At 55.2% G+C, this 68,980-nt stretch overlaps 2 protein-coding genes across 4 annotated transcripts; both read right to left on the bottom strand.

The window, feature by feature from the left end:
- Positions 1–8,798: 8,798 nt before the first annotated feature.
- LOC144942086 (carbonic anhydrase 7-like) lies at positions 8,799–42,595 on the bottom strand. Of its 3 annotated transcripts, none has more exons than XM_078868768.1 (7): positions 42,543–42,595; positions 29,570–29,773; positions 25,974–26,092; positions 22,686–22,781; positions 21,672–21,734; positions 19,054–19,194; positions 8,799–10,639 (listed from the first exon to the last, which is right to left on the bottom strand). In XM_078868768.1, exons 1-7 carry the CDS (start codon positions 42,577–42,579, stop codon positions 10,523–10,525), a joined length of 777 nt encoding a protein of 258 aa, XP_078724894.1. In that variant the 5' UTR covers positions 42,580–42,595; the 3' UTR covers positions 8,799–10,522. The 3 variants fall into 3 exon arrangements, with proteins under 3 accessions (XP_078724894.1, XP_078724892.1, XP_078724893.1); XM_078868766.1 differs by having other exon boundaries at positions 19,039–19,194; XM_078868767.1 differs by lacking the exon at positions 42,543–42,595 and adding an exon at positions 40,849–41,202 and having other exon boundaries at positions 19,039–19,194.
- Positions 41,244–42,464, bottom strand: LOC144942085 (uncharacterized). The gene has a single exon (XM_078868765.1). The coding sequence runs from the start codon at positions 42,462–42,464 to the stop codon at positions 41,244–41,246; it is 1,221 nt and encodes a 406-aa protein (XP_078724891.1).
- Positions 42,596–68,980: the final 26,385 nt, after the last annotated feature.

Raw genomic sequence — 68,980 nt, forward strand, 5'->3', positions numbered from 1 at the left:
TCCACCATCTCTCTCTCCACCATCTCTGACTCCATCTCTCACTCAACCATCTCTCACTCCACCATCTCTCACTACATCTCTCACTCCACCATCTCTCACTCCACCATCTCTCACTACATCTCTCACTCCACCATCTCTCACTCCACCATCTCTCACTCCAACATCTCTCACTCCACCATGTCTCAATCCACCATCTCTTACTCCATCTCTCACTCCACCATCTCTCACTCCACCATCTCTCACTCCACCATGTCTCAATCCACCATCTCTCACTACATCTCTCACTCCACCATCTCTCACTCCACCATGTCTCAATCCACCATCTCTCACTCCATCTCTCACTCCACCATCTCTCACTCCACCATCTCCCACTCCATCTCTCACTCCAGCATCTCTCACTCCACCATCTCTCACTCCACCATATCTAACTCCACCATCTCTGACTCCATCTCTCACTCCACCATCTCTCACTCCATCATCTCTCACTCCACCATCTCTCACTCCACCATCTCTCACTCCACCATCTCTCACTACATCTCCTCTCACTCCACCATCTCTCACTCCACCATCTCTCACTACATCTCTCACTACATCTCTCACTACATCTCTCACTACAACATCTCTCACTCCACCATCTCTCACTCCACCATCTCTCACTACATCTCCCACTCCACCATCTCTCACTCCACCATCTCTCACTCCACCATCTCTCACTCATCTCTCACTCCACCATCTCTCACTCCACCATCTCTCACTACATCTCTCACTCCACCATCTCTCACTACATCTCTCACTCCACCATCTCTGACTCCATCTCTCACTACATCTCTCACTACATCTTTCCCTCTCTACTCGATATCTGCATCCCCCCTCTGCTCCCGCTCTGACACTCTTCCGCCCCCCCCCTCTCTCCGCCTCTCCCCCATGCGCATCCTTTCGTCTTCCTTTCACGCTCCCATTTCTCGCTCTCTCTCTGCTACAATCTCTCCTCTCCGCTCGCCATCTCTATTTTTTTCTCTGCATCCCTGCTCGCACTCTCCCTCCTCTGTTCATCTGTGCCTCGCTCTAGTCTATCTCCCCCCCCCGCCCCCCATATCCTTCCACTCACTTCCCCTCTAATTTTCTCTCTCCATCCATGTCACCCCCTTCTCCACACTCCTCTCGCTCCTCCTCGCGTCCCCATAATTTATGGATGCTTCTTCACCTACTTGGCGATTTCCGTGCGACGCCCCAATCTGTAAACATCACCCGCGACAATTACTTAGCGCAGATGACATTTCCTCCCCTGCCAAGTCTCGTCGGGTTCCCCCCCCCGGTCTCCCCCCCACCTCAACTATCCCCCCCTCCCTCATTCCCCCACCTTCAACTCTCCCCCACCGCCCCCCCTAAAATATGAACGCACCATTCGACTGAGCTCATCTGCAGAGATGTAGAGAGAGAGAGAGCGTGAGACGCGGGCGATGGGTGACTTCATTCCCGACGCTACGAGCCCGACCACCCGGATTCGATCCCCCCGCTCGCGGCCAACACCACCGGTGACGATTGTCCGAATCGGTCCTGGGCCTCCCCTAGGTCGACTCAGCCTCAAATTAGTGCCTGGTGGCGATGTGTAAACTCTCGCTGACAGCACTTGCCCCGACAGGCTATATGGGGGCGGGGGGGATATTTGTCTTTGTGGTTTAGAATCGGCCCGAGTTCGACCCCACGCATCCTTCATCGCGCACTGGTCTGTGCCTCCCCTTAGGTCGACTCAGCCTAAAATAAATAACTACCTGCCGTGCGTGCGTGGTGTGCGGCGAGGGACGTCAGTAAGCGAGGAAGAGGAGTAGGAGGAGGAGGCTGAATACGCGGAGTCGCCTGCGTGTGTCCACGACAAGCCCGTGCCTTCGGTGGGAGGCGAGGGTGCGTCGTGTCGCCAGGCGACTCGCTTGTGGAACGCCGCGCCCCGGTGCGTTCGGGATGCTCCGTCAGCGGAGGTCTTAAGGGCTCTCGTCTGAAAGCCACATTTTGATTCTCCTCTTGCGTATCCGTCTGCGCTTTTAAGGGGTCAATCTCCTTTTAGTTTTAACGTGAATGGGGTTATTTCTTTTTGCACCACTGGGATTCTGTTGCGAAGCGCTGTGGGGCCGTGTGTGAATGGTGCTCTCTATGAAGCTGACGTCCACTCGTTTCCGGCCTTAATAGGCGCTCGCCAACACGCCGTTTGCTACAGCGGTCTACAGCGGTCTTGCCTGGGACGAGAGCGTTGTTCCCTTTGCTCGCAGGGGAGGAGAGGCGGGGTGGGAGGTGGGAGATGGTGGGGGATATTTTGGGCTGCGGGGAGTTGGGGGGGGGGTGCCTCGCATTGAGTCGTGCGGAGTCAAATGGCTTGAGACGACTTAATTCAGGTCACGTGCGCACCGAAGCAAAGACAAAGATCCCCACCACCACCACCCACGCCTAGGTAGCCTTTAACAGACCGTAGGGGACAGTGCTGTTAGCGAGCACCTATCACGCCCGGCAGGACGCCACGATGTGGGAGTGCGTGGACAAGCACCACGCCCGGCCGCCTTTGTCTCCCCAGTGCGGATGTTTTACACGCGGCACCGGGTACTCGTTTACGCAAACGGACACGTTCTGTACATTCAAAAGACAAAGATCCCCCGTATAGCCACAGCAGGCTGTAGGGGAAAGTGCTGGAGGCGAGTAGCACCTTAGATGGCTGCCACGAGTACAGCAAGGGGTTTGGATGGGGTGGGGGCAGCACCTTACCCGGTCGCCTTTGTCTCCCCACTGCTGCTATTTACAAACCGCCACCAGATAATCACTTTAAGGCTGAGCAGACCTAGGGGAGGCCCAAGAGCGGTGTTCAATCGGCACGTTTGACAATTGCTCAGGTGAGACGACTCGATGTGATTGGCCGTGTCGGGTGGAGGAGGGGACTTTAGGGCACGCGTTCTACTCACCGCGTTCTGATCCAAACAAAACACAACGAATCGTTAATCACGAGGTTGGTGACGCAAGCCCCTAACTAAATAACAAGAACACTGAGACCTCCTTTACCAGTAGCAAAATATAGTAATAGGTTTTTACCCTTTCATCTGGTACAAAAACTGACACCTTTATACAAGGGGTCATATTTGCAATAACCACAACACGAGCAGTCAAAATGCAAACTAAAATAAACAACTTCTTAGTTCGTTCGGTAAAGTCACGTAGAAGGGAAGTAATAAAATAATAAAAATGGTGAGAATTATGTTATTATGTTTTATTTTTATTATTGTATTACTTCCCTTCTACGTGACTTTACCGAACGAACCAAGAAGATGAATCCCTGCAGTCACGAAAGCTTTAAATCGAAAAAGAAACAACTCTGATAATGATAATGAGGACAGTGCATATCATTATAATTATCAGAGTTGTTTCTTTTTTTTAGTTTGCATTTTGACTGCTCGTATTGTGGTTATTGCAAACATGCCCCCTTGTATAAAGGTGTCAGTTTTTGTACCAGATGAAAGGGTAAAAACCTATTACTATTAATAACAGAAGTACTAATTTTTGTAGAATTCGGGATTTTTTTTTATCAATATTTCATGAGCCGCAACGCAACGCGAATACGAGACGGTGGTGGTGTGCCCTTCACGAATCAACCCCTGGGTGAAGACGGTGGCTAGGAGATGTTAACTACCTCGCCCGGTATACAGCAAGACGTGGGTTCCATCCAGACCCTGACGCCTGCTGCTGTTCTTTTTGGAGTTTGCGGTGTCTCTCTCCCCGTGCTCGCGTGGATTTTTTTGTCTCAGAGGTCCTCGGGGTTTCCCTCCCCGTTTAGGCACACGCGCGTAGAGGATTTGGCTGCCATCAATGTCCGCACGGGAAGCCGCCGCGTCGCTGAGCCATCATTTGTGGCCATATAACCTCAGTGGGCCTCACCTGGTAAGACACAAAGTTTCGTAGTTTCGTCTTTTTTGTTACAGTCACACTGTTGGTGTCGAGGAAGCAGGTCGAGGCGCGTGGCGTTCCCGTATGCTTTATTCACGATACACGCCCATGATCGAACACGGCCGGTTACATTCACGAGACTAAGAGGCGAGGGCCGCCCAAAGCGCGGGGCCCGGGGCGATCGCCCCGATCCGCCGTACACCCTGCAAAGAACATTCGGCTCCCCTCCCCGTGCTAGGAACGCGCGGAGCCCCGAGGCACAGCAAACCGAGACGTCCTCCTCCAGCGGAGCTGCAGCCTAACTCATCCACAAACTCGGCAGCCTCCACCAGAAGGGGTTCCGCACTCAACCCTAAACCCCGCGGCGAAATCGAGCCCCGCTGTCAACCCGACACCCAGCGGCCTTCATCAACGGTGCAGCCTTCATCAGGAGCTCTCACCGTCAGTGAGCTCCACCCTGAACCCTCAACAGTACAGCCTTCGTCAGGAGCTCTCACCATCAGTAAGCTCCACCCTGAACCTTGCAGCCTTCATCAGGAGCTCTCACCATCAGTGAGCTCCACCCTGAACCCTCAACAGTGCAGCCTTCGTCAGGAGCTCTCAGCATTAGTGAGCTCCACCCTGAACCCTCAACAGTGCAGCCTTCGTCAGGAGCTCTCACCATTAGTGAGCTCCACCCTGAACCCTGCAGCCTTCATCAGGAGCTCTCACCATCAGTGAGCTCCACCCTGAACCCTCAACAGTGCAGCCTTCGTCAGGAGCTCTCACCATTAGTGAGCTCCACCCTGAACCCTCAACAGTGCAGCCTTCATCAGAAGTCTTCATCAGTGAGCTCCACCCTGAACCCTGCAGCCTTCATCAGGAGCTCTCACCATCAGTGAGCTCCACCCTGAACCCTCAACAGTGCAGCCTTCATCAGGAGTCCTCATCAGTGAGCTCCGCCCTGAACCCACAACAGTGCAGCCTTCGTCAGGAGCTCTCACCATTAGTGAGCTCCACCCTGAACCCTCAACAGTGCAGCCTTCATCAGAAGTCTTCATCAGTGAGCTCCACCCTGAACCCTGCAGCCTTCATCAGGAGCACTCACCATCAGTGAGCTCCACCCTGAACCCTCAACAGTGCAGCCTTCATCAGGAGTCCTCATCAGTGAGCTCCGCCCTGAACCCACAACAGTGCAGCCTTCGTCAGAAGCTATCACCATCAGTGAGCCCTACACTACAATCCTCACCAGAACCGTGGCATAGCGTCTCCTCTAAGTTTAACACTTAGGCTCTAACGCGACAGCCACAATTCGTTTCAGGCGGAACGGTCACAATTACATTTTCCTACGTTCGTTTGCTCCCCCCCCCCGACTGCCGCCTTCGCTGCTAAGACAGCGACGGCGGCAACGACACGGACGCGGGCTCGAGCACGTGGTGCGAGCGAACAAAAGCAGGCCACGTGTTCACAATCATCGTCGTCATCATCATCGTCATCATCCGCATCATCATCATCATCCGCTGCAGCATCAGTAGCTGCAGGGAGGCTCGGGTTGATGCTCTTGGCGAGAGGAACCCGCCCACCCACCGCCCTCCTCTCTCGCACGCGCAAGGGCGCCGCCATCGAGGAGGCTGCACGAATTTAATTCGTCAAGTTATTAAAAAATTCAAACGGCAGGCAAAGACTCCTTTCTCAAAATGACACTTTACCATTGATAAGGGGTGATAAAGTTTAAGCGTTTTTAATCAACATCTAGAAATTATACGATTTTGGATTAAATGTGTTTTTTTATGTAAATTCGAGCAAACAGCAAAAAATCAATCACGTTTACAGAAGATTATTTTTCTTAAGCCTAAGGAGCTTTCTACAAAAATAAATGAATCAAGAAAAACGTTATAAGCTCGCTTGTCATCTATTCCACATTTTCTATAAAAAAAATGTTCTTAGAGACACAATGAGGGCACGGTATTGATTTTTTCTGAGTACGAAATACGAAAAAATATCGCACCCTGCGTGCTGCCACCCTTGATCGCGCGGTGGCATCTCGTTCCGGGATTGGCCGAGTGAGCCCAGTGCAGCCTCCTTCTCATCCTCCTCATCATCATCCTCCTCATCCTCATCATCATCCTATGCATCCTCATCCTATTCATCCTCCTCATGCTCCACTTCCTCCACTACCTCATCCTCCTCCTCATCTCCTCCTCATCCTCCTCTTCCTCCCCATCCTCCTCTACTCGCCTCCTCTCTATTTAGCCTTTGCTCACCTTCGGGCTGTTTGACCACAAATCATCACGCTGCACAACGCGAGAGCTGGGGGTGGGGAGTGCAGGGAGGGGTGGCGTCAGATATCACTCGCCACTGATGGTAGCCGTGACCGAGATTCAAACTCAGCCATGTCTCTAGGTTTACAGCGCACTGTGCTAACCACTGCGCCACGGTTCCTCACCACCAGCCCCCCCGGCCGCCTCAATGTATCGTAACTACAGTGTATTATCCACAAGAGTTTTTTTTGGGTTAGATCGCGTCAATATGAATGTGTCGTTAAAGCCGCCACCACCCGGCACAGCCAACTGGTAAGGCTTGTCACGTAAACAGAACGTGCCAATTCGTCGCTAGTACAGCACACCGGTGTGTTGGAGAGCAAATCCACAACATTTACAATCTGAGTGCCACGTTTCGCCAGTAAATGCAGTATATTAATTTGTTTTAAAGGTTTGCTGGCTGGCTGGCTGGAGGGAACGACGGGCGGGCGGGTTTGCGGTCACGCCCAAAGGACGTGCTCGTTGTTAGTTCAACAGAAATTGATTTCAGTTGGCGCGGCTCCAGCGTCACGAGGGCAAACGTCACAGCCCTTTTGTCACTCCACTGCTGGATGGAGGCTCCAACAAGCCGCTGTCGGTCACGGTGGGCGTTTGACCATACTTCACCACGCGGGTTAGCGCGGATTAGAGAAGTCAAAACCCATGACGGGTACACAAAGATTATAATCCACCACCGAAAATCCATCTTCTGCCTCGCCTGCTGTGCAGGAGTTTCGTGGGTTCGATCCCGACCCTGACGCCTGCATATTTGGAGTCTGCGTGTCTCTCTCCCCGTGATCGCGTGGATTTTTCTCCAGGTTCTCCGGGGTTTCCCTCCACATTTAGAAACATTCGTTCAGATTATTTGGCTGCTATACATTTCCACACGTGATAAGCCACTTCGTTGAGCTATCATTTGTGGCCAGGTCGCTTCTGAAAAAGAAGATAATAGTTCAGTGGGCTTTACCTGGTATGCTAAAAAGATATCGCTGAGTTTTATTTGTTGATCATTTTTAGTGATGTGCTTACCTGCCCTACACTTTGCACTCCCGCCGTGTTTGTTGTTTTGTTCGTTGTTGTAACGTTCTCACGTGCCCCTACTGGACATCTGTGAACAAGAGCTTTATAGCTCATCGGATTCCTCCAGTATGAATACAGATTCTGATTCTGGACGGGAGGGAGGTGGGGTGGGGGTTGTTTGATGACCAGTTCAGATGCCACTCGCCACTGACAGTAGCCGTGTGACCGTGAATCCAATCTAAGGTCGGTGAACGGGTCGCCGTGTTTCATAGCGCAAGTACGCTAACCACTGCGCCACCGCTCCTCCGTCTCTCTTGATTTCAGTTTCTCGGAGCGGGGAGACTCATTCGACCCTCGGCACGGCCGCGCGTCCCCGTGACACCGGGCAAATTCGGCCATGACCGTAGCAACACGAGACGCCTCTAGCTTTGGTAAACTATGAATCTATCGGAGAATTCCAAATGTCACCGGAAGCAGTAGCACCACCAACATCAGCATCAGCAGCAACATTAATATTAGCATCGGCAGTTATACAAGCGGAAGCGACATTGACAGCCATAATGATCATCAGCAACATCATTGGCAAAGACAAAGATACCCTGTGTAGCCACAAGAGAAAGTTGGGGGAAGTGCTGTCAGCGATCACTTATGAAGGCCTGAGCAGCACCACGCCCAGCCACCTTTGTCTCCTCGGTGGTGATGCGTACACACTGCACCAGGTACTCATTTGAGGCCGAGTCCACCTAGGGGAGGCCCAGGACCGGTTCAGATATTCGTCACTGGTGTTGGACCGTGAGCGGGAATCGAACTCGGGTCGCCGGGCTCGTAGCACAGCGAGCTAACCGCTGCGCCACCGCTCCCCACCATCACCACCACTACCACCAACACGAACAGCAGCACCGCAAGCATCAGTGTCAACAGCAGCAGCAGCAAGCACTCAGTTATCGCATTCCAGTAATACCCCCGTGCACTTGGGTACACGCACAGCCCTTGCCGCCAATCCCCTGCCGGATGAGGGGTCCTCTCCGCACAACCGTGCGGGTCGTGGGGGGTTCATTCATCGAGCTGTGGGTGCGGCTCGTGGGCACTGCCCTTAGTGCTGCCCGCACAGCCCACGGCCCTCCCGCGGCACCCCGTTCGTGACAGGCACGGGGTTGGGGCCACCCTGACAAAGTGACGCGTTGCCCTGCTGAGGGGTCTAACCCTGTTTGCGTTCCCTGACCCGACGAGATCGGCCCACGCTCCGGGATCCTTTGGTCGCGATACACCTCCTTTGTAAAAAAACAAATCACACCCAAACATCGCTCACCTCCCACATCCAACCCCCCTCCACCTCACCCCTCCTGGAATCGTCGACTCTTGCGCACAATGTCAGCAGCAGCAGCAGCAGCAAGATGTTCAGGAGCTACAAGATGGCAAATGTCAAGGTCTTGCTGCTGGCCACGACCAGAGGGCGTCAGCATGGAGTTCGTGTCGTTTGGGTGTTCCTCCTCCTCCCTCCTCCTCCCTCCTCCTCCCTCCTCCTCCCTCCTCCTCCTCCCTCCTCCTCCTCATCCTCCTCCTCCTCCTCATCCTCCTCCTCATCCTCCTCATCCTCATCCTCCTCATCCTCCTCATCCTCATCCTCCTCATCCTCCTCATCCTCATCCTCCTCCTCATCCACTGGTTTGTTGAACCCCGCGGGCTCAGACGTGAGGATTGCACGGCCACGATCACACTCCCGCGGCTTGCGCCTTTTTAGTGTCCGGTTCCAGCAGTTGCTTCGAGGAGGTGGAGGAGGAGGAATCTCAAATCCGGGAGGTGTGGTGATGTTTGTGTCTCGAATGGGGGGGAGGGTGTTCTTTCCGGACGTCGGCGTCGTTGAGACGGACGTCGTTAACTCAAACCCCTCTCTCCGTTATCTAAAAGTATGGTCCGAAGTTTTCCTATAATCTCATAGCGAGTGGGCGATTCCATTAGGACTGAATGTGGAGATTTAGGGTGGGGGGGGGGGAAACAGCAGAAGGGAACCGCGTCCTTGCGTGTTCCTTCGATTCACGATCATCCCCCCCTTGCATTTCATTGCAGTCGATACAAACGCATCACAACGAAGCATCACGGTGACGCGTCACGATGATGCGTCACGGCAACGCGTCAACAACGACACGTCACGGCGAGGCGTCATGACAACGGGTCACAACAACACGTCGCAGCAGCGCGTCACAATAATAACGAATATCGCCTATGACGTCAATTCGTTTTGCATTTGAACTTAATAATAAGGTGATAACGTGATCACGTGTAGACTTCGCCCAGTAGTGATTCATTAACTATTTTTTATCAGTCGTACGAATATTGCTCTTCAAGAGACGCTCACGTCACAGGGGCACCTTCATTGCGTTTAGTGCAAAAGCTGCGTGGTCAGCGTCGCGTCGCGTCGCCGTTGGTCCAGAACTCCGGTCCTCGCCGCCCACCACGGTCGGCCCTCTCCGTGTTTACCGAGTGTCCCCCGTCCCCCCCACTACTCGCCTACACGCTACTTACACGCGCCAGATGATTGCTCAACAAAAATAATAAAGTGGACAAATTCGCCTCCTACCCATTTCCGCATGAACAAATAAAGAGTGTCATTTTTTTTTTACGCATCACATCGGCCGCACGGCAGCCTTCTGGGAGTGCATATCATTTATATTATTATTATTATTCCATCGGCATCGGTTTCATGCAAGGAGAACTCTGGGCTGGTTTGTGACATTCAGCGTGTGGCACCAGCAGTCAGGCTCGCTTCCACCAATGCTGATGGAAATGTGTGTAGGAAAGGGACCCCCCCCCTCTCTCCATTAGATAAGGGGTTGTACGGTAGTCCATTAGTTAACAGTGACATCGGTTAACGGTTTTAGGTTAGCGTTTCGCCTCCCATAGGACCCCCACTGTTTCGACTGAACGTTAACATTTTGGCGAACGGCACGTTTACGTTATACACGCGGGGCGCCACTTTCGGCCAATCCGAGCGCTCGTAAGCAAGGCCGAGCCATGCCCTCAGCCAATCAGGGACGCCCATTCATAGGCGTTCGGACCTCGACTGGCTTCGTTTACATGATTATGTTCTCTGTTCTGGCAGTGGAGACCGGCTCTCTCTTAAATGAACGGTTATTTTGGTTAACAGTAGATTTCGTGGAATGGATTAAAAAACGTGAACCGAGGGACTGCTTCTGGAGTTTGATACTGACCTACAAGGCAGTAGCGGTGGGTCACGAGGAACGGAGTCTGGCAAGTCCAGTCAGAGGTCAAAGGTGTCGGTCAAGAGTCAAGGGTCGAGGTCATCACGGGTAGGCAGTGACGACTCGGCCACACAGTGGCTGCGGCGGTCGGAAGTTGTCCACCATGGGTCGGCTCCTTTCATTCTCCCCGGAGAAGCTGAGCTCGCGGAAGCGCGACAGCTGGTGAGCGGAGAGAGATGCAGAGACAGGTCAGCAACAACAATACACAAACAACAACAGCAGCAACAACAACAACACGCCCATCACGCTCAGCAGCTCACATAACAACAGCGCGAGGCGACCGGACGCTGTGCTAAGCCTGGACATCTTTGAGAAAGAGCTTAACAGCTCATCAGATTCATCCAGTATAAGTAGCTCTAATCCAGCCACACCAGTAACCCACACCCAACCCCAACCACGCTCGTCAACCAGAACTGAGCTCTACCCCCGTAACCACATTATTCAACAGAATCCTAAACCCCTGACACTAACGACGCTGGTCAAATTATTTGGGTCTTTCGGTAACGTCACGTAGATAGGTTCAAATAAAATAACAAAAAACTGCGACGTTTCGATCGCAACACAAGCGGTCGTCATCAGGAAAGGGGGGTTAGCTCTTAAAGGCAAACTGTTGATAAAGGTTTAAAATGGGCGGAGCCCAAATGTAACATTGGCTGCTGACATTTGGGCTACGCCCATTTCAAACCTTTATAAGCAGTTTGCCTTTAGAAGCTAACCCCCTTTTCCTGATGACGACCGCTTGTGTTGCGATCGAAACGTCGTAGTTTTTTGTTTTTTTATTTGAACCTATCTACGTGATTTTACCGAAAGACCCAAAGAATATGAATTCCTGCAGTCACGAAAGCTTTAAATCAAGATTTGACTCTGGTCAATCAAACGGCGTTGCCTCTAACCACACGCAACACACAACACCAACCACGGTGGTTGGCGTTGTGTGTTGCGTCATTGGTCTGCGTGGGCCGTGGTGCTGGTGGCGGCGGAAGTGATGGTGTTGTGGCTCGTGGCGGTGGTTGTGCCATTTGGCGCGTGAGTCGTGGGTGGCGGTGGGAGGGAGCGGTGGCGCAGCGGTGAGCGCGCCCCACTACGAAGCTGGTGACCCGAGTTCGATTCCCGCTCACGGCCACCAAAACCGGTAACGATTATTTGCGCCTATCCTGGGCCTCTCCTAGGTCGACTCAGCCTCGAATGAGTGCCCGGTGAGATGTGTAAAACATGGCCACTGGGGACACAAAGGCGGCCGTGACACAGCACTTGCCCCAACAGTAAGGCTATACGGGGGATCTTTGTCTTTGGTGGTGACTGAAACAGCCCACGGGGCGTGCTGCCCCCACTCCACCCCCCACCCCAGATGCCCCCCCCCCCCCCCACGGCGGATCAGAGGTCGCCTCCAGCGAGCGCTTTAATTAATTGCGCGCCGCTCGCGCGAGTCCGACTCTTACGAAACCCAGGGCCACCCACGCGAGCCTCTCGCAGGGTTTCACAAGAGGGGGAGAGACCGAGAGAGGGGGGGGAGGGGGGGAGGGGAAGAGACTTTTTGACTTTTAAACAACTTTTATTGCCGCCAACAGCAACAGCACTGGAGGCGATTTCGATATGAAATACACAGTCACCAGCAAACAAATGAAAATAAACGCTATAAATCCACGCGCTGTGGCGCTAATTGCACCGCGCACAACACGAAAGAGGGGGGGTAGAGAGAGGGGGTAGAGAGAGAGGGAAGGGGTAAGAAGGAGCAGAGCGTGAAATATTTCGTAAAATCTTTCATTTAAACAGCGGGGGGCACATAAAGCAAAGCATTGAAAAAAACTAAATGATGAACGAAGCAAAGTGCCGACTACACCGAGCATCTTCTCGTTTCCTCTGATCGTAAAAAAGAGAGAGAGAGAGAGAGAGACAGTGAGAGGGAGGGAGAGAGGAGGAGGGCGAAAGGAAGATGGGGGGGGCAGCAGAGAGACAGAGAAAGAGGTTGGCTACTTACGGTGCGAAAGAAGTTCAACATACATAGAGAGGGAGAGACAGAGAGAGGAGAGAAACAGAGGGAGATACACAGATCCTGCAACGAAGAAGGGATATCACCTGAAACGTCGCCAATATAGATTGACCTAGCCAGAGAGACCTAGACAGAGAAACATAGACAGAGAGAGAGACCGAGAGAGCTGATGAAAGTCAGCAGAGAGCTCCCGTGCCGCGTCTCCCACTGTCGCATAGCGCGCGGGGTCGGCACGGACCCTGGTGCAAGGAGTTAATTCGCCCCCCCCCCCCCACATCGACCCCTTCCTCTTCATGTGCCGGCGCTTGGGGCACTCCCCAGCCAGTGGGACCGTAGCAGAGCCACGCGATGCCCACGCCACGGATTGGAACACGACCCCTGGTGCCGAGCAAGCGAGCTGGGCGGCCCAAGGACGTCCACGACCGCCGAATTGATCGTTGCCGGTTCAATCCCCCCCCCCTACACCCCCAGCAGCTTGCAGGGTGAACCCACGCGGCTCCCCCACGACGACCGCGGCGTTTCCATCGCCGTGGCGGCGGTGCGGTGCTGTGGTGGTGCGGCGCTACGAACCCGGCGGTCGCCGAGCTCGGCTGCCGCTCGCGCCCAAGGCCAGCGGCGATTGTCTCAAATCTGGTCCCGGGCCTCCCCCCCTGGTGCTACATGTCAAACAAACATTGCCACTCGGGAGACAAAGGCGGCCGGGCGTGGTGCTGGCCACATCACTGACCCCCCCCCCACCCCACCACCGTGCGCCGTGCTGGCCTTCTTAGGTGCTCGCTAACAGCAGTTGCCCCAACAGTCTGTTGAGGCTATACGGGGGATCTTTGTCTTTGCCATTGGTGCTTGCATCGCTGGGGCTCCCCGCAAGAAGGCCGGGCCCCACTGGCACGCTTCCCGGCGGCGGTGGTGGGAACGCGGGCCGGAATCATCGCGAATATTATCACTAATTATTATTATACCGACCGCACTCAAGCAATAAATCGTCCATTAAACTCACCCCTCGCGGTACGAACATCATTACCGGCGATTAAATCAAACGCTGAAGAAAGTGCAGACGTCCCCATTAGCGGTGGATTGATGGTTATCGGACGCGACGTCCCCCCAAGGGCATGGGGCAAGGTGGAGGAGATCCGCTCGCTCGCCGGCAAGCCCACGCGATGGACTTTTGTGGGGGTTTTTTTTCGCAGCCGGCCTCGTCGTGACCGCCGAACGACATCGCGTGGGCAAAGCACGGACGTGAGGACAGGCGCGAGTGGCACGCACGTGACGACAAAAACAGCAGCTCGACAAATGTCGTCAACAACGTCGCCTTCTTTTCTTGCGCACGATGGTGGTAGTTACGACGGTGGTGACGGCGGTGGTGGTGGGTGGCGGTGGCGATAGTGGTGGCGGCAGTGAAGGTGGTGGCGGTGGTGGCGGTGGCGGTGGTGGCAGTGGTGGTGGCGGTGGTGGCGGTGGCGGTGGTGGCGGCGGTGGTGGTGGTTGTGACGGCGGTGGTGGTGGCGGCGGCGGCGGGGGCAGGGGCTAAGCGTCAATGTTCCGATGAGAACGGTTGGCTACGTACGGTGCGAAAGAATTTCAACATACATGCAATGTCGAGGTCTGCTATAAAATACTTTATTATTTACACTATATATTTTTATTTTATTTTAACCAAGTAAGGCCCACTGAGCCAAAGACCTCTTTTTTTCAGAAGCCACCTGGTCACAAATGATAGCTCGACGAATTAGTGGCTCATCATCACGTGGACATTTATAGCAGCCAAAAACTCTGAACACGTGACGTCGATTGCAAAAACCGGAGGACCCGGAGAAAAATCCACGTGACCACGGGGAGAGAGAGAGACACCGCAAAGTCCAAATATACAGCAGCAGGCGTCAGGGTCGGGATCGGGCCCACGAGCTGCTTCGCACCAGGCGAGGGAGGTAACATCTCCGAGCCACCGCGTTGCTGGCCATGACGAGAGGGCTTCAGCAGTTACGTCTACGGGACATTTGTTGACACTGGCAAAAAGGTCCCATAGACTATAACTGCCCAACCCGAGCTATGAATGCTTCGACACTTGCATTGCCTCTGTCCTGTTGACTTTTTTGCATTCTCTGGTCTGACACTGGTGAGACGAGGGCATAGAGACGTCTGTGTCTGGTCTAGGCCAATCAGTTTCAAAGACATTGAATGCATCATCAGAGCATGTTTGTTTTTTCTTTAAGTTTTGCCAGAAGTACAGTGTGTGGTTAATTCAGACTTGATTCCTTGCAAAAGGTGTTTGAACATCTTGACACCTGCTGTTTTATTGACATCAAGCGCAAAGCTTATTCTTATTTCAGCAGTTACTGTTCGTGTCGTTTCGTTGTTCCTCCTCCTCTGTTCAAGGAGCGCAGACCGCAGTTGAGTTACCGTGCGGCCCATAGGTTGTTTGGTTTGCATAGCCGCAGTCGCACTAATGTGGCTTGTCTTTAATGTATCTTTGTGCGTCTATAGTTGTCTATGAGTCGCTACGTATCGCTATGTGTCTCTATGAGTCTCTAAGTATCTATACAGGTCACTGTGTATCTCTACGAGTCCCTGTGTATCTCTACGAGTTTGCTCTATGGTCCCATAGTTCCGGTTGCCTGGCCACAATTGCACGACTGTGGCTTGCGTCGTTAAATCCTCCACGTTCTGAACGAGATGCGGCGCAGCATCGGCCTGCTGTTTGACGTTCCCGTGCGGCTGATGGTGACACCGGTTGCCTCCGACGAGGCGGAATCCAACCGCCGTCTCAAACGTAAAAAAGTGTACAATAGGCGACGTTTCGGGCAACAGCCCTTCAGCGCAACGCGCGGAAGAGGCCAGAGAGGTCGAGTGAATTCTACTTCTCTGGCCCCCCTCTCTATGGGACTTTAAGAAGGGGGCCACTGCCCAACACGTCACCTATTAAATACAGGGTGCTTCAAAAACATGTTAACACTTCGGAGAATTTGCAACGACGCCACAAGAAATGTGCCTCCGGGCTCTGGAGACCGCCCAGAGAAGATTCCAGCCGTATGTTGACGATGATGGCGAACAAGTGGAGACTGACTTTTTGAAGCTATTAACATGACATTTGTTATCATGTTACGGTGTATTATCCGTTCTTTTTGCATTAAAAACCATAGTTCCATATAAGCGTTAAACATTTTTTTAAGCACTCAGTATTTCTTCCTTTTAAGGCCCACCGTGCTGTTGACGAGTGCTTTGAGGAGTTGTTATTGTTAGTGGCACTCGTGCACTCACTGCCAACGCAGCAGCAGCAGTTGGACGTCTGACAACTTGGGTGAAGCTCAGTCCGGACCAAAAAAAAATCTGAACATTTTCTGGTTGACCAGGAACCCGAGGCTCACGGCAGCGTCCTTTAGCTGTCATTGGGATGGCACACCGACTCGTAAACACGACTAAAGAGTCTCGGCTTGGTGTTGGACAATTCACTGTCGTTTCTGACCCCGCTTAGAACAAGTAGTAACCGATATGCGAGTTCCACTCACGGACAATCAAAAAACACCACCGGTGTGCTGTACTAGTGACGAATTGGCTACGTTCTGTTTACGTGACAGCCCTTACTAGTTGGCTGTGTCGGGTGGTGGCGGGTTTAGCGACACATTTATATATTTACGCGATCTAACCCAAAAAAAAATATCTGTTATGGACACCATTCCTCTGCGACGGAGATTGTGCTGCCGTCCTGAATGCCCCCTTTGTAACACCGTCACGTCGCCACTCTGGCAATGCCCTGTCCTGTGGACGTGGGTCACCCACGGCGGTGTGGGCTCGGATTGGGTTTCTCCAGGGCATTCGGAACGCCTCGACGCGACTCGCTCCACCGAACGACCTCTCCTTGTCGCTAGGATCCAATCTCCCAGACGTAACTGGACCTGACAATGACCCGGCTTCCAACACCCCCTACCCCATACCCCCACCGTGCCGCACGGTTAAAAATCGCCGCGCTACATTTCACGAAGGAACTCTCCCAGCGATGGCCTCGGCACCGTCGATCGACAAATCACGGCCAGCGCTCCTCACGGCGAGCGTTGGCAGGTCACGCCGTGCATTTTCAGGCGGACCGATGGCCGACGGGCGAGAGACCGGGGAACAATTGGCTGCCAAAGGACAGAATGCGCCCCAGAGGATGACCACCGCGGAGATGCAACCCACGCCATCGTAGCGTGCTGCCGTTTCGCCGCTCTGCCGCCAATCTCCCGGGGCGAGCCACCAGGGAACGGCTCCTCCTCGACGCTCACGGGAAGGGAGTTCGGAACATTTCTGCGGTGCTCCGCCAAGCCTCGCCGATGCCTCCACAGCGCCGGGTTACAGACCACGGCCATGTGCAGCTTCGCCACCACCACAGACAAAGATCCCCCGTATAGCCTCAGTATATTGTCGGGTCAAGTGGGATTAAGGAACACCTATGAGACAAGGCCGGCATGGCACTCGAGGGGGTGGGTGGCCAGCACCACGCCTGGCCGCCTTTCTCTCCCCAGTGGCGATGCTTACTATACACCCCACCAGGTACTCATTTGAGGCTGAGTCGACCAGGGGGAGGCCCAGGACCGGTTAAAATATTCGCCGCTGTTATTGGTCGTCAGCGGGAATTGTACTCGGGTCGACTGGGTTCGTACCGCAGTGCGCTAACCACTGCGCCACTGCTCCCCGCCACCACCACAGCGGCGTGGTGGTCATGAGCCACATGAGACTCTCAAACCACCGAAAATGTTGTTTTATTATTATTATTGTTATTATTATTATTCCAAAAGAGCAGCGCGGTCTCTGTAAGAAATAAAATCAATTTAGGGGCGACTCAATTAGGCCGCACAGTGCCGCACGGGCCGTTGATTGGTCGCCCAATTAGGCGCAAAGACCGCTGGCGAGCGTCGGGCGAGCAACAGCCGCCAGCGGTGGCAGCGGCCACGCCGGGCCAAGAGCGGATTTCCTGCATGGCTAGTCCCAGGGGTCAACTCGACCCATCATCTTCAAGGGGTCGATAAAATGAGTATCGGTTTGTGGCAAGGCACACTCGTTGCGCTCGGGTTATACTTGGCCCCGCTAGTCATTATCACCACCAACACCACCACCACTATCATCGCTCACCACAATCACTCACCACCATCACCACCCACCACCACAATCAACAATCACTCACTACCATCATCACCCACCACCACCATCATCACTCAGACATCACTCACCACGTGCCAATCTGCGATTCATCACTCACCACGACTCTCTAAGCACCACACGCCTTACTCACCACCCAGCACACACCACGGATCCCTCACCACCTCGCCACTCACCACCAGCCACCATCCACACAGCTGCATCTGCACCACCACCACCACCACCCTCCATCCATCACTCACTATTCACCCCGCCCCTCCCTCCCCCCCCTTCTGCACCCCCCCCCCGCCCCCCTCCTTGCCAGCATCACATCTCGCTGTCCCTCTGGGGAGGTTTAGTCATGGTTCGGGGTTACAGGGCATCATCCACCTGCCAGAAAATCATCTGGGGGAGCGCCAGGGAGACAGGGGATCACGATGATGCTGCTGCTGCTGCTGATGATGATGATAATGATGACCATGCTCCTGATCAGTATACTGCTGATGACACTGCTGCTGATAACTGATGATAATGCTGCAGCTACTGATGACACTGCTGCTGCTAACTGATGATAATGAATTAGGGTACTGCTGCTACTGATGACACTGCTGCAGCTACTGATGATAATGAATTAGGGTACTGCTGCTACTGATGACACTGCTGCTGCTACTGATGATAATGAATTAGGGTACTTCTGCTACTGATGATAATGCTGCTGCTGCTGCTACTGATGATGATAATGAATGAGAGTACTGCTACTGATGCTACTGTTACTGATGATGCTGCTGATAATGTTGCCACTACTGATGATGATTAACGCGTAGGCTTTCGCGACCAAATTCATCCATAATACAGGTTTTTGTGGGTTAGATCGCGTAAATATAAATGTGTCGTTAAACCCACCACCACCCGACACAGCCAACTAGTAAGGTTTGTCACATAAACAGAACGTGGCAATTCGTTACTAGTACAGCACATCGGTGTTGTACCAACACACCTCCTGTTGTTTCAACAGAAGATGTGCATCGGATTAATTGCACGTGTGGCAAATGTTGTGTTGGGCAGACAGGACGAATGATCAGCACGAGACTAAAAAACACCAAATAAATATTAAATACTCACAAATACAACTGTCAGCAGTAGCAGAACACGCGTGCCAACAAGGACACTCAATTGATTTTGATAATGTTGAAGTTCTGTGCAAAACTAGCTACTACTGGCCAAGACTAATTAGAGAATCCATCGAAATTGAAAGAAGTTAAAATAATTTTAACCGTTCGGATAGCTACAAACTTAGTGCTGCTTGGAAGCGAATCATCAAGTAATACATTGTTGAAATGCATGCCTATACGTCAAACTACAGGAGGTACAATAACAATGTGCATACATATTGTTATTGGGGGATGGGGGGGTTGGGGGATGGGGGGGGTGGGGGGGGTGGGGGGGTGGGGGGGCTCACCTGCTCGCGGCTCACGTGTATGGGCTGCTGCAGCATGAGCCAGGAGACGCTCTCGTAGAGCGGCGGCGTCGTGAGGGAGCCCGCGTAGCTCCACAGCGACAGCGACGGCGGCAGCAGCAGCGACGGGTTCACGCCGCGCACGTCCACGGCGGAGCCCTGCGGTGGTGATGATGGTGGTGGTGATGATGGTGGTGGTGATGGTGGTGGTGGTGGTGGTGATGATGGTGGTGGTGATGATGGTGGTGGTGGTGGTGATGGTGGTGGTGATGATGGTCGTGGTGATGATGATGGTGGTGGTGATGATGGTGGTGGTGGTGGTGATGATGATGGTGGTGGTGATGATGGTGGTGGTGATGATGATGGTGGTGGTGGTGATGATGGTGGTGGTGATGATGGTGGTGGTGATGGTGGTGGTGGTGATGATGGTGGTGGTGATGATGGTGGTGGTGGTGGTGATGGTGGTGGTGATGATGGTCGTGGTGATGATGATGGTGGTGGTGATGATGGTGGTGGTGGTGATGATGATGGTGGTGGTGATGATGGTCGTGGTGATGATGATGGTGGTGGTGATGATGGTGGTGGTGATGATGGTGGTGGTGGTGGTGATGATGATGGTGGTGATGATGATGATGGTGGTGGTGATGATGGTGGTGATGGTGGTGGTGGTGGTGGGGAGGTTGATGGTCGTGATGGTGGTGGTGGTGGTGATGATGAGATTGATGGTGGTGATGGTGATGGTGGTGATGGTGGTGGTGGTGATAATGGTGGTGGTGATGATGGTGGTGATGATGATGGTGGTGGTGATGATGGTGGTGGTGATGGTGGTGGTGGTGATGATGGTGGTGGTGATGATGATGGTGGTGGTGATGATGATGGTGGTGGTGATGATGGTCGTGGTGATGATGGTGGTGGTGGTGATGATGGTGGTGATGATGGTGGTGGTGGTGGTGATGGTGGTGGTGGTGGTGGTGGTGATGGTGGTGGTGATGATGGTGGTGATGATGATGATGATGGTGGTGGTGATGATGGTGGTGATGGTGGTAGTGGTGGTGGGGAGGTTGATGGTCGTGATGGTGGTGGTGGTGATGATGAGATTGATGGTGGTGATGGTGATGGTGGTGATGGTGGTGGTGGTGGTGATGGTGATGGTGGTGGTGATGGTGGTGGTGATGGTGGTAATGGTGGTGATGGTGGTGGTGATGAGATTGATGGTGGTGATGGTGGTGGTGGTGGTGATGAGGTTGATGGTGGTGATGGTGGTGATGGTGATGGTGGTGATGAGATTGATGATTATGATGATGGTGGTGGTGGTGGTGGTGAGGATGATAACATTCATTACGATGATTATGATGATGGTTAAGTCGATGATGATTATGACGTTGATGTTGACAATGATCATAGCGATGATGTCGAGGTTGATGATGGTAATGTTGATGATATTGGTGATTACAGTGATGATGGTGAAAAAGAAGATGATGATGATGACAATTGTCAACTACATTCAGCTAAGGGTGCATGTGTGTAGCACTGGCTAGAGGTGAGTCAGGTGGATGTGCGTTGAACTTCTTTCGCACCGCACGTAGCCAGCCGTGATAATCGGACGTGCAGGGGAAGGACAACAACCTAAACACAATATGCACTAATACAGAGATGAGTTCTATATCTAGATGATGATGATGATTGAAAAGCGCACGTCCCCAGAGGCTGTCTAATATTCGAAGGCAGAGGCGTTCCAGACGGCCGCAGAAGCGCATCTGAAAGCTCCGCGCGATGATGCGTGTGTGTGCGCGTGTGTGTGCGTGTGTGTGTGCGCGTGTGTGTGCGTGTGTGCGCGTGTGTGTGCGTGTGTGCGTGTGTGTGTGCGTGTGTGTGTTTGCGTGTGTGTGCGCGTGTGTGTGCGTATGTGTGTGCGCGTGTGTGTGCGCGTACGTGTGTGCGTGTGTGCGCGTGTGTGTGTTTGTGTGTGCGTGTGTGTGTTTGTGTGCGCGTGTGCGTGTGTGTTTGCGCGTGTGTGTGCGCGTGTGTGTGCGCGTGTGTGTGCGCGTGTGTGTTTGTGCGCGTGTGTGTGCGCGTGTGTGTTTGTGCGCGTGTGTGTGCGTTATGTGTTTGCGTGTGTGTGCGTTATGTGTTTGCGTGTGTGTGTGCGCGTGTGTGTGCGCGTGTGTGTGTGTGCGCGTGTGTGTTTGTGCGCGTGTGTTTGCGTGTGTGCGTGTGTGCGTGTGCGCGTGTGTGTGTTTGTGTGTGTTTGTGCGCGTGTGTGTGTGTGCGTGTGCGCGTGCTATGTCCCGTGGGGAGTGGTGGCGTAGCGGTTAGCAAGGCTGTGCCACGAACCCGGCGAGTTCCATTTCCGCTCGCGACCATCGGCTGGCGAATATCAGAACCGATCCTGGGCGGCCTTCTCAAGGCCGACTCGGCCTTCAATGAGCACTCGGTGGCGGTGTGTAAAAATAAGAGCGCTGGGGAGACAAAGGCGGCCGGGCGTGGCGCTGACCACCCCACTTCTCCACCGTGTGCCGTGCCGTAGCCGGCCTTCGTACGCCGCTGTTACTCGTGAACAGCACTTGACCCCAAGACCCTGTTGAAGGCCGTGCGGGGGGATCTTTGTCCTGCAGGTGCACGTGACGAGGTCTCACCTTGGCGGTGATTCTCGGCAGGAGATCGGTGATCTTCTTCAACTCCTTGTTCTCCTCGCCCACCTGGTCACACCACAACACCGACAAGTGTGAACAACCACTCACGCGGCAACATCCTCATCGCGGACGGCCCACGCTCTCTCCACTGCTGGATTGAGGCATACGCCCAGCTGTCGCCATCCATCTCTCACAGCCTCGCAGAATCAGAAACTTGAACGAGAATCTGTAGTTATTACGGAGAAATCCGATGAGCTATGAAGCTCTTCTCCCCCCCCCCCCCCCCCCCGCGACCTGTCCAGAAGAGAGAAGCACGGCAGAAGTGAGCTGCGCAGTGGGGGGAGGGCAGCAGCCTCTCATCTCACAGTAACTTCGTCATCAGCTGGGGGACTGCTACAAGCGCTCACACGTGGGAGGACCCCCCAACATTTGATCTGGACTCGCACGGTCGCACCCAGAGGCTATTCGAGATACGCGCGACTCCTCCTGCCTGACGACATTGCCGTTGCGCTCACGGTCTCGAACATTTAGCGCTGTTGGGGAGGTGGGGGGAGGGTGCTCCATCTTCGTAAAAATGTTGAGAAAAAAAATCTCATGGTGATTGTCACGGGGGGGGGGGGGGGGGGGGGTGAGGGGGGGGCAAGGCACCCCCTGCCCCCACGCTCGTTACGCTCCTGGAGCCGCGTGCGGTGGCTGTTGGAGGGCTGCCGCCTCGTGGCCGTCCCTGATTAAGGAGCCAACGCCGTGTAGCAGTCGCCACCACGGCGCGTTGAGCATCTTGAAGTGTTGAGTCTCGCTGTTGGAATTCGAAGACAACGCCTCTACTTGTTGTTTGGGTTGCCGACCCCTGTGCTACTGGATACGGAGTTGGGGGAGGGGGGCTTTTGGGGGGGGTTGGGGAGGAGGAGGGGGGGGGCGCACGCCGAGGTCACGTGATTGACGGGAAGCTCGTGTAGCCTCTGCGCGTCTCGCATCACTGGGGGGGGGGGGGGGGGGGGCACGCGGTGGGGGCCGCACCTCCAAGAAGACGCCGACCACCGCCAGGCCATCGGGGGCCACAGCAGCCTCCTCGAAGCTCGCGTAGCGGTCGGCACTCCAGTGGACCAGGTGCAGCTGCAGGTGAGTGGGGCAGGGTGGGTGGGGCAGGGTGGGTGGGGCAGGGTGAGTGGGCAGGGTGAGGGGGCGGGGTGTGTGGGGCAGGGTGGGTGGGGCAGCGTGAGTGGGGAAGGGTGTGTGTTATGGGTGTTTGCAGGTGTGTGTGTGTTTAGGTATGGTTGCGTGTGTGTGCGACACAAAGAGAGAACAATTATTGATCTCTTGGGTGTTAGAGACGACACAGGCAACAACAGAAGGGCACAGGAGGGAGCAGCTCAGCCAAGCACCACTCCCGACCACCTTTGTCTTCCCGTACAAATGTATACACCGCGAATCAGGGACTCTGTTCAGGCCGAGTTGTGTGTATCTATGTGTGTGGTCGACTCAGCCTGACATGGTGCGATGTTTACACATCAACACTGGGGAGACAAAGGCGGCCGGGCATGATGCTGGCCGCCCATCCCCTCGTGTGCTGTCCGGGCCCTTCATATGCGCTACTCGCTAACAGCACTTGCCCCTAACAGAAGGCTACACGGGGGATCTTTGCCTTTGTTTGTTTGTGGGGGCCAGCAAGAGTTGCGATGGAAATTTTAATCATCTCATTGATCCTCGGAAAAAAAAAAGATGAAGACGATTTAAAAAAATAAAACGATCACCATCTCTGATGAAGACAATGGTCTAAATCCCCGAGTGATTCGCGTGAACTCGTTAGGACGAGGCTGATGGAAAAGAGACTTAATGAGGCCCACGGGTTGTGTGTTGGTAAAGGGGGGGGGGGGGGGAGAGGTCCAGGGAGGGTGGGTAGCACTTTTCCAAGGTGTACCCAAATACCAAGGTGTACCCAAATACCAAGCTGTACCCAAATACCAAGGTGTACACAAATACCAAGGTATACCCAAATACAAGGTGTACCCAAATACCAAGGTGTACCCAAATACCAAGGTGTACCCAAATACCAAGGTGTACCCAAATACAAGGTGTACCCAAATACAAGGTGTACCCAAATACAAGGTGTATCAAGGTGTATCCAGGGTGCTACGGTGTTTGTGTTACCCACAAACCGTCACGACCACGTGCATTCATCGTAATGAAAAATGTGGGTAGGGGGGGAAATATATCCGGCTTCTATTCGCGATTGTGCTGCTGTCAGTGTCCGGAAATCTCGGCGCATCAATGCGACTTCTGTTCGGGGAACGGTCCGCGGAAGCGGATTCCACAGAGCCGCCCCTTGAGTGCCCTTCAATGTGACCTCTGGTGGCTCCCACACAGGGACAGAATGACAGCGCATTCCAGCTCGCTCTGCCACCGGGAGCCACGGTGATCATTGCACGGCGAGTCAAAGCGATGTCTGTCTTTGTTGTCAGAGCTGGAACGGTGTTTTTTGTTTGGCCAGATCAAGCAGAGAACTAAGATTAGACCGCGGCAGCGGCGGCTGCGGCGGTGGTGGTGGTAGTAGTGGTGGTGGTGTTGTTGTTGGTGCGCTTGAAGCCACTCGAGCACTGACACTTAATACAAACCCACGGTTGCTGAGCGCCAGGGCCCAGAGAGATTAAAAACAAAACGCTAAGCGGCCAGCAACGCACCGCACAGGCAGTGGCTGTAACGCGGATTCGAACCGCAGGGGCTCAGGTGGTGCTGACGTCTGAGCCACACTCCGCTGGCCACGTCAGTGCGGGCGTGCCGTGTGAACTAAACTAAAACAAAACTCATTTTCTATTTTACCAGCTAAGAAGGCCCCACTGAGCTAGACAGCACAGCTCTTATCAGAAGCGACCTGGTTATCACAAATAATAGGTCAACGAAAAGGCGGCTTATCGCGTGACAATTTATAGCAGCCAAATACTCCAAACGCGTGAGGTCGATTTTAAATGCGTAGGGGATCCACAGAGACACAAACACAAAAAATAAAAATATACAGCAGGCGTCAGCGTTGGGATCGAACCCACGACCTGCTGTATACCAGGAAAGGTTGTTAACATCTCCCAGCCACCGTGGCGCCGAGCCTGAGACCGGCACGAGCGCGGCGAGTGTCTGAGTGCACTGGGGGCGCGAATGCGCTCGGGTGAATGAAACATTTAGGAGGCAAATGAGCTGCAATTATTAAGTGTCATCGGTAGGTAATGATGATCGTGGTGATATTAACAATGTCAGCTTGTAAGGCTGCGCCCTCACCGCCACCGCCGCTGCACAGCGTTTGCTCGCTCTCGTACGGAGGGGGAGAGAGAGAGGGGAGGGGACGACGATTCGGAGGTACCAGGAGGAGGAACCACATTTCGCCACGGTGGCGAGATGTTAACTACCTCGCCTGGTATACAGGAGGTCGCGGGTTCGATCGAGACTCTGACGCCTGCTGCTGTATATTTGAAGTCCGCGTGTCTCTCTCTCTCTCCCCCCGTGGTCGCGTGGACTTTTTTCCGGGTCCTCCGGTTTTTCCCTCTGCATTTAGGATCAACGTCATGCATTTCGAGAATGTGGCTTCTATACAATTCCACGTGATGATAAGCCGCTTCGTTGAGCAAACATTTGTGCCCGGGTCACTCCTGAAAAAGAGCTATGTAGCTCCGTGGGCATTACCTGGTCAAATAAAACGTACATTTTTGTTTCATAGTTTATAGTGGGAAGGCAGCAGCGAGGCGGTAAGCCAACACCAATGATTGCCCAAGTTCTGCGGTCCTCTATATATGAAGGTGTTATCGGCCAATTAATGAGCGTTTTTTTATGTGGGAGGAAAACCAGAGCACCTGGAGCAAGGTGGGCAACACTCCTGCCATGCAGATGGACCAGGTGGAGTCCACCTTTTGCTTTGCTGCCATCTCCTGGCGAGCCAGGGTACGGAACCTCCTCGACGCCCACGGGAAGGGAGTTTCTTCACCGTGTGTGTGTTGATCCAGCAACCCTCGCTGTCTCCACAGTGCTGGGTTACAGGCCACATACATAGCCACCGCCAAGGACATGTGCGTTCGAACACTTGGGTGCAGCGTGTGGATGTGCATGTCTATTTGGCGTGCTTTGACAATGGGGTGCACTGTGTAAATGTGCATCTCGAGCTTTTGCAGATAATCACTTGGGTGCACTCTAGGACAAAGTACTCTAGGACCTATTGATTTTTGGGTACACCGTGTAAATGTGCATCTAAAACTTTTGCACATCGCTACTTGGGGTGCACTTTGAGAAAGTGCCGGGGGGGGTGGGGGGGGTGGAGTCTGGTACCTCTGCGGGATACGTCTTCCCCTTCACCGTGTGCTCCGAGCCGACATGGTCGTGCGAGCCCCAGTGCATGTGCAGCTGGCGGAGTCGGTAAGGTCCATGGAGGGCCCCCCCTTCTATGACTGTTGAATAGTGAGAGGGGACACACACACACAAAGACAGCGACAAAGATCCCACGTATATCATTAACAGAGTGTTGGGGCAAGTGCTGTTAGCGAGTAGCACCTATGAAGGCCGGCACGGCACACGAGAAGGTGGGTGTGCCAACACCACGCCCGACCGCCTTTGTCTCCCCAGTGACGATGTTTTTACACACCGTACCAGGTAATAATTCGAGGCTAAGTCGACCTAGGGGTGACCGAGGACCCGTTCAGATAATCGTCACTGATGTTGGGACCATTGAGTGGGATTCGAACTCGGGTCGCCAGGTTCGTAGCACAACGCACTGATCGCTACACTACCGGCGGCGCGAGCGAGCAACTGCAGGGCTGCACCTTCTTTTCCGCTTACCGCTGCGGTGGCTCGGAGATTTAACTCCCTCGCCTGGTTAGGCAGGAGGTCGTAAGTTCGATCCCGACCCTGACGCCTGCTGTATATTTGGAGTTTGCGTGTCTCTCTCTCTCTCCCCATGGTGAGATGTTAACTCCCTCGCCTGGTATGCAGGAGGTCGTGGGTTCGATCCCGACTCTGACGTCTGCTGTATATTTGGAGTTTGCGTGTCTCTCTTTCTTCCCGTGGTCACGTGGATTTATTTCTCCGGATCCTCCGGTTTTTCCCTCCACATTTAGAACCGTGCATTGCGATTATTGAGATTATTTTGCTGCCATAAATCTACACGTGATGAGCCACCACTTAATTGGGCCATCATTTGTGGCCAGGTCGCTTCTGAAAAATCTGTTTATACCTCAGTGGGCTTTACCTGCTAAGATAAAAAAAATTCGCTCAGTTGTATTTGTATATTTCAAGTTATTTGTTTACCTTTTCTATACTTTGCACTCCTATCGTGTTTCTGTATTGTTTGTTGAATCGTTTTGACCCCGTGTCCCTGCTGGACATCTGTTAAAAAAAGAGCTTCATAGCTCATCGGATTCCTCCTCCCGCAGTATCAACCATCCTGAAAGACCCAAAAAATATTCTGATTCCGCGTCATGCGCCGCCAGTGGCCGCGACAGAGCGGAAGAGACTCCTTCATCCACGGGGGAAGCGGCAATCCTCCCTCGTCTCTTTTTTTGTTTTTTTCACCACCAATAATATTCCCCGAGATCCGACTTGGCCGAGAAGCGGGGGGGGGGGGGAGTTGGCGTGGTCCTCCCGTCCCCTACTCGGCTGCAGTGTCCCTGGGACACCGCGACAACGCAGCTCACTCGCCTGCGTCGCCCCCCCCCCGCCCCCCTCCACGCTGCCCCCACTCCCCGCCACTCAAGTGCTCCCCCCCCCCGCCGCTCCCAACCAAGTGATGAATAAAAATCGACCCTTCGGCTCTGTAGCGGCCACTCGTGGCTGGCGTATGACACGGAATGGTTATTTATTTATCCTGCCTGGAGAAATGCGATGAGCTAGGAAACTCTGTTTGTTTGTCTCTGCACAGATCTCCAGTGGGGCCACGGGGGACGGGAAGTCACAACAACAAACAAGCAAACAGACGACACGAACAACGCGGCAGGGATGCACAGACGTTGTCTGGGTGGACAAACGCCATGCGGCTACCGATCTGTGCGAGACGCATTCAGCCGCTTCGACCCGCACCCACCGGCGTGGTGAAGTATGGTAAACAACAACAACAACAAATATCCGTGAGCGGCTAAGGCCATTCTGGCTGCTGCGATGTGGCCAGGAGCGATGCACTTTGGAGCGGTGGATTTTGCGTTCGCGGTTGGAGTTTCTCCGGAAACGCGACGTGTGTTTGTAGACGTCGGTTAAGTGGAATCGTTGCGTGGCCCTCCCGTCGGAAATATCTGAACCACAGTGGATTTGCTCCGAGCCGGATGAGAGAGGTGAGAGAGGAGAGGCAGGATAGAGAGAGAGATTGCATTTCACTTCCAACATCCGAGGAGTTTACATTTCACGCCCTGCTCCGTGCTCTCCAGAGTTACTGACCATATTTGTTTTGTAAAAGCCACCACCACTAAAGACAAAGATCCCCCGTATAGCCTTAACAGACTGCTGTGGCAAGTGCTGTTGGCGAGTAGCATCTACGAAGGCCGCCACCGCACTTGAAGGGGTGGGTGGCCAGAAGCACGCCAGACCGTCTGTGTCTCCCCAGTGGCGATGTTCACACGTTGCACTAGGCACTCGTTTTAAGGCTGAGTCGACCTAAGGGAGGCACAGGACCGGTTCAAATATTCGCCACTCAAATTGGCCGTGAGTGGGAATCGAACTCGCGACCACCATACCCCACCACACCCCACCACCACCACACCCCACCACCACCACACCCCACCACCACCACACCCCACCACCACCACACCCCACCACCACCACACCCCACCACCACCACACCCCACCACCACCACACCCCACCACCACCACCACCACACCCCACCACCACCACCACACCCCACCACCACCACCACCACCACCATACCACGCCACCACACCACCACCACACCCCACCACCACCACCATACCACCCCACCACACCCCACCACCACACCCCACCACCACCACACCCCACCACCACCACCCCCAACCACCACACAAAGGCGGCCGGGCGTGGTGGCAACCACCCAGCCTCTCGCGTGCCGTGCAAGCCTTAATAGGTGCAAACCTTAATAGGTGCAAACCTTAATAGGGGGTGGGGGGGGGGGTATTAATCTTTGTATGTCTGCATGTGTTTATGTGACAACCCCCCTCTTTGGGGATGATTTCCCGCTCGTGACGTCAATGTTCCCCAAGGGGGTCGTTAGCGACCTCGTGTGCCCCCTCCTGCACCTCCGTGGAGACCCCTGGTATCCCGCCCTGGGTCACCTTGATAGCTCCCCCTTCGCTAACCCCTTGGGGGTGTGGGGGGGGCTGTCAGATGTCAGTTGGGGGCGTCTTTGCCGTAGGTCCCTGCATCACGGGTTGGTGCACAGTCGACAATTAAGGCATTAATTGGCCGTCGGTAATTAGGTCAGTAAAGTCATAGGAACGTGGAATTGCCGGCAGAGGTTCGGGAACCGCTCTTAAGCGACGCTGCTGCTGAAGATCGTGATGATCATCAGCTCCGACACTGCCGCTGACAACGACACTGCCGCTGACAACGACACTGCCGCTGATAACGACACTGCCGCTGATAACGATAGTGCTTCTGTGTATGCTGCTGCTGCTACGAAGCTTTCTTGTGACTCTGACGCTGCTGCTGATGACCACGCTTAATGCTACCACCGAAACCGCCGCAGCAGTACAGCCACGCCTCGTGACCCTTCTGCTGCTACTGCTGATGGTGATCACGCTGCTGATGATGACACTGCTGATAATGCTGATGCTGCTTATGATGATGAGACTGATGTTTATGATGACGATGATGACCGTGATGAGAGATGATGATGATGCTGATGATGATGCTGCTGTCGACGACGATGACGGTGATGAGACGGATGTTGCGGCTGCCACCGTACCGCAGGCGCCCTTGACGCTGGAGTCGTGGAAGGAGAGCATGAAGGAGGAGCCGGTGTTGGACAGCTGGCGGGACGCCCTCGAGCTGTAGCGCAGGCGCAGGGGCTCGACGGAGGGGTCGCGCTCCACCGAGTCCGGGTCGATGTCGATGGGCGACTGCCGGGGCCCCTTCGCCACGGGGTACTCGCGGGCCCAGCACGAGGGTCCTGGGGACAGCGCGGAGGGGCCAGGCAACGTGTGAGGCTCGCATTGTGCAACGTCAGGCACGGCAACACCACCCCCCCCCGATGCAGGTCTCTCCCTTTAACGTCGTTCCGCAAAAACGTCGCCGCTTCGTGGTTGACACCGTCACGGGATTTGCGTCCCCCCCCCCCACGCTCTCGCGTCGCTTACGGCAATCGGCCGCACCTTTCTCGTCATCCGTCGCCTCTCGGCACTTGGCAGAGGTCGCAAACGGGTTTTGATTCCTTAACCGTACCCGTACCCGGCCGCACCAGGGTCGCAAACGGGTACCGGTACCCGTACCCGGCCGGGTACGGGTGGCCGGGTATCGGGTAGGGTACGGGTATCGGGTACCCGGTTGCGACCTCTGGCACTTGTCCCCCCACCACCGCCCTACCCCGGACACGAAGCCCTCGGCGTGGCGCGTGAACTGAACTCTAGCCTGTCAAGGCACGCCTAGCCGCTGTGTTGCTCTTCTGCAGACAAGCGGCCCGGCTACCACAAATGACGGCTCGACGAAGTGGGTTTATCTCGCGGAAACAGCAGCAGCGGCCATGCACCGTTACACGTGTGATGTCGATGGAAAGACTGGAGGATCCGGAGGAAAAATCCACGCGACCACGGGGAGAGAGAGAGAGACCACGAACTCCAAATATACAGCAGGTGTTGGGATCGAACCCACGGCCTCCTGCGTACTCTAGAGTACAATACAGTGTTCATGTACAGTATTTTGGTGATTCTATAGTGTACTGTCTTGTACCCTGTATAATTTGTGTACAAGTTTACTGCTGTACACGAGTGTTGAGTGCAGTGCTCTTAGTAAATTAACGTAACGTTACGGGTACGTCCAGGATGAAGATGCGCGCATTAACGCAGCGCGTCGCCGTTCAGGTTTTTCTGTCGCGGGGAGAAAACTAAAAATCGCTTCGATTGACGTCGCTCCGATGTTCCTCGTCGCGCCTTTCCTTCAGGAACGCTATCCCCGACGAAAACCGGGGGGGGGGGGGGGGGTATTACCACATAACAATTAATATATTTATTTATTTGTATATATATAGACGGTTCTGTGTTTGGCGCAATTCTGCAAGTTGCGGATCGGGTTGCCGCTGCAGGATCTGTCGCGAGCGCAGAGCGTCGCACGGACGAGCGGGAAGGCAGCCGGAAGCACGCGCTAGCAGACGAGTTGTCCGAGCTCTGCGGTCCTGCCACGGCAGTGTTTGGTCAGCTCCGTACGTCGCCGCTTCCATCGGGGTCCCTGCCGCAGCGGCGTCACGGTGCAGCGCGCCCTGCGATATCCTCGCAGCGGCAGAAGGCGGCTTTTGGCTCGGCCATCGAACAAAGACGGTGGTCGACGGCGTCGCGAGAGGCGCTTCCAGATTGCGCTCCTGCGGCCGTCTGGAACGCTCTTGCTTCCCTTCCCATATTAGGAAGCCACTGGAGCTGTGCACTTTTAAATCATCTGGATTGACAACTCATTTCTGCAGGGTCATCATGTGTTAGTTTGTCGTCCTTCCCCTCGCACCTCCGATTAGCGCGGCTGGCTCCGTGTGGTGCGAAACGAGTTCAACGTTCGTACACACTGGACTTGGAATCCAGAGGGCGCCCGTTCGAGTCTATCTCCCGGCGCGGCATTTTCTTGAATCCCCCCCACTAACCCCGCCCCCCACGTCGCCTCCATCCACCCGGCAGTAGTATGAACGGGATTGCCACGGGCAGTCGATCGGCAGGTCGCAGCGTGGTGGGGAAAAACGTGGGCACTCCCGCCCGCTTCTAAGACGCCTGCCCAGCGTGGAAGAGTAGGCCAAGACACCCGAGATACCCTCTTATGAGCGCGGCAAACTTCCCTCACCAGCGCGGAGAGCGGCGACGTTAACTTTGGCGATAAATTATCATTTGACCGCAACCTGCCGGAAGGCCACGTGGGCTGCCCCGGGCAGCCCTCCTTCATGACCGCAGCGACAGCGGCGCGGAAGAAGTCGTCAACGTGACGACGACACGTGCTCTCTCTCTCTCTCTCCCTAATCCGCGTGCGCTCTGCGTCTGTCAACTTGATCCGAGCGCAAACGCCCAACGGTGATGATTATACTAATAATAAACAACAACACGACACCGCACGGACTAACATCCCCGTGTCGTCTTAACAGGTTGTCGGGGCAGGCGCGCACAGGCACAAAGCAAGCACGTGGCTATTTTAAGCCACTGTGTGGTTATTATCTATTTATCGAGATATACAAAAAGGAAATGTGTGAATGTGTGTCTGTTCGAAATGTTTAGCATACTTCCCGACACGCAACAAACTTGAAATTTGGCATGTAGGTAGCTTCCAGACGGGACACAATGCAGAACGTATGAAAATAGACTTTTGTATCTTGGGGGAGGCGCAATAATGAATATATTTTTTGCACGGCAAGTGAGCGGTGACGTCACATCTGTGATGTCACCCGCATGCGGCAGCGTCACGCAGTGTGCCTGCTGACGTCACGCATCCCCCCCCACCCTCCGCGTAGGCCGTGTGTTAATCCAAGACAAGAATCCAAGTCCCGGGCAAAGCCGGGTCGTCAAGCTAGTTTTCAGGATGAAGATCCACCCTCCCCTCGCCCATAGCCTTAACAGATTTTTGTTTTCGGGGCAAAACGCCGTTAGCGAGCGCCCACGAGAGATGCCGGCACGGCGCACGAGGGGGCGGGTGGCCAAACGATGTCTGCGACACCATCGCTGCCCCAGGTAGGGTCCTCGTATTTGAGGCTGAGTCGACCCATGGGGAGGCCCAGGGCCGGTTCAGATAAATCGTCGCTTGGCATCGGTGGCTGTCAGCCCTGGGGCGGGGGTCGAACTCGGGTCGCCGGGGTCCAGAGCGCGGCGCGCTAACCGCTGCACCGCCGATGGCGCGTGCGGTTGGGGTAAGATGCGGGTGCTCAACATTCGAGCCACAACACACGAGCATAATAACAACAACAACAACTCGTGGACGAGGTGTAGCGACCTCGCGCTGTGAGGGAAGAGACACAATTGCGAGCCCGTCGGTGGCTGTGAGGGTGTGATGTTTGAAGGAGGCGGTTGGGGGTGGCAGGGTGGAGAGGCGAGATAGGAGCTGAATGGATGGATATTCATTTGCACATCACGCCTCGTGTGAACGGGTGCTAGAAGTGTAACATTGCATCTTGCACACACACGCGCGCGCGACACACACACACGTGACAGACACACACTCGTCTACCTGCACGACACACGTACACTGACGCACATAATTGACACGCCAACAAATATATACAAAGATCGCCCGTATAGCCTTCAACAGACTGACGGGGCAAGTGCTGCTCGCGAGCACCTATGGAAACTGGCACGGTACACGAGGAGGTGGGGTGGCCAGCACCACTCTCGGCCGCCTTTGTCTCCCTCGTGTTGATATTTACAGAACGCGACAAGCACTCGTTTATCGTTGAGTCAACAACGGCGTTGGCTGCCCGGAGCTTCGCTCGTTGCTGGCGGACGACCGCCTCCGACTGCCCAGCAGCGTCCTTCACGAGCCTCCTCCACAGGGGCCCATGTTGACACCCATGGTACCACTCAGCTCCACATTCTCCCGGGCCGCATCAGCCCATCTCCTCTCTCGTCCGTGGCGTGTCAATTAAGTCTCGTCCATGTGACCAAACATGCCCAGCGACCGCATGCCCGGGCACGCGGTCGCAGGGCATGTGGGCGGCATGACCCAGCCACCGTGTTTGCACCTGCCAGAGGAGCTCGCTGTTGGGGCAGATTTCGCAAGGATCTGTGTGAGCTCACGCAACATCCAGTCCGGTTAAACCCAGGATGGATCGTAGGCAGGTCAGGCGGAACGTTTCAAGCCGGGCGTAGGGAGTTCCTGCAAAAGGGGGCCCACGTTTCGCAAGCGTAGAGAAGGGAGGGGCATAACTGTGGTCGAAAAGACCCTGAGCGGCATTATCCAAAGATACATAACAGACTGTTGGGGCAATAGATGTTTGCGAGCACCTATTAGGGACGACACGACACACGAGGAGTTGGGGGTGTGCCAGCACCGCACCGAACCGCCTTTATCTCTCCAATGCTGGTGTTTACACACCGCATCAGGTGCCAATTTAAGGCTGAGTCGACCTAGGGGAGGCCTAGGATCGATTCAGATATTCGTCACCGATATATGACTGTGAGCGGCAATCGAACGCGGGTCGCTGGCTCGTGCAGTCCGCTAACCATTGCACCACCGCTCCTCACCACAACGACAAAGATCCCCCGTGTAGCCTTAACAGACTGTTGGGGCAAGTGCTGTTAGCAAGTAGCACACCTATGAAGACCGGCACGTCACAGGAGGCGGTGGGTGGCCAGCACCACGCCCGACCACCTTTGTCTCCCCAGTGGCGATGTTTACACACCGCACCAGGTACTCACTTGAGGCTGAGTCGACCTAGGGGAGGCCCATGACCGGTTCAGATAATCGTCACTGGCGTTGGCCGTGAGCGGGAATCGAACTCGGGTCGCCAGGTTCGTAGCGCAGCGTGCTAACTGCTACGCCACCGCTCATACAGATACACACGCGCACTGCCAACACTTATATATATAACACATCTCACCAAGGATGTAAATGAATACGGTGTTAATTTGAGAGCGTAAAGCTGCATCGTGGGAGACTGGCTCCGCTCACTGGGAGGCGCAGCGGTGTTCGTGTTGGCGCATGCATCGGTGCAATGGGCTCCACCTCCGGAGCTCTTCATCGAGACCCCAACGCAGCAGATTCAACGGACAAATATCTCAGAGCCCTGCCAATGCCACCGCTGGACTGAAGCCCCCCCCCCCTCCCCTTGCTCCCCTGGCGCGGAGTGTGCGCGCGGGTCAAGGGGGGCCAGCCAGGGCCGGCCGAGTTGTATCGCTCGCCACCGATGATGGCCGTGGCCCCCGGGGGTGGAACTCCGGTCGCCGGGTTCGGGGGACCCGTTTGCGCTAACCACGGCGCCACCGATCAACCACCGTCATGTAGACATTTAAACGATCGCGTGATGATGATGCTGTTGCTGCAGCTGCTGCGTTGGCAGTGGTGCACCACAAATAACAACAATCAACAACAACAACAACTCAACGCACTCGTCAGTAGCAGTGTGGCCTTAAAATGGGGAACAAATATATCATGGGCGACGTTTCGGGCAATGCCCCTTCGTCATCATCGAACGTGAAGGGTCATCATGTTGGAAGGGTCATCATGTGCTTTGGAAAAGGGCCATTGCCCGAAACGTTAAAATGTTTCTTTTGGGGTAATTTCGAAGTGATAATGTACGCGTGTTGAACTTCTTTCGCACCGTACGTAGCCTACCGTGCTAATCGGAGGTGCTGGGGAAGGACTACAAACTAACACACACTCATCAAGAAATGAGTTTTTCAATCTAGATGATGATTTCATGAAAGTGCATAGCTCCTGCGGCTTCCTGACATCGGAAGGCAGAGGCGTTCCAGACGGCCACGGAAGCGCATCAGAAAGCGCCGCGCGACGATGCGGTGGCCACCGTCTTTGTTCGACGGCCAGCAGCCAAAAAGCCGTCGCCGTTGTTGCTGCTGCTGCTGCTGTTGCTGCTGTTGCTGTTGCGAGGATGACGAGCGGAGATGGCGTGATTGTGGTGTATACCCCTTGATGAGCTCAGCCAAGGTACCAGTCATTGCGGTTTGCCTGGTGCGGCCGTTTGTGGCCCACGAAGGTCACGATCCTCCCCGCCCTGGTTTGAGCCTCACAACTCACTGTAGCGCCATTGGGGGTGGAGGGGGTGAGGGAGGGGGGGGGGGGTCAGTGGCCTAGAGGGGTCAAGGTTGGGGCCGGGGGCGGGGGGGTGGTGCCCGCGTTGTTTGCCGGAACATCACGGACCCGACAATGCCATCGCATCTAAATAAGGCGACCACAGATCAATCAATCGGCCCCTCTCGTTTGTCGAGGGTTTCTAATTGAAGATGAGATGGTGGGGGGCCCCGCGGGGAGGGGGGGGGCATGAAGACAAGTAGCTGTGGATCGTGGGAGGTGGAGATGTAATGCCATGCAGCGAACGGAGGGGAAAGGGGGGGGGTCCGAAACGAGATACATTCGGGGGGGGGGGGGTACAGCACGTGACTTTCCCTGCCTCACTGAGCACATTTTAGGGGTGAAAATTACGACAAAGACGAAGTGTCGCCCCGTATAGCCTGCACAGAATGTCGGGGCAAGTGCTGTTAGCGAGCGAACGAGCGCCTATGAAGGCCGGGGACTGTGGCACACGAGGGGGTGGTGGGTGGCCAGCACCACGCCCCCCCTCCCCCCTACCGCCTTTGTCTCCCCGGTGTCGATGTTTACGCACCGCAACGGGTACTCATTTGAGGCTGAGTCGACCCTAAGGCAAGCCCAGGACCGGTGCAGATAATCGTCACCTCGTGTTGACCGTGAGCGGGAGTGGAACTCGGGTCGCCAGCTTTGCAGCGTGACGCGCTCACCGCTCCACTACAGCTCCCCACCAGATTACCACCACAACCACCACAACCACCACCGCAACCACCACCGCCACCACCACCGCAACCACCACCGCAACCACCACCGCAACCACCACCACCACCACAACCACCACCACAACCACCACAACCACCACAACCTCCACCACCACCACCCACCCTCAAAGTTGCCACCGCTATGTTGAATCCTCAGAGTCGCGCATACCTGGATTTCACACATGCGTATCGATTACCGCGCGCCTCTTATTTTAGAAAACCACACCTACCCCTCCCCCCACCACCACCCCTCCCCCCAGCCCAACCTCTCCTCGCAAAAAAATAAATACATCTTCCGATGTTCTCTGTGCGCCTCTGTGTTCTTGACTCCCCCTCCCTTTCAAACCCATCCACCCTCCCTCCCCAGCTCCCGACTTCTCCGCTTCTTGTTCTTCTTGCCCCTCTCCCTCTGCTTCCCCACCCCCTCCGCCCGCCTCCCCGGAGGACTCTGCTCATAGCGAGAGCGATCGCGCGGGGCCGTCAATCACCGCAGGGCCGCCTCGCGGTGCGCGCGAAGCTCTGCGGGAGAGGCCCAAAAGGTGGGCCGCCTCGTTCGCGTCGCCGCTCGGAGGTGGCTCAGTGGGGGGGGGCTCAGCGGGGGGGGGGGCTCAGCGGGGGGGGGGGGCTCAGCGGGGGGGCTCAGCGGGGGGTGGCTCAGCAGGGGGGGGCTCAGCGGGGGGGGGGGGCTCAGCGGGGGGGGGGGGGGCTCAGCGGGGGGGGGGGGGGGCTCAGCGGGGGGGGGGCTCAGCAGGGGGGGGCTCAGCGGGGGGGGGGCGGGGCTCAGCGGGGGGGGGGGCTCAGCGGGGGGGGGGGCTCAGCGGGGGGGGGGGGGCTCAGCGGGGGGGGGGCTCAGCGGGGGGGGGCTCAGCAGGGGGGGGGGCTCAGCGGGGGGGGGGCGGGGCTCAGCGGGGGGGGGGGGGCTCAGCGGGGGGGGGGGGCTCAGCGGTGGAGCGAGTGCCTCGCCATCAAAAGGAGTTCAATTCCCACTGCTTGGGATGGAAGTTGACTCAGCCCCATCAGCATCATCATTATCACCCCCTTCTTCCGCGGTCGATAGCACGAGAAGCTCCACCACTTTGCGGTCAATTTAACAGTCAGTGGTTGCGCAATGGAGTGACTTGCCCACGCCGTATTAATGTGGAATTGTCACCATGAGACCCAGGGCTGTCGGCACGAGATGAGCAGCAATGTATGCTCGGGGCAGCCGGGCGTGGTGTTGGCCACCCACCCCCTCGTGTGCCGTGCCGGCCTAACAGCACTTGGCCCTTCAATCTGTTAAAGCTATACGGGGGATATTTGTCTTTGTCTGTGTGTCTGGGGATCGGTAGTGTAGTGGTTAGTGCGCTGCGCTACGAAACCCGGCGACCCGAGTTCGATTTCCGCTCACGGCTAACACCAGTGACGATTACCTCAACCGGTCCTGGAGCTCCTCTAGGTTGACTCAGCCTTAAACGCGTACTTGTCGTGGTGTGTAAACGGCAGCGTTGGGGAGACAAAGGCGGCCGGGCGTGGTTCTGGCCACCCACCAAACTCGTGTGCCGTGCCGGACTTCATAGGCGCTCTGCCAACGGTACTTGCCCCAACAGTCTGTGGATGGCTACGCGGGGGACCTTTGGCTTTGTCTCTCCGCCCTCCTGCCACGCTTCCCTTGCGCTCCATGGAGCCCAAAGCCTTTGGCAGTCTCGGCGCGTCGGCATGCGGCGTGAGTTTGTGGGGAGTGTGGGGAGTGAGTGTGGTGAGTGTGGGGAGTGTGTGGGAGTGTGGTGAGTGTGGGGAGTGAGAGTGTGGGGAGTGAGAGTGTGGTGAGTGTGGTGAGTGTGGTGAGTGTGGGGAGTGTGGTGAGTGTGGTGAGTGTGGGGAGTGTGGTGAGTGTGGGGAGTGTGGTGAGTGTGGGGAGTGTGGGGAGTGTGGTGAGTGTGGGGAGTGTGGTGAGTGTGGAGAGTGGGGAGTGTGGGGAGTGTGGTGAGTGTGGTGAGTGAGAGCGTGGGGAGTGAGAGTGTGGTGAGTGTGGGAAGTGTGGTGAGTGAGAGTGTGGTGAGTGAGGGGAGTGTGGTGAGTGTGGTGAGTGAGAGTGAGGGGAGTGTGGGGAGTGTGGGGAGTGTGAGATCGGGCGGTTGAGAGTCCAGAGGTTAAGCGCGTGTGAGTGTACAGTACTGAACACGATTCCACGTGTCTGTGTGTGTTGTGTGTGCGTGTACAAATATGCGTGGTATGTGTGTGTGTCGGTAACGTTTGTCTGGGAAGACAAAGGCGGCCGGGCGTGGTCCTCGCGTTGCCGTGTCGGCCTTCATGGGCGCTCGGCTTTCCGGCACTTGCCCCCAGAAGTGGGGGGGGGGGGACGACGACTTTGTCTTTTGTTTCTTTGTGTGTGTTCACGCGCACGCGTTCACGCGCGCCCGGGTCAACACCAAACTCCCAAAGCACCACAGCGCCTTCCCACCCACCCCACACACATCCAGCCCCCCCCCACTCCCGTGCGCTCCCTGCGAGGAGCCACACCGAGACTCGGGAGCCGTGGGGGTGCGGGGGGTGCGGGCAGCAGTCACGGGGGGCGGGAGTCGACGGAGGGAGGATTTTACGCATTTGGCTTCAACACAGACGGGCAGATCCACTGCCCCCCGCGCTCAGCAAATACACAACCCCCGTGAAGCCTGCAACAGACTGTTGGGGCGAGCGCTGCGAGCGAGCAGCACCTATGAAGAAGGCCGGCACGGCACGCATGGGGGTGGGTGGCCAGCACCTCGCTCGACCGCCTTTGTCTCCCGAGTAGCTACTCATTTGAGGCGATCCTAGGAGGGGAGGCCCATGAACCGGTTCGGATAATCGTCACTTGGTGTTGGCCGTGAGCGGGAATCGAACTCGGGTTTGCCGGGTTCGTAGCGCAGCGCGCTAACCGCTACACTACCGCTCCCCATCACACACATCAAGGCGTGACCACGGCGCTTGTGCCAGGCTAGGTGCACTTTGCGGTGACGTGAATTAAGGCTGGCTGGCTGGCAGGAGGGACAGACCCTGGTGCCATGGGTTAACTGACAGATGACTGGCAGATGCACCAACATACACACAGACATACATACGTGCATACACAGAGGTACAAAGACACAGAATCCCGTATAGCCTCAACAGACTTTTGGGCCAAGTGCTGTTAGCGAGCATCTATGAAGGCAGAGGAGGCGCACGTGTGGGGGGGGTGTTAACAGCACCACGACCGGCCGCCTTTGTCTCCCCATTGCTTATGCATATACACCGCACCAGGTACTCATTCAAGGCTGAGTCAACCTAGGGGAAGTGCAAGGACAGGATCCGATTTCACTCGTGGCTGGGAATCGAACTCGTGGGGCTGAAGGTGTGTCAACCACAAGGTAATCGCTGTACTCACACCCACATTGACACTTTCTTTTTCACACGTAAAAAAAAACACAAGGACAAAGATCCCCCGTATAGCCTGTAATAGACTGTTGGAGCAAGTGCTGTTACCGAGCACCTATGAAGGCCGGCACGGTACGCATGGGGAGGTGGGTGGCCACCCCACCCCCGGCCGCCTTTGTCTCCCCAGTGACGATGTACACATTCGCACGTGCGCGCACAAACACACACACACGCATCCGCACACATTCTTCTAACACGTACTGACACGCGCACGTGGTGTGACCATCACCACCCCACCCCGGGGCGCCGGTGTCTCCCCAGTGACGATGTTTACTACACACCGCACCAGGTACTCAGTTGAGGCTGAGTCGACCTAGGGGAGACGCAGAACCCGTTGTTCGGATGTTCGTCGCTGGTGTTGGCCGTGAAACCGAACTCGGGTCATCGGGTTTATGGCGTAGCGCGCTAACCACACAAAGACAAAGATCCCCCGTATAGCCTTAGCAAACGTTTGGGAAAAGTGCTGTTGTTAGCGAGTACCTATGAAGGCCGGCACGATACACGAGGGGTTGGGTGGCCAGCACCACGCCCGGCCGCCTTTGTCTCCCCAGTGCCGATGCTTACGCAACGCACCGGGTACTCATTTATGCACACAGAGTCTCACACACACAGTCTCATACACACAGTCTCATACACAGTCTCACACACATACAGAGTCTTAAACACACACAGTCTCATACATACACAGTCTCACACACACATAGTCTCATACACACACAGTGTCATACACATACAGAGTGTTATACACACACATACAGAGTCTTATACACACAATCAGTCCCATACACACAAAGACAAAGACCCCCCGCATAACCTTAACCGACTGTTGGGGCAAATGCTGTTAGCGAGCACCTATTAAGGTACTCGCTCACACACATATAGAGTCTCATACACACACACAATCTTACACACACACAGAGTCGCATACACACACACATAGTCTCATACACACATAGTCGAATACACACACACATAGTCTCATACACACACACAATCTTACACACACACAGAGTCGAATACACACACACACAATCTTACACACACACACAGAGTCGCATACACACACACACATAGTCTCATACACACACACAATCTTACACACACACAGAGTCTCACTCACCATTATCCTTCCCGTAACCCCAAGACATGCTCGCCAAGTCAGCAGGGCAGATGCAGCAGCGCTGGACTTCCTCCACGTGTACCGGCGAGCGCGTGTGTCACACACGTGCGCGACAGTGTGTGTCTGTCTGTCAGTGTGTGTCTGTGAGTGTGTCTGAGTGTGTGTCTGTCTGTGAGAGTGTGTCTGAGTGTGTGTCTGTGATCGTCTGTCTATGAGTGTGTGTGTGTCGGAGTGTGTGCACTGCGTGTTCGCTAGCAACACTTGCCCTCCCGCCTCAACAGTCCGCTGAAGGCTACACGGATGTAAGCAGTCTATATCGAAGCTCACACTGCACGCACGCGTTTACGTGACTGCCGTTTCCGTAAAACTGGGACGCAGAGATGACAGAAGAGGTATTATGCGTGTAGTATGTGCCGTGTGTCTGTGTCTCCTTGTGTCTGTCTACGTGTCAAAGTCTCTACGCGTGTCTGCTGTGTCTGTGTGTCTCTGTGTCTGCTGTGTCTGTGTGTCTGTGTGTCTGCTGTGTGTCTGTGTGTCTGTGTGTCTGTGTATCTCTGTGTCTGTGTGTTTCTGTGTGTCTGTGTCTTTGTGTCTTTGTGTGTCTGTGTCTGCTGTGTGTGTCTGTGTGTCTCTGTGTCTGCTGTGTGTCTGTGTGTCTTTGTGTGTCTGTGTCTCTGTGTGTCTGCTGTGTGTCTGCTGTGTGTCTGTGTGTCTGTGTGTCTTTGTGTGTCTGTGTCTCTGTGTGTCTGCTGTGTGTCTGCTGTGTGTGTCTGTGTGTCTCTGTGTCTGCTGTGTGTCTGTGTCTGTGTCTGCTGTGTGTCTGCTGTGTGTCTGTGTGTCTGTGTCTGTGTGTGTCTCTGTGTCTGCTGTGTGTCTGTGTGTCTATGTGTGTCTCTGTGTCTCTCTGTGTGTCTGTGTGTGTCTGCTGTGTGTCTGTGTGTCTTTGTGTGTCTGTGTCTCTGTGTGTCTGCTGTGTGTCTGCTGTGTGTCTGCTGTGTGTCTGCTGTGTGTGTCTGTGTGTCTCTGTGTCTGTGTGTGTTTGCTGTGTGTCTGCTGTGTGTCTGTGTGGCTGTGTCTCTGTGTGTCTGCTGTGTGTCTGTGTCTCTGTGTGTCTGTGTCTCTGTGTGTCTGCTGTGTGTCTGCTGTGTGTGTCTGTGTGTCTCTGTGTCTGTGTGTGTCTGCTGTGTGTCTGCTGTGTGTCTGTGTGGCTGTGTCTCTGTGTGTCTGCTGTGTGTCTGCTGTGTGTGTCTATGTGTGTCTCTGTGTCTGTGTGTGTCTGCTGTGTGTCTTTGTGTGTCTGTGTCTCTGTGTGTCTGCTGTGTGTCTCTGTGTCTGTGTGTGTCTGCTGTGTGTCTGTGTGTCTTTGTGTGTCTGTGTCTCTGTGTGTCTGCTGTGTGTGTCTGTGTGTCTCTGTGTCTGCTGTGTGTCTGCTGTGTGTCTGTGTGGCTGTGTCTGCTGTGTGTCTGCTGTGTCTCTGTGTGTCTCTGTGTCTGCTGTGTGTCTGCTGTGATGGCACGCGCGCTCTCCCCGCGAGCGAGGACGATTTCCGCACAAGTGCGGACGCACGAGGCGGCGTGCCCGACGTAACAGAGCAGATACCCGGCCCCTCCCCTCATCCCTCCCCCTCGCCCTCCCCCACTGCCTCCCTCTCGCCCTCCTCTCTTTCCTCCATCCCTCTCAGGCTCACGCATCACCTCCAGCCGTCACTCCCCGTAGCCGCCCCGCCACCATCACCCCAGCCCGCACCGCCTCCCTCCATCTCTGCCGAGCGTGCTCGTTTCCCTCACTTCCTCCTCCTCATCTCCTCCTCCCTCTACCCAGCCCCCCCCCCTCTCCCCAGCCCCTCCCCCCTCTCTCCAGCCCCTCCCCCCTCTCTGCCGCATCCCTCGCGATTCCCCTCATTCCATTCCTCCTCCATCCGCGCTCTCCCTGCCCGCCGCCTCCGTTCCCCTTTCTCTCGCTGTTCATTCATTCCTCCACCCCTCCCCCTCTCTCACGGATCGCCGCTACACCCGAAGCACACCACGTGTGATGGTATACGCCCCGCCACAACACAACCACGACACACCACGTGTGATGGTACACGCCAAGCCACAACACACCACGTGTGATGGTACACGCCCAGCCACAACACACCACGACAGACCACGTTTGATGGTACACGCCCAGCCACAACACACCACGACACACCACGTGTGATGGTACACGCCCAGCCACAACACACCACGACACACCACGTGTGATGGTACACGCCCAGCCACAACACACCACGACACACCACGTGTGATGGTACACGCCAAGCCACAACACACCACGTGTGATGGTACACGCCCAGCCACAACACGTGTGAGGGTACACCACAACACATTACACACGACAACACACGACACACCACAACACACGACACACCACGTGTGTGTGTATGTGTAGTGGTGGTATTGACGTGCGCCGACTGTGACAGTGATGGATCACGGGGCGGCGCGGGGTGCGGGGTTGGGCACGCGTTGTGGGCGTGGTGTGGACGCGCGCGCCGGGAGTGACAGATGACGGGGCGGCGCGGCGTGGGTGGTGAGGCACGATGAGATGTGGGAAAAGAGGATCGTAGCCAGCGCCCGGCGATTGGTCGAATAAGTGGGTGCTCGCAGCGACGTCCGCAGGTGGGGTATAAAGGGGGACGCGCGAGAGCACTCGGGGAGAGTTACCCAGTTGAAGACCCGAAGACGGAGCTGAAGACCTAGTGCCCCGAGACCCCTAGTCCCGCCGTCCTTGTGGGGACCGGGGCCCTGTGTGGCTCGGAGGCGAGGCTGTGGGACCCGGGGTCCGACGGCCCCCCCGTGGGTCGGGCTGGGGACCCACAGTCGAGACGGATACCCCGGGCAGGGAGTGTCCCGAGTAGCTCAGTGGCGTTAGTCGCCGAGTAGCTAAGTGGATGTTGGTCATCCGAGTAGCTCAGTGGCGTTAGTCGCCGAGTAGCTAAGTGGGTGGTTGTCACCCGAGATACTAAGTGGATGTTGGTCATCCGAGTAGCTCAGTGGGCGTTAGTCGCCAAGTAGCTAAGTGGGTGTTTGTCACCCGAGATACTAAGTGGGTGTTTGTCACCCGAGATACTAAGTGGGTGTTTGTCACCCGAGATACAAAGTAGGTGTTAGTCACCTGTGAACAAGTTTGATAAAATAAAGAGTGTGTTACCCGTGAAGTCGTCTCCCGCCGAGTTACTACATTACAACTGGCGTCAGAAGTAAACCTGTCTTCAAGGAGTATGGACACGAGGAAGACTACCCGTACCCACGAGCGAGGTCGGGACGACGACGGCGTACCGGGGACACCGACCTCGGGAGTAGAGGACGAGGAGTTGCCGCCGATGCAGCACTTCGCGGTGATGGCCGACGCTCCGCTTGCCTCCGACACCAGCCTCCAGGACGCGCACGCCCGGTTGGCGGAGTTGCTACTCGCCGCCGCCGCTGTCTTGGCCGACATCTCCGTTCCGGCGAGCGGAAAAACGGCTGCGGGGGTCGTGGAGGAAGCGACGGTGGAGGATTCCCGCCAAAAGGCGCTTCGCGCCAAAAGTCTGGAAGTTGCCGCCGTTTTTGGGGGGCCGCCACCGATTGGCGGGAAAGACGGACGCCACGTGGCCGGACACCTCCGCGCAGCGCAGCCCACGTCATCAGCGCGCGCCGGAGCCCTCCATTTCGCGCCTGACAACCGAGCCGACATTTTACACAACTACAGCGGAGCGCGGGAAAATCTCTCCGACGTCGACGACGATCGGGTCCTCCAGCAAAGATTGCCCGCGCTGTCGGCGTTCAAGGCGGATGGGGGCGACTGGGGAGCCTTCCAACGAAGGTTCCTCGCTCATCAGGAGATGTCGGGGTGGTCCGACACCACTGCCCTGCGTGCGTTGCCAGCGATGCTTGACGACGACGCGCTTGCAGCCTTCACATCTGCTGCAAGGTCGTCCCGCTCTACGCTCCAGGCCGCACTACACCTGATGGCGAAGGTGTTCGGGCCGCCCTCCACGTGTCGCCACCAGTTCTACGATCGGCGGAAGGTGGCTGGAGAAACGACGCTCGCCTATCGCACGGCACTACTCGCCTTGGCGGACGCAGCTTTTCCCCGCATGGATAAGGAGGGGAAGGACGCCATGGTGACGGAGCAGCTGCTGGTGTTGGCCCACGAGTTGGGGGTCCCCATCAACGTGGCGGACGAGATGGATATATGCTCCCTGGCGATCGCCACGAGCATTCACGCGTACGAGGTCCTCAAACGCAAGCCGGGGGTCGTCTGCAAATGGCCGGGGAACGCGGCACTGGCCGCCACGATCGCCGAACCTCAGCCAGCTGCGGTGCAGGAGCAGGCCTTCGCTGCATCACGTCCGGGGGAGTGGAGAACGGGAGGTCGTTCGCCCACACGTTCGCCCCGCAAGCTGGAGCAACCGAAACCTACGACGTCCGTCGTCTGCTACAACTGCGGCCTTCGGGGTCACGTCGCAGCCGGGTGCCGGGCCCCGCGTCAGCGCGCCACAGGACCACGTCGGGACGACGACCAGGGCCACAAGTCATCCCAACAAAACCCGGCAAGTCGCGGCACCTCACACGTTCGGTCCACAAACACGGCACATTCGGGTCGCCGCTTCGCGGTGGGGGGTTCGCGGCTGGGTGCCGGGGGTTCATTTCGGCGAGGGGGGTCCGTACGCGGCCCGCAAGCAGTCGAGTGGTCCGAATTGGCCCACAGGATCGTGGCTGCGTCGGCCGGGTCGTCCGTGGTAACGGGGTTCATTGACGGGGTTGAGGTCCGGGTGCTTGTTGACACGGGTGCGTCGGCCACCATCATCTCGGACCTTATTTATAACATTCTTCCCGTCCAAAGTAGACCCCTTCTGCCAGTAGACGTGCCATTTTATGCGGCAAATGGGGGATCCCTGGGGATCATCGGCCAGATTCGGGCGACTATTTGCATTGGTGACATCAAATTGGCGGGCCCTATTTTTGTATCATCATCGCTGGCCGTTCCCTGTTTGCTAGGTACGGACTTTTTGTCCAAAATGCCCATCAAAATTCTTATAGATCAGGCCTGCATAGAGCTTCCGTCAGGTCGGCGGGTTGCGTTCTTGTCGAGCCCTACCAAAGTGCGCACGGTTTGTGCGACGGTGCAGGCGCTGGCGACTCACACTGTACGGGTGCCCCCGGGATCGCAAATGTTAGTACCCCTTCGGTTCAGGAAGCCACTTGAGGTGGGTGCGGAGGCACAGGGGGTGCTGTTGGGGCCGTCTAACAGAGCCAGTAGGGGCCTCGACTTAGCGGTTGCTCAAACCATGGTGAGAGGGGACAGTGAGCCGTTCGTAATGGTCCTGAATACGGGGTCGCGGCCGGCCGTAATTGCGCAGGGAACGGTGCTGGCTCACGCCGCGCCGCTACCCGTTGAGGAACGGCTCGTGGCTCAAGCAGATTTCACTGTTAAGTCGCATCCTCCAAGTGATGAGGGGACTGAGTGGTTGGACTCGTTGTGTGCCGGTTCTGCTAACTTGTCCGGGGTGCAATTGGGAGCATTGAGGGGTTTGCTAATCGAGTTTGCTGACGTGTTCAGCAAACATAAGTACGATATCGGCTGGACTGACCTGTTGCGCCACCACATAGCTACAGGGGACGCGGCCCCTATTCGTCAGAATCCCTTCCGGCTCAGCCCAGCCGAGAAGGAACATGTGCAATCGGCGGTTAATGATATGTTGGCGGCCGATATCATTTCGCCCTCTTCTAGTCCGTGGGGAGCTCCTATTGTCCTAGTAAAGAAACAGGACGGGTCCTTGCGGTTTTGTGTCGATTTCCGCCGCTTAAACAAAATCTCGATGGCGGATGCGTATCCGCTCCCCAGGATGGATGAGTCGCTGGATGCCTTGGCGGGAGCGCAGTTTTTTTCCACACTCGATCTGCTTTCTGGATTTTGGCAATTGCCACTCGATAACGAGTCTAAACCTAAAACTGCTTTCCGGACACCTGGGGGCCTATTTGAATTCAACCGTTTGCCCATGGGCTTACATTCCGCTCCCGCCACGTTCCAGAGACTCATGGAATTGGTTTTGTCGGGCCTCCAATGGGATACCTGTTTGATTTATCTCGACGATATCATCGTCTTTAGTCGGACTTTCGAGGAGCACCTCCAGCGACTGAGAGCGGTGTTCCTCAGGATGCGTTCCGCTAAGCTTAAATTTAAACCGGCTAAATGTTTTCTGCTTCGGGAATCGGTCAGGTATTTGGGCCATATCGTGAGTCGTTCAGGGATCTCGACGGACCCTGCTAAGACGCATTGCGTCAGCTCATGGCCAACGCCAACCTCGGTCACGGAGGTTCGTAGTTTCATTGGTTTTGCCTCCTATTACCGTCGTTTTGTCAAGCAATTTGCCACCATAGCCAAGCCCCTGCACGCTTTGACGGCTAAGGGTGTGAGGTTTCACTGGGGGGCGGAAGAGGAGGCTGCGTTCTGCTCCCTCCGTGACGCCTTGGTGCAGGCTCCCCCCTTGTGTTACCCCGATTTCACACAACCGTTTTTGCTTGACACGGACGCCAGCAATACGGGTATCGGGGGGGTGCTCTCACAGGTGGTCGGGGGGGTTGAACGGGTGGTCGCCTACGGTAGTAGGGTTCTTTCCCCCGCCGAACAACGCTATTGCGTAACTCGTCGTGAATTGTTAGCCATTGTGTTTTTTACACAGCAATTCAGGCCGTATCTTTACGGCCGTCATTTTACGGTCCGTACGGACCATGCGGCTCTACAATACGCTATGCGCGTGGCACAGCCATCGGGCCAATTGTCCCGATGGTTGGAGGTCCTTCAAGACTACCAATTCACGACGATTTACCGAAAGGGGTTGCGACACTCAAATGCGGACGCCTTGTCGCGGTTGCCTCCGTGCACGGACTGCACATGTTTGTTGGGATCGGCGCGGTGCAAACCCCCGGTCGCCGGCACCCCGGGAGTTGCGCTCGCCGCCACTGACAACCCGGGAGAGGACGCCCCCACGGGGAGGGATTCGCTGTTGTCGTTGCCCCTCATTGAGTGGGGCCGCCTCCAGATGTCCGACAGCTCCCTACTTACGCTACGTCGGAAAGTTGGCGCTCCCGAGGAAGGGGAGGCGCGGGTCGGTTCCTGGGTGTGCAGACAGGGCCTTTTGATGAAGTGGGACAACATGTCCCGGCGTCACGTGCTCGTTGTGCCTGTTGCTATGCGGGGTAGGGTCGTTCTGGCAGCTCATGAACGGCTCATGCATCTGGGTTTTCACAAAACGCTCGCCCTAATCCAGCGAGACTATTATTGGCCGGGGATGGGTAACGACGTGGCGAATATTCTTAAGGGATGCGTAGGGTGCGCCAAAAGGAAACCGCCACCATTGGCAGCTAATCCACCGCTGCAATCCATTCAGGTTTCGCGTATAAACGAATTGGTAGCGTTGGACATCTTGGGGCCCTTTCCGGCTACACCAAGGGGAAATAGGTTCCTGCTGGTTGGCGTGGAATACTTCACCCGATGGCCTATGGCATGGCCGCTCGCCAACCAGTCGGCTGCGGCGGTGGCGGACGCCTTTGTCCAGGGTTATGTTTTGGACAAGGGCGCCCCCGAACGCTTGCTGACGGATCAAGGAAAGAATTTTTCGAGCGTTTTGTTGCGCGAGGTGTGCGACCTGTTGGGTACAAAGAAAGTGCGTACTTCCCCCTACCACCCGCAGACTGACGGGATGGTTGAGCGTCTGAACAGGACGATTACGTCTATGTTGTGCCAACAGGTCTGCGACGATCAGGTTGATTGGGACTTACAGGTGCCGGGGGTACTCGCGGCCTATCGAATGGCCCCTCATGTGGCGACGGGGTTTTCCCCATTTTTTCTTATGTATGGGCGGGAGGCCAATCCGGCCATGGACGTCCAACTGGGGATTTCCCAGCCACGTGCAAAATCTAAATTGGCAGACCACATCAAATTTAATATCGCCAAATTGACTGAAGCGCGGGAGGCGGCAAGGTTGAATTCGCGGTCGCGGCAAATTGCGAACGAGAAATTGCATGAGCGGAGGGTGCATACGCATGATTGGAAACCAGGCGATAAGGCCTGGCTGCATTGTCCACATGCACCGTTGGCTACGTCCCCCAAGTTGTTGAGACCTTGGAGGGGACCGGTGGAAATTGTGCGGGTTGCACGACCCCAGAGTATACAGATTAAATGGGGGAAACGCCGTTGGTACGTGCACCCCTCCCGACTGAAGCCCTATGCGGCACCGTGTGACCCCGTTCTGTGCCGTGACGACCGGGCGTGTGATGTGACCGTCGACTCGGGGAGGGAGGTGTCGCAGGCTGATCCTCACGTGTCTCCACCTGACCCACCCCCAGGTGCCTCGGGCTTGACGGCTGCTGACCGTCGAGAGCCTGAACCCCGGGGCACGCACGGGTCCTCGATGCCTGGCCGATGTCTTCCTGAACCGCCGGCACCACCGGACGTTCAACCGCGTCTGGTGCCGTACGACGGACCGGCAAGGCGGACTCGGGCTAGGTCTCAACAATTTTCATGAAGACGTTTTTTTCTCTACACCGAGCTCGCCCGGTGTTCCCCTCTGCCGGGGTAATGTCCCGTTGTAGGGACGCTCGGAAGAAGAAGGGGACACTGCACGAGTCGAAAGAAAAAAAAAAATTTCCATTTATTTTCCTTTTTGCATACACATTGCTATTGTCACTCGCCGGTTTGTATATATTGTTCTATTGTCGCGGTGGCATTGGTTGAGGGTTGCGGATGGTAGTGTTCGCGTCGTGTTGTGTTGTTAAGTTAGTTGTTGTTCTTGTTGTTGTGTTGTGTTACGGGGCACACAGGGCGGTTTGTATATTTTTATAGCAGCCGGGTCGGCTGCGAGCTATGTGGTAGGGGGTGATGTAGTGGTGGTATTGACGTGCGCCGACTGTGACAGTGATGGATCACGGGGCGGCGCGGGGTGCGGGGTTGGGCACGCGTTGTGGGCGTGGTGTGGACGCGCGCGCCGGGAGTGACAGATGACGGGGCGGCGCGGCGTGGGTGGTGAGGCACGATGAGATGTGGGAAAAGAGGATCGTAGCCAGCGCCCGGCGATTGGTCGAATAAGTGGGTGCTCGCAGCGACGTCCGCAGGTGGGGTATAAAGGGGGACGCGCGAGAGCACTCGGGGAGAGTTACCCAGTTGAAGACCCGAAGACGGAGCTGAAGACCTAGTGCCCCGAGACCCCTAGTCCTGCCGTCCTTGTGGGGACCGGGGCCCTGTGTGGCTCGGAGGCGAGGCTGTGGGACCCGGGGTCCGACGGCCCCCCCGTGGGTCGGGCTGGGGACCCACAGTCGAGACGGATACCCCGGGCAGGGAGTGTCCCGAGTAGCTCAGTGGCGTTAGTCGCCGAGTAGCTAAGTGGATGTTGGTCATCCGAGTAGCTCAGTGGCGTTAGTCGCCGAGTAGCTAAGTGGGTGGTTGTCACCCGAGATACTAAGTGGATGTTGGTCATCCGAGTAGCTCAGTGGGCGTTAGTCGCCAAGTAGCTAAGTGGGTGTTTGTCACCCGAGATACTAAGTGGGTGTTTGTCACCCGAGATACTAAGTGGGTGTTTGTCACCCGAGATACAAAGTAGGTGTTAGTCACCTGTGAACAAGTTTGATAAAATAAAGAGTGTGTTACCCGTGAAGTCGTCTCCCGCCGAGTTACTACATTACATATGGAACAGCCCTGGGCGGTCCGAACCCAGCGCCCTCTGATCCCCCCCCCCCCTGCCGAGGAGTGACTCGCGTGTCAGGAATGAGTTTTGTGGTCGCGACGATTCAGTGGCGACGACATCGCTCATCACGCCCAGGGTCCCGCTCCGGTGTTCGGGCACACATCGTGAGCACCATCGCCATCAGCCCAGTCTCGCCGCTTGCACGTTCGGGAGGGAGAGTTTCATCACAACTCGCTCTGTGCAGGTCTGAGGGTGGTGGTGGTGGTGGTGTAGGGGCTCTGGTGGTGGTGGTGTAGGGGCTGTGGTGGTGTGTAGGGGCTGTGGTGGTGATGGTGTGTAGGGACTCTGGTAGTGGTGGTGTAGGGGGTCTGGTGTGGTGGTGGTGGTGTGTAGGGGCTGTGGTGGTGGTGTGGGTGGTGGTGGTGTAGGGGCTCTGGTGGTGGTGTAGGGGCTCTGGTGTGGTGGTGGTGGTGTGTAGGGACTGTGGTGGTGGTGATGTGTAGGGGCTGTGGGGTGGGTGGTGGTGGTGTGCAGGGGCTCCAGTGTAAGATGTTACATTGGTGGGGGGGGGGCAATCTAATTCACCTTCCCCTCCCCCCATCCCCCCGCGCCCCTTTTCGTAGCCCCCTCCGCTGTGCCCGTGAACCGGGCGTAGTTGCACCGCCTGCGCACTCGATGAGCCACCCACTGCCGGCTTCCTCCTAGCCCTACCCCCCCCGCGCCCCCACCACCTCCCCACCGTCCCACGCAGGCAAGGGGCTGTCGCTCCGAGCGTTCAGCTGAGCTCCGCTTCTCTGTGGACTCCAAACAGCGTCCGTCTTTGTCTCTCTCGCTCTTTGTATCCGCGTGTCTCATCTCTCTAACGACCCCCCCCCCCCCTCTCCATCACCACTCGCCACAAGTCCACACTCTCATCTCTCTCATCTTTCCTCCTCCATCATCGATTTCCCTCCCTCCCTCCGTTTCTCCTCTATTTGTCCTTCACTTTACATCTCTCTTTCCCGCCATCTCTCTCTCTCCGCAATCTCTCACTCTATCATTTTATCTCTCCCTCGTCTCTCTCTCTCTCTCTCCATCGCCATCGTTCCCTCTCTCTCGCCCCTCTTTTTTTTCTTCTTTTTTCGTACGATCAGAGGAAACAAGAAGATGCTCGGTGTAGTCGGAACTTTGCTTCGTTCATCATTTCGGTTTTTTTTTCGTTTTTTCAATGTTTTGCTTTATGTGCCCCCCCCCTTTTAAATGAAATATTTCACGAAGATTTCACGCTCTGCTCTCCTCCTTCTTACCCCTTCCCTCTCTCTCTACCCCCCTCTCTCTCTACCCCCCTCTCTCCCTACTCTATGTCTATGTTCCCCCTGTTTTCTATATAATTAGATTTTCTCCCAATCTCTCTCCTCTCGGCCCCCCTCTCTCTCCATCGCTCTCTCTCTCTCTCCTGCCTCTCTCTCCTGCCTCTCCCTCTCTTTACCCCCTGGCTCCTAAGCCTGACACGAGGCAAACACGCGACTTCTCCTGAATAGAAATAGCCGCATGACCATAATAATGAAACGACAACACAACCCCGCACACACGGAGCTCACCTGCACACTGTTGGGGCCAAGTGCTGCCAGCGAGTATCCCGCGAAAGCCAACAGAGCAAGCGATGGGGTGATGTGGCGAGCAACACCAATTCCCACAGCCGCCTTTGTCTTCCCAATTCTGATGTTTTTGCGCACCGCGCCATGTAATCTGTACTTGTTTGAGGCTGAGTCGACCTACAGGGAGGCCCAGGACCGGTTCGGATAATCGTTCCTGGTGGTGGCCGTGAGCAGGAATCGAATTCGAGTCGCCGTGTTCGTAGTGCAGCGCTCTAACTGATACACACACGAACAACAAAGACAAAGATCCCCCGTGTAGCCTTAACAGACTGTAGGGGCAAGTACTGTTAGCGAGCAGCACCTCTGAAGATCGACACGGCACACGAGGCGGTGGGTGGCCAGCACCACGCCCGACCGCCTTTGTCTTCGCAGTGACATGTTTACACACCGCCACCAGGTACTAATTTAAGGCTGAGTCGACCTAGGGGAGGTCACTGGCGTTGGGCCGTGAGCGGGAATCGAACTCGGGTCGCCGGGTTCATAGCGCAGCGCGCCAACAGCTCCACCCATGCACACAGACACACACGCCGCGTTTTAAAGTCTCATTTACATGCTCGGAATTACAAGTAGGAACCCGTGGAACGGAAAACAAACGCAACGCAGAGGCATCGACACTGGAGGGAAGTGCATGGTGGGGTTCGGGCAGGGGGCCCGTCATGGAGAGGAGGGGGCGATGATTGCCCATGGTCTCAAACTATCAACTAAACTACTTTTAAGGCTCACAGAGTTATGCAACTCTCTGCCAGAAACGAACTCGGTTATCGCAAACGAGAGCGCAATGAAGCGGCTTGTCGCGTGTAAATGTCTAGCAGCCGGATACTCTAAGCGCATGTTGATTCTAAATGTGGAGGGGAAAACCGGAGCACCCGGAGAAAAATCCACGCGATCACGGGGAGAGAGACACCGCAAACTCCAAATATACGACAGGCGTCAGGGTCAGGATCGAACCCACGACCTCCTGCGTACCAGGCGAGGTAGTTAACATCTCCTAGCCACCGTCATGATGATGAGAGAGAGAGACATCCAAACTCCAAATATACAGCAGGCGTCTGGGTCAGGATTGAACCCACGACCTCTTGCATACCAGGCGAGGTAATTAACATCTCCTAGCCACCGTGATGATGATGAGAGAGAGACACGCAAACTACAAATATACAGCAGCAGGCATCAGGGTAGGGATTGAACCCAGGACCTCTTGCATACCAGGCGAGGTAGTTAACATCTCCTAGCCACCGTCATGATGATGAGAGAGAGACATCCAAACTCCCAATATATAGCAGGCGTCAGGGTAGGGATCGAACCCACGACCTCTTGCATACCAGGCGAGGTAGTCAACATCTCCTAGCCACCGTGATGATGATGAGAGAGAGACATCCAAACTCCAAATATATAGCAGGCGTCAGGGTAGGGATCGAACCCACGACCTCTTGCATACCAGGCGAGGTAGTCAACATCTCCTAGCCACCGTGATGATGATGAGAGAGAGAGACATCCAAACTCCAAATATATAGCAGGCGTCAGGGTAGGGATCGAACCCACGACCTCTTGCATACCAGGCGAGGTAGTTAACATCTCCTAGCCACCGTGATGATGACCGAGTGGCAGCCAAGTGAGAGAACGCGCGTCTGAGAGGTCACCCGCCGTGGAGATGGAGCGAGTAATGCAGCTCACACGCAGCAGCAACATGGAATTGTGACATTGCAGGACCACGGGAGATCAGAATCAGAATCTTAACTTCGAATGGAGGAATCCGATGAGCTGTGAAGCTCTTTTTCACAGATGTCCAGAGATGGCTGCGATGTTGGGAAGGATTCCATCCAGCGGTGAATAGAACATCGCTGCTGCTGCTGATGATGATGATGAGTACACATTGCAAATGTGTGACGGGTTTCGAAGAGCACCGTCACCACAGCCGGGACGCAAACCCCCGGGACCTTTGCACGTTCAGTGAATCCGCCTCGCGCCCTCTTCCCAGAACCCACAGCGCCCCCACGTGGCAAGAGGCCCCCCGACTCAACCGCTGCCAGGGCTCCTGCACCTTTGCCTTTGGAGTCGTCCATAAATGACGTCACGCGATTTTGGACGATTTTTGACCCCCTCCTCGTCACACGGCGTTACAAAAAGTCAGACCCCCCTCAAATATGACGTCACAAAGCTCTGCCCCCCCCCCAAATATATAACATGCTTCAAATCGCTTTAAACTATTGCCATTGTAGTGCGTATTTAATGTGGCGCTGCACTCTGATGTTGTAGGAGAAAACATTTATTAAAATGTTTATTTAATTAAGTAGAACGTGTTGTCTATATTTATTTAAAGTTGCGCATTTTGATGTGACGTCACATTTTTCAAACCCCCCCCCCTCCTCGTCATACATCGTCACAAATGTTTGACCCCCCACCCCCCCTAGGTGCGTGACGTAATTTATGGACGGCCCCTTTACGCTGAACATCTGCAGCCTGGGCTTCAACGCTAGCCCCTCTCTGAACAACGAGCCCGACCACCCGAGTTCGATTCCACGCCACGGCGAACACGGACGGGTTAACACGTGTGGGGCAGCGGTGGCGAGATGTTAACTACCTCCCCTGGTATGCGGGAAGTCGTGGTGGGTTCGATCCCGACCCTGACGCCTGCTGTATATTTGGAGTTTGGGTGTCTGTCTATTTCTCTGTCCGTGGTCGCGTGGATTTTTCTCCGGGTGCTCCGGTTTTCCCCTCCACATTGAAAATAATTCCATTTATTTATCTATCTATTTGGTATAGCCCTTTGAGCCATTCGGCGCTTGAATCGGGGGGAATCAACGTGCGTTTAGAGCGTTTCGCTGCTATAAATGTCCACGTGATGAGCCACTTCATTGGGCTATCATTCGTGATAGCCTGGTCGCTTCTGAGAAAGAGCTGTAGAGCTCCGTGTGGCTTTACCTGGTGAAATAAAATTCAAACAATTGTTTAGTTTTTAATCAAGTAATAGCAGCAATTAGCCAATTCGCGCTGACCAGCGCGGTGAGGTAGGGCGCTTGCTTGGAACTACACACAGAGACGGAAAGAGAAATGCACGGATCAGATTACCAATTTAAGAGTCACGGGGAAAAGTAAGCGGGGAGCTCGGTTGGGGACACGTGGCTGGCATGGACGACGTCCTGATCGTCGACACCGGGTGGACGGAACGCGCCCGAGTGTACGGCCACCACCGCCGCCGCAGGGATGAAGGAGAGAGGGGATCGGCTCGCGTGCAGGAGCGAGACGGATCGAGGAGGCGTCGCGGGACCGTGAGAGGAGGCGGACGGAGTGTGGAGGAGGCCTTCACGCAGCACGGCTGCTGCTGATGATGATGACGACACGCACTGACACGCGAATTGGATATAACGCGATGGATGTGTAGGGGTGTTAGAGAGAGAGCCCGTTATGCATGGCAGCCTATGGTAAACAAACACAGTAGGCGGGGCTACATGTGTGCACGAGCAGGTGCCCTCTGCGACGTCCGCGCCAGACACCCTGGGGGGTCGATTCGGTCATTATGATCCCCCGGGGCCCCACCCCTCAGGGAGGGGTTGGGTATAAAAGGGGAATGTATCGAAGGGCTCGGGAGTGTTGTGTTAGCTAAGAAGAGAAGACGGAAGACGTCCTAGATAGAGCCCTGGTCTCCCCCTGGCACGCCGTCCTTATCAGGACCGCGCAGGCTCGAGCCAGTGGCGTGGTACCAGAGCCAGAGCCAGTGCTGGTCTGGACTCTGGGTACCGGGCCCGACTGACCAGTGTCGGGCCAAGATAGCCTCCCCTAGCCCATTAGAGGAGGACTCAGAGGCAGGCTAGGGTTAGCCTAGAGGTGTGTCCTCAGATAGACGGGTGAGGGGGCCGATACCCCCTCAGTGTGTATGTCACAACGTGTGGTGTTAAATAAACAAGTGTGCCTCCAACTCCGGTGTGAACGAGTCATAAGCGTTACTACAGATGTATTAGGGAACACTTTTTTTTAATATATATGCGAATTGGATAAAACGCGATTGAGTGTGAACAGAACTACGCCGCGCGAGTAGCAATAAGCGGCGGTACGGCTGCCTCTGCGTAGCATCGCACAAGGCAGTGGGATGCTGCTGGATGCTTCTAGACGCTACCCACGCGCCTGAGGCTTTGTTTAGCCTGCGTGCGCATCTCGCGTGTTAGCGCGGACTGTGCTTTGCCCCTGCTTTATATATTGTTGATTATACGAGATTCTTCCACAACTACCGCGTTGTAGGAGAACAACAGACTGTTTACATACAACGACCCACACATATCTACGTGCACACTGACGTATACAAATCAGAACATCATCGTCAGGGATTTATTTCAGCTGGGTCTGTCCGGGTCGGCGATTTGGACGATATTCATGCCCCCCCACTCCTCACCCGGCACACCACATCCAGTACACATTCTCGCTCAGGCTACAGAACACGTGCCACCTACTGCAGCCAACCAGAGACCCAGAAAATATTCAGTGAGAAGTGAAACCCCGCATCTACCAATACGTGAGTACAGCCGCCGTCCGCCACTAAGTGCGCCACGGTGGTGAGATGTTGACTACCTCGCCTGGTCTACAGGAGGTCGTGGGTTCAATCCCAACCCTGACGCCTGCTGTATATGTGGAGTTTGCATGTTCACTCTCTCTATGCGTTTCCATGTGATAAGCCACTTTATTGGGCGATCTTTTGTGGGCAGGTCGCTTCTGAGATAAATCTACATAGCTCAGTGGGCCTTACCTGGTCTCATTATATTTTTTTGTAATGTTTTAGTTTAAATGGCGATGCCATCACCGCGGCGGTTGTGCCAGGCTCTGTGCTCTTTGAGGGCACGTGAAGTGTCGAAGGCTCGCTGGCAGGAGGTCACCGGGTAGACCCAGGTGGATCGACTGACTGAGATGACTGGCCGATGCACCACCTGTGCCCCCTACTGTGCCAACAAAGACAAAGACCCCACATTTAGCCTTAACAGACTGTAGGGGCAAGTGCTGTTAGCGAGCACCTATGAAGGCCGGAACGGTACACGAACGAGGGGGTGGGTGGCCAGCACCACGCCCAACCGCCTTTGTCTCCCCAGTGGCGATGTTTATACACCGCACCAGGTACTCATTTAAGGCTGAGTCGACCTAGGGGAGGCCCAGGACCGGTTCAGATAATCGTCACTGGTGTTAGCCGTGAGCGGGAATCAAACCCAGGTCGCCAGGTTCATAGCGCAGCGCGCTAACCGCCACACTACCGCTCCCCATAACACACACAGAGTGACACACACACAGAGTGACACACACACAGAGTGACACACACACAGAGTGACACACACACAGACATAAAACACACGCTTGGGGTACTCAGCTTCCAGCGGTAGGAATGACCCCTCCCCATCCCCCTTACCCCCCCCCCCAATCACCCCCCCCCCCGCCGCCGTCCCCCGCTACCCATCCAAGCCGCTTGGCAAAATTCCCCCGTTCCGTTACCTCTGCCAAGAGGCGGGCGAGCACAAAACAAATGAAACCAGGGCGAGTTACGCAACGGGGTTGGTGTCGAGGCGTGTGCCAAGCGCGCGCCGCAGACACACGCGGCGTGTCACCACGTCCGCGCGTGCGCGCGTCTGAGTGTGTGGGGAGCGGTGGTGTGGCGGTTAGCGCTACGCTGCGCTACCAACCCGGCCACCCGAGTTCGATTCCCAATCACGGCCAATACCCCGTTGACGATGTTTCTGAACCGGTCTTGGGGCCTCCCCTAGGTCGACTCAGCCTCAAATGAGTACCCGGTGCGATGTGTAAACGTTGCCACTGGGGAGACAAAGGCGGCCGGGCGTGGTGTTGGGCCACCCACCCCCTCGTGTGCCGTTCCGGCCTTCAAGGGTGCTCGCTAACAGCACTTGCCCCTACAGTCTGTTAAGGCTACACGGGGGATCTTTATCTTTGGTGCGCGTGCGCGCTGTGGCGTTCACGTAATAATGCAGTGGGGGGAGGGGGGGAGCGGTGGCGCAGCGGTCAGCGCAGTCACTGCGCTGCGATGTCCCAACCGGTCCGCGACCTTCCCCCCCCTAGGTCGACTCGGCCTTTAAACGGTTGCGGAACCCTGGCGCGGCGTGCGGCGTGCAAACGTGGCCACGACGGCGGTCGGGGCTGCTTCTGGGCAGACCAACAGCACTTGCCCCAACAGTTTGTGACAAGCTATACGGGGGATCTTTGTCTTTGCGTCGCTAGCAGCAACTTACCCCGACAGGCTGACGTAATATTGGCATCATCGTCATCAGTAGCATCGGCAGCAGTCGCATCGTTATCGTCAGCTGGTGGTGGCAAGGTGTCATCATCGTCATTCGCAGCATCACAAGCGTCGTTATCACCACCGTCGTCATCATCATCAGCAGCACAGCCAATCATCAGTCACCATCCCCACCACCACCATAACTACGACTGACTCTGCGTGCCATTACAGACGTGCGATCAACCGCATGAGAACGTCAACAACGGGCCGATGTTGTACCGCATCGACCTTTATAAATAGACAAACAAGCCACGTGAGTGCGGCCGCGGCAATGCAAACACACCCATAGAACACGTCGTAAACCCATAGAGACACACGGAGATGCATAGATACCCACTGAGATACGTGGAGACCCACAGAGATGCATAGACACCCACTGAGACACGTGGAGACCCACAGAGATGCATAGATACCCACTGAGACACGTGGAGACCCACAGAGATGCATAGATACCCATAGAGATACGTGGAGACCCACAGAGATGCATAGATACCCACTGAGACACGTGGAGACCCACAAAGATGCATAGATACCCACTGAGATACGTGGAGACCCACAGAGATGCATAGATACCCACTGAGATACGTGGAGACCCACAGAGATGCATAGATACGCACTGAGATACGTGGAGACCCACAGAGATGCATAGATACCCACTGAGATACGTGGAGACCCACAGAGATGCATAGATACCCACTGAGATACGTAGAGACCCACAGAGATGCATAGATACCCACTGAGACACGTGGAGACCCACAGAGATGCATAGATACCCAAAGAGATACGTGGAGACCCACGGAGATGCATAGATACCCACTGAGACACGTGGAGACCCACGGAGATGCATAGATACCCACTGAGACACGTGGAGACCTACAGAGATGCATAGATACCCATAGAGACACGTGGAGACCCACAGAGATGCATAGATACCCATAGAGACACGTGGAGACCTACAGAGATGCATAGATACCCACTGAGACACGTGGAGACCCACGGAGATGCATAGATACCCATAGAGATACGTGGAGACCCACGGAGATGCATAGATACCCACTGAGATACGTGGAGACCCACAGAGATGCATAGATACCCACTGAGATACGTGGAGACCCACGGAGATGCATAGATACCCACTGAGACACGTGGAGACCCACAGAGATGCATAGATACCCACTGAGATACGTTGAGACCCACAGAGATGCATAGATACCCACTGAGACACGTGGAGACCCACAGAGATGCATAGATACCCACTGAGACACGTGGAGACCCACAGAGATGCATAGATACCCACTGAGACACGTGGAGACCCACATAGATGCATAGATACCCACTGAGACACGTGGAGACCCACATAGATGCATAGATACCCACTGAGAAACGTGGAGACCCACAGAGATGCATAGATACCCACTGAGACACGTGGAGACCCACAGAGATGCATAGATACCTACTGAGACACGTGGAGACCCACATAGATGCATAGATACCCACTGAGATACGTGGAGACCCACAGAGATGCATAGATACCCACTGAGATACGTGGAGACCCACAGAGATGCATAGATACCCACTGAGACACGTGGAGACCCACAGAGATGCATAGATACCCACTGAGATACGTTGAGACCCACAGAGATGCATAGATACCCACTGAGACACGTGGAGACCCACAGATATGCATAGATACCCACTGAGACACGTGGAGACCCACAGAGATGCATAGATACCCACTGAGACACGTGGAGACCCACAGAGATGCATAGATACCCACTGAGACACGTGGAGACCCACAGAGATGCATAGATACCCATAGAGACACGTGGAGACCCACAGAGATGCATAGATACCCACTGAGACACGTGGAGACCCACAGAGATGCATAGATACCCATAGAGATGACCGATGACAATCCCCGCCATTCGCCACCGAGTGACGGTGACTCCACCACGGCGCCCGTGCCAGGCCAGGTGCACTTTAAGGCCACGAAACGCGTCTAATGCCCTCTGGCAGGCAGGAGGTCACGGGACAGAACCTGCAGGTGCCATGAGTTGACTGACTGTGTGCTGTGTGACTGGCAGATCACACAGTATCAACCCATGGCTGTATGCTTGTGCATCTGCCAGGCACACAGCACACAGCTCATCGAGACCCACAGAAGCACAAATAGATACATAGAGACTCATGGAGATGCATTAAATACAAGCCACTGTTCGACTGTGGCCATGCAACCCGAACTATGGAGCACATGGATAAACTCCTGTAATCACGCGCTCCGTCAACGCCGCGAACTTCCTCTGCTGAAGCCCTCCCGTCGTGGCGAGCAGCAGACCTCGACATTGGCATTCAGCTCGCGAACAATAAACAGCAACAGCAACAACAACGACGACGACACACAGCTCGTGACATAATTACGCAAGGGTAGAACAGAACGCGGATTTGCGTAAGCATCCAAACGCGGCCACGTCTCAAGACGCAACGTTTTAGTGTCTTCTACCGGGAAAAATCGCAGCCGGTCGTATCACGCGGGGCAGAGGAACGGGGTAAGGCATTGAGTGTGGACTACAAGGGGGGGGGGGGAGCAGGGGGTAGAGAGTTCCACAGAGAGAATGAAGGCGGTATAGGAGAACCGCCATCACCCGCTCAGCACACAAGACCCAACAACAACAGACGCCATTCGCCGCTAATTGGCGGTTGACATCACCGCGGCGCTTGTGCCAGGCGAAGTGCACTCCGAGGCCACGTGAAGTGTCAGAGGCTCGCTGGCAGGAGGTCACACGACCACCACCACTATCATACTAACCATCACCAACCATCATCATACTAACCATCACCACCATCATCATACTAACCATCACCACCATCATACTAACCATCACCACCATCACACTAACCATCACCACCATCATACTAACCATCACCACCACAATACTAACCATCACCACCATCATACTAACCATCACCACCACAATACTAACCATCATCACCACAATACTAACCACCACCATCATACTAACCATCACCACCACAATACTAACCATCACCACCATCATACTAACCATCACCACCACAATACTAACCATCACCACCACAATACTAACCATCACCACCATCATACTAACCATCACCACCACAATACTAACCATCATCACCACAATACTAACCACCACCATCATACTAACCACCACCATTATACTAACCACCACCACCATCATACTAACCATCACCACCATCATATTAACCATCACCACCATACTACCCATCACCACCACCATACTAGCCATCACCTCCATCATACTAACCATCACCACCACCATACTAACCATCACCACAATCACACTAACCATCACCACTACTACTACAACCACCTCCCAGCGACCACCACCACCACCACTACTACTACAACCACCTCCCAGCCACCACCACCACTACTACAACCACCTCCCAGCCACCACCACCACCACTACTACAACCACCTCCCAACCACCACCACCGCCGCTCAGCCGCAAGCACCAACCCCATGCGTCTGTCCGTAGCAGCGGAACGCGCCGTGCCCCCCCCCCACGCCCCCTCACTCATCTTTGTGACGTGTCGGGCACGGTGACCGCGTGCCGCACTCTCTTGAACGACGATCAATCATTGATGGTGATGAGAGCCCCCACCACCACCTCCACCCACCACTCTCAACCCCCCCCCACCCTGCCTACCCACTTACCTCGATCACTTCTAGCCCCCCACCCCATCCGCCCCCCTCAAACATAAACCGCACGACACTCTCCACCGCAAACGTGAATCGACTCCCAATTATGCAGAGAGAGAGAGAAGCTGCCAGTGGTAGTGCGGGCTTCACCTACACGAGCCTCGCTTGCCTTCAGGGCGAACTTGAGCTCGGCCTGAGATCGCGATGGTGAAACCTACGCTCGCCTCGCGAGATTTCAGGGTTGACCTGGCGTAGGTTTTGCTAACATCGGCGTAGACGTGGGGTTGTATTCGCCACGTGTGTGGTTAACATGTGTTGTATTCGCCAGTTGAACGGTTAACATGTGTTGTATTCGCCATGTGTAGGGTTAACATGTGTTGTATTCGCCACGTGAAGGGTTAACATGTGTTGTATTAGCCACGTGTAGGGTTAACATGTGTTGTATTAGCCACGTGTAGGGTTAACATGTGTTGTATTAGCCACGTGTAGGGTTAACATGTGTTGTATTCGCCATGTGTAGGGTTAACATGTGTTGTATTCGCCACGTGAAGGGTTAACATGTGTTGTATTCGCCATGTGTAGGGTTAACATGTGTTGTATTAGCCACGTGTAGGGTTAACATGTGTTGTATTCGCCATGTGTAGGGTTAACATGGGCTAACATGGCTTCTGGCTTGCTATGTGTAGGGTTAACCGTAGCTCTATTCGCTCGGCTTAGACGCAAACCTGCTTGAGAGATATCATCACCACGCTCGTTTACGGATGACGAGACACGTGTTGTGGTGGTGTGTGTGTGGGGGGGGGGGGCTCTGTGCTGAGATTGCGAGGATTAAGGAGAAAGGTTGGGGGGCTCTCGGCTGGGTGGGGGGGGCTATCAGCTGCGTTGTGGATCAGAGTTTCGCTGAAAGCTGGTTAAATCACAAATCTATTGCCTCGCGAGCATAACAAGTGGCGGGAGTTATGGGATTAAGAGTCCCAGTGAGAATGAATTTTCACCGGATCACTGTGCGCGCGCACCGTGTACGCTGAAGTTCCTTCGCATCGTACGTAGCCAACCGTGCTAATCGGAGGCTGTAGGACTACATCGTTGGCGGGGTCGCTAGTCAACTCACTTCAGCATCGCCACCACAACGACCATCATCATCATCATCCGCGGAAACAGCACCAGGGTCGTCAGTTCCACGGGGACCGGCGAGACTCGCCCAGCCCCAGGACGTGTTCACCCGGTGCTGTGGGGAGGATGAGGAGGAGGAAGCCTTCTCGAACGCATCCACAAACATTTGGAACTCCACCAGACCCCGCCCGCCCGCCACGGGACGTTCTAAATCGCCCCGAAGCGTCGCTCGATTCCGCGGTCTGCGCGAGACGGCATCCGCGGCGACTTCCCTTCCCATCAGATACACACACACACAACGGAAATAATGAGCGCGAAAAACAAACCCCCCAGTTTCTTTGCTCATTATTTACCGGCGTTCGATTGACGCTGCGCGCAGTCGGTATCAGGCGCGAAGGTCGCCACGGCTTTCTTTTTCCATTTCTGTTTCTCTCAACCCCCCTCCCTACTCCCCGTGCCGCCCACGTTCCGCTGTGATGTGCACTGATGCCTACTTTATTGAGGGCGATATTTGCACGTAAAATAAAGATTAATTAATGATTGATTGAGCAGCAGCACCGCCATCATCACTCCAACGTTGACGAGAGGTTAACGTCGCTATAACACACTGACTCCCAACCACGGCTAACATCAGTATCGCATAGCGCTAAGCACTACTCTCCCATTCACTTGTACAAAAAAAAGAGACAAAGTTTCACCTGTAGCCTGAACAGTGTTGGGGCAAGTGCTGTTAGTGAGCATTTATGAAGGCCGGTGTTCCACACGAGGGGGTGGGTGGCCAGAACCACGCCCGGCCGCCTTTGTCTCCCGAGTGACGATGATTTTACACACCGCACCAGGTAATACTTAATTTGAGGCGGAGTCGACCTAGGGGAGGCCCAGGTCCGGTCCAGATAATCGTCACTGGTGTTGGCGGCCGTGAGTGTAAATCGAATTCGAGTCGCCGGGGTTCGTAGCGCGGCGTAGCGCTAACCGCTCTACTACCGCTCCCCACTTATACACATTCATACACACACGCACACACACGCACGTGCTGTCACACAGTGGCGCGGTAACTTCATCATCAGCTCAGAGGGTGCGGCAATCGGCCACAGGTGTGGCCCCAACATTTGATTTGTGCTCGCACGGTCGCACCCAGAGGCTATTCGAGATACGCGCGGCTCATCTTTCCTGATCAAATCATTGTCGCGCTCACGGTCTCGAACCTTTAGCGCTGTATGGGGCGTTCCGTCTTCCCAAAAATGTTGAAAATGTATCTCACGGTGGGTCTCAATGGGGTGTCCAACTCGTAGGGGCGGGAGTGGGCGGCCAGGCACCCCTTGCCCCTACCCTCGTTACGCGACTGGCTGTGCATATTCACAACATACCCACGAATAGGATTGGTAGGCTCTTAGGGCAAGTGTTGTTAGCGAGCGCCTATTAAGGTCGATCCGGCACACGAGGGGGTGGTACGGTTAGAACAACGTCCAGCCGCCTTTGTCTCCCCGGTGGTGATGTTTACACACCGCACCAGGCACAGCAATAATTTAAGGCGAAGTCGACCTAGGGGAGGCCCAGATCCGGTTCAAAAATTGGTCACGAGCGAATGTCGAACTCGGGTCGCCGGGTCGTTGTGCAGTGCGCTAACCAATCCGCTACCACTACCCATATACACACACAAAGACAAAGATCCCCCGTATAGCCTGAACAGACTGTTGGGGGGCAAGTGCTATTGGCGAGCACCTATCCGACATGGCACACGAGGTGGTGGCAAGCACCACGCCCGACCGCCTTTGTCTCTCACTCACCGCAACCAAGGTACTCAATTCAGGCCGAGTAGACCCATACGTAGCAAAAAAAAGACACATTCACTCACACCTGTGGTTCTTAACCTGGGGTGCGGGATGCCCTTTCTGGGGGTGCGAGACACGGCCAGATTTTTCTAAGTAGGTAAATCATCGAAAACACTAATTAATTATACAACTTACTCCGTTTAATGAAACCCTACGTTTGTGTTAACATTATACATGGTTTGTTTTCGTAACAATTGAGAACCAAAAGGGGTGCAAGGCTGTGGGAAAGGTTCAGAACCACTGACTCACACCTTCAACAGAAAAAACACAATCTCACACGCGCACAATGCGACTCCAATTGACGAGCATCATCATCAGCAAGCGGCAGCGAGCGAGTCCTTTGATTCGCCGCGTGAGCTTCACTGATGTTTTCCCACGCCAACGCGCCAACGAGTTTGATGTCATTTTTTTAATCTGATCAAAGCGCCGAGATTTATGACATCGCAGCGGCGGACTCCCCCCCCCCCCGGTGGCGATTTGATATCTGCCCCGGTCCTGGCCATATACCCCCCCCCCACACCACCCCCACCAATACCGCCATTCACCACTAAGTGAAGTAACCACGGCGCCTGTGCCAGGCCAGGTGCACTTTGAGGCCACGTGGAGTGTCGGAGGCTCGCTGACAGGAGGTCTCGGGACAGACCCAGCAGGTGCCATGGGTTGGCTGACTGAGATGACTGGTAGAGAGGCACCAGCTGTACCCCCTACAGAGTGTTAACTTCACACCAAGATAAGCCCACCACCCCCTACCACCCCTACCACCCTCCTACCATGGTTCAAATCGCTTTAAACTATTTCCATTGTAGTGCGTATTTAATGTGGCGTAAAAGTCTAATTAATTTATTTAAGAAAACATTTACGTAAAAGTGTATTTAATTAAGTAGAACGTGTTGTCTATATTAATTAAAGTTGCGCATTTTTATGTGACGTCACATTTCTCAACCCCCCCCCCCCCACTCGTCACACATCGTCACAAATGTCTGACCCCCCCCCCCTAGGTACGTGACGTCATTTATGGACGGCCCCCAGGTTGGCACTAACATCGCCGTGTGGCCAAATAGCTCCACGTAGAAGGGGGCGATCCTATTACCGTAATTGGTGATCACGTGACATCACACGTTCCATTGTTCTCGGAAGGACCGCAATTATGGACGTTGTCTACGATTGATGTTGTACCCATCGCGTTAACGCAGCTGTCTCAACCCTTCATTTTAATCCACATCCCTTTGCCAACCCACTGCTGGATGGAATCCTGCCCCTACAAAGTGTCGGGGTCACGGGGGTCGTTCCATCAGACTTCACCGCGCAAAGGCCAATTGCCGAGGGGAGTGTAGAAGTACAGCACAATAAATATATTTGTTTTCCTGCACTGCCTTCTGCTACCAAACTACACCGTGACGCGTGTCGGTCACTCAAGTGCAGGTAAACCACTTTGGGGCCGTCCATTAATGACGTCACGCACCTGGGGGGGGGGGGTCAGACATATGTGACGATGTGTGACGAGGGGGGGGGGTTTGAGAAATGTGACGTCACATCAAAATGCGCAACTTAAATATACTTTGAAATAAATGTTTTCTCCTACAACATCAGAGTGCAGCCCCACATTAAATACGCACAACAATAACAATAGTTTAAAGCGATTTGAAGCATGTTTAAAAAAAAATTGGGGGGGGGGGGGTCAGAGCTTTGCGACGTCATATTTGAGGGGGGGTTCTGACTTTCTGTGACGTCGTGTGACGAAGGGGGGGGGGGGGTAAAAAAAATCGTCCAAAATCGCGTGACGTCATTTATGGACGGTCCTCTTTGCAGACTCAATCAAACGTCTGCTGCTCAGCTTGCTGAACGAGAGACCATTACGGGAAGAAGAAACTTAAAGATCGGGACGCGCTTACAGAGGGAACTGGTTTGATCTGATCACACCGCCCGCCTTGGCCTTCACCTCAACGCAACACACGAGCATCTTACAACAAACCCAGAACGCGGGGGTGCTTGGACGCCTACAAGACGCCCGGCTCCCACCAGCCGTGCCAACGATCGAGCGGCCAGGCCTGGCGCTAATCCGCACGCGCGGTTCGCGCGTTAGCAGCGGGCGTCAGCCGGGAGCGGTCGCCAGAGTCAGCTGCAAGCCACGTGGCAACTGCATCCGCTGCACACCGACTCACCCCCCCCCCCCTCATCCCCCCCCCCCAAACTATTGAGCCCGCGTGTTGAACTTCTTTCGCACCGTACGTAGCCAACCGCGCTCATCGGAGGTGCGGGGGCAAGGACAGCGAACTTCGAGCACAAAAAGCAGTTCTGAAGAATTGAGTTCGACATTTAAGATTGGTGGATCGGTGGGGTGCAGTGATTAGCGCAATGCGCTACAGAACCAGGCGAGTCGAGTTCGATTCCAGGCCACGGCCAACACATCAGTGGCGAGCGGTTATCAGAACCAACCCTGGGTCCAGCGCGTCACCAAACCGTACTGACCAGCGTGGTGAAGTATGGTCAAACACCCCCCATGACGAGCCACACGGCAGAGAGAGGCATTTGATTGTTCATTCATGTGTCTCAAGGTTGTGTCACGTCTGTCGCGGAGACGGCGTTTTTATTGATGAAACCCGACTCAAGAGCTCACTGGGTACTTAAAAATAAACGGAAACTGATCCAGCAGTGGACTGACATTGGTAGTGATGGCAGCTATAGAGCTACCACCAACAATACAAACTGGACCTTCGACAGATGACAGGAAAGACATTAGATTCTTTCATTGAATCGCGGCAGATCCCTGAACCGAATGTGCCGGGCAGAGCTCACAAATCGCTCCATACTCTTTGGTTCTTTCGGTAAAGTCACGTAGGTGAAAATAAGAATAAAAATAAGAATAAAAAAATACAAATAACGATATTTTTTTGAATTTGTTATTCTTTATTTTTATTCTTATTTTTATTCTTATTTTCACCTACGTGACTTTACCGAAAGAACCAAAGAGTATGGTTCATTGCAGTCACGAAAACTTCAAATCTAGAATAAATCGCTCCATGGCCTGTTCTCTGGCAGCCACAGACAGCCGATGCGTGAGCACGTTCAGCGCCGTTGTCATTCCGCTGCTGGACAAGAGACTCTCTCCTCCCGCACACCGCGTGGGGTCATGCGGGTCATTTGACCCACAATTCATGCACGGTGGCCAAATGCGGGGGGTTTGGTGAAGGCGGGGAGCAATCGACGCGGGAGCAAAGCACGGCGAGTCCTCGCTCAACGTGTGGCGGCGTTCACACCGCAACGCGTGTTCGCTGTGACGCCGTTCTTCCGTTTGGGAACACTTTTTGCACAACGGGCGCTGTTTTTCTCACGCGGAACGCGCATTCCGTCATAGCGCAGAATACGCACCGTTATAACGCTGAACGCGCCTGTTATAACGTGGAACGCACACTGCTATAACGCGGAATGCGCACCGTTATAACGCGGTTCCTGAGCGCTCGACGACAAACTACTTTCTTGAGCTGTGCGGCCGAGCGGTACGATACCGGAACGCGGAATGACACAGCAACGCGGCGGTGCGGTGCTCTCAGTTGCTCGTGCCGCCATCGCCCTGTTCGCGTGCGTAGTAGTGCATCGTATCTCGCCGAACTTGATCATTACTACATTGTTCATGGGGGAAAGCTTTTCGCTCGACGCATTTTTCGTGAATGCATTTCCCGCTTCGGACTTGCTGGAAGAGCGCAATGGCTTTAGCTGCACTGCCCTCTGCTGACGAGATGAGCCGTAGCATCGCTGCCAGAGCGGGGTTTAAGCATCGCAGTTGACAACCAAAGCACCACCGTGCAAGGCTCAGCGTGTCGCGGTTCAAGACCCCAGCGGCCGCCCTGGTTAATACTGCAAAGTGGATTAACCGTT

This window comes from Lampetra fluviatilis, chromosome 26 (assembly GCF_964198595.1).
Source record: "Lampetra fluviatilis chromosome 26, kcLamFluv1.1, whole genome shotgun sequence".
Lineage (NCBI taxonomy): Eukaryota > Metazoa > Chordata > Hyperoartia > Petromyzontiformes > Petromyzontidae > Lampetra > Lampetra fluviatilis.

Coding starts and splice junctions, on each gene's coding strand:
- LOC144942086 (XM_078868766.1), bottom strand. CDS start 42,579: ATGGTGGCGGGGCGGCTACGGGGAGTGACGGCTGGAG. Junction 22,782..25,973: donor GGAAGACGTATCCCGCAGAG/GTACCAGACTCC, acceptor ACTCACCTGCAG/CTGCACCTGGTCCACTGGAG. Junction 10,640..19,038: donor TACACGTGAGCCGCGAGCAG/GTGAGCCCCCCC, acceptor TCCGCTCACCAG/CTGTCGCGCTTCCGCGAGCT.
- LOC144942085 (XM_078868765.1), bottom strand. CDS start 42,464: ATGAGGGGAGGGGCCGGGTATCTGCTCTGTTACGTCGGGCACGCCGCC.